The 72,089-nt window shown below is 37.7% G+C and overlaps 1 protein-coding gene across 1 annotated transcript; it reads right to left on the reverse strand.

Moving 5' to 3' along the window:
• Positions 1 to 3,366: 3,366 nt before the first annotated feature.
• Positions 3,367 to 35,539, reverse strand: EDNRA (endothelin receptor type A). Its single transcript, XM_018073525.1, has 8 exons — positions 35,363 to 35,539; positions 31,967 to 32,449; positions 19,374 to 19,501; positions 13,788 to 13,986; positions 9,886 to 10,038; positions 7,628 to 7,761; positions 7,145 to 7,253; positions 3,367 to 5,235 (listed from the first exon to the last, which is right to left on the reverse strand). Exons 2-8 carry the CDS (start codon positions 32,366 to 32,368, stop codon positions 5,095 to 5,097), a joined length of 1,266 nt encoding a protein of 421 aa, XP_017929014.1. The 5' UTR covers positions 32,369 to 32,449; positions 35,363 to 35,539; the 3' UTR covers positions 3,367 to 5,094.
• Positions 35,540 to 72,089: the final 36,550 nt, after the last annotated feature.

Genomic DNA, 72,089 nt, shown 5'->3' on the forward strand with positions numbered 1-72,089 from the left:
ATTCAGAGTCAATACCAAGGAGACCACTGTACAACAATTTTAGAGGGAAAAGACAACAAAAATTTTAGACACAGGCAGTTCAATAAATATGAAGTGTGGCTGCAGGTTTGCACAGTGGTGTCTAGTAATGATGGATTTCTAATCTTCCCCTCAGTTAAAAATATATAGCAGAATGCATGTTCTCTTGGATGGCTTAGAAATGCTTCTCATTAATTGTTTTGGATGCTTGATTCAGTAACTTGCATATTCAGTCTTTTGACTCCCAAGGACCAAGGCAGTGTGAGATTAAAGTAAAAGCCTTATTCTGAAATGCACCAAGTTATTTCCAAGTCACTGACTTCAGAGCAGTTTGCAGACACTCAGTTTCTCTGAGAAATGTGGGCAGAGTGCTGCTGAACTACAGATGAAGTTCTTTTTTCTTATCAGTTGTAACACTTATTATGTCGAGCTTTATTATTGTAATAATAAGCTACTGTGCTAATAGGACTAAAAACTGTGACAGAGGCAGTGGTTTCTGAACAGGGAAAAAGCTGATTCTAGATGAGATACCAGAGGTCAATTAATTTTGTCTTCCTTTAAAGAAACTGGAGATGACCTACATTTTTTTATTTAGTTCTTATCTTCCTTTCCCACACTTGGACTAATGATAAGTTGTGTTTCTTTCAGAGCCACATTTTAAACATGCCTGGTTTTGGTTGTTTCTTTTTTTTTTTCCTTATGCAACTTGAGAGCTGTTTCTGGTCTATACACTTTTTATGTATCTTCTTTTACTCTGATTTTGGAGATAATTGCCTTTATTTAGTCCCTGAAAGAGTGAGGAGCGGAAATTAGGAATACTTTACTGAGCCAAGCTTTGCACAACTGATTGTCTGGAAGAAACTCTGCAAGGCAATGTTAGCAGGCAGTCCTGGTGTTTCTTCTAATGAAAGCAGATACTTTGCCTCAGGGGCATTTGAGCAGAAATCTGTTCATAAAAGTGCAGCAGAATTTGAATTTGTACCATGTCTTCTCACAAACTGAAACCCATAAGGCTTTCACAGAATCAAATGATACAGTCACAAGATTGCAGTGAATATGTAAATGATGAAAGAGAAACAGAAAAAAAATAACTAAAAATTTTAAAAGTAAGTAATTCTACAAGCAACAGAACTTACAAATACTGGCTTCCAAGGATTTGTGTGTTGAAGTTTGATTCTCAGATGTCTTACAGGTTGCAGGCTCTGGTCAAGGCTTTTTCTGCATCTGTAATGTTCATAACATCTTTCTATCAAGCGAATTTATTCAGTAGGTGTAAACTACATTTCAGAAATTTTCTGCATACAGCACAAGTAGAATTTTGTTCTTCCACCCATCCTGCAGTTTTGGTGAAATTCTCTGTAGCTTCATAGTGATGATAACTGTTCTGTAAAATGGATTGAAATGGGATAGGGGTCCATAGTTGTTTTTGAAGGATGCAGGGAAAGACAGGTAAACACCTGAAACATATTCAGATATAAAGGTTGCATAAGTATCTTTTCACAGAACTGAGCTAATAGTTCTGTCAGGTGAGATTTATGATGAACTACATAAGCACTTTTTTCCAGAGCACAGGAGCTGGCTAGGTCAGGTCTGAAGCACAGTTTCCTGTGTAAATAAATAGATACAAACATATATAGAAGTGAAAACCTATGTATGGTCTATCTTTGAGGCAAATAGGTATCAAATATATCGAAGAGGAAATATTTACTGAGGTAGTTTGAAAAAAAAAATGCATCATGAAAATGAGGAGAATAGCTGTATTCTAAAATTAAAGAAAACTCCGCAAAGTGTTTGAAGTTAGGATATGAGACTGCCAATGAAATTTTACACTGTTTGGACTGAAAAGATTTGTAAATTCTGAAGTCCACAAAAAAAGATGAATGTGGTAGTTAAATGGATTTTGATTACAATGAACAGATGTTACAAAAAAGCTTATAAGTTAATCTGTCAGCTGCGGAGAGAAGCTGAACTTGGTTTAGCTGAGGGGAATGCAAACAGCAGGCATAAAAACATCTCTAAAAGTAAGAGGAGGATGGAAGGATACTTGTTGTGGAAAGCTGTTCTGATGTAAAAGAGAAAACAGCTTCTGTGAATAACAGAGGAAAATCCCAACTCAATCTACATTGGTTTGATGCACAAAGAGAAGAACCGGAGCACCTTTTGCAGAAATTGGCAGCAAAAGGAAAGGTTAAAATTCAAAAAGGTTTAATTTCAGTGTTGTGGAAGACTGTTGGTTCTTTTGGAAAGGCAGCTTTTTCACAATACTAGGAGGAATATTTAGTATTCTGAGTGGAAAGAAGAAGAGAGAATTAAGGAGGTAAGTACCTTAGCAAGTTTTGGAGAAACAGTTCCCCCCTCACCACAACTGCCACATCATAACGCCCCTTGTCCTTACAACTGGTTTGTGAGTGGGAGCAGCAGCCACCACTGAACATACAAGAGCAAACATGGCAAAAAAGAGTATGACACCTCCTAAGACTTCAATTATTACTGCTATTTCGACTCTTTCTGTCCTTCCACAGTCTGGAGGAGGTGAAATGAGGATCACTAATTGGTTTTTGCAGGCTTTGATCCATAAGTAAGCTTAAAAAAATAATTCTAAAGGATTCTAAAAAATGCCTCTCGCAGTATATATCTATTCTCTTTACCCTCTTCTTTCCTTTAAAAAAGTTTTGTATTTTACAATGCTGCTGCTAAGGCCAGTCAGCTCTTTGGGGAGTAGGAAGATGGTTTTTCCATCTAGGCTGAACTGGTTTGGAGTATGCTTTGTGTGTGCACATGCACGTATCTTTGCTACATGAGAGAGCCAACTATTGGGTTGAAAGCAATAGATGTTGGAATGTTAATGCTGGAAGGAAAACTGTTTGATTTTCATGACTCAAGGTTTGCATCAGTGCAGGTAAAGCATAAAAATGGGCTGTTTCAGGGTCTGAAACTTTCAGGTAGGTGGGATTTTTTTTTTTTTGTAGAAGAGCCATGAAGTTTCTGACCTAGGTTGTCTCTACTGCTCACAGGTAGAAATATTGTCTCTAGCAATCACATGATTAGTTTGCTGGTGTATGATTTTTTTGCTTTATCCACCCATCAGATAGATAGCAGAAAAGGGGAATGGGCACAAAACTTCTTCCTGCTTTGAAATAAAGAAGGGGCAATTTGCAACTTAAATCCATTCCTCGTGTCTGTTTTCTATTTAGCTTTTATCATCTCCTCAATATGCTCTGTCAAAGAAGCAGGGAAGGTTTCAGGGTGTAAAGACACTCAGTAACTCAATCTTTTTTACTCATTTACTATGATTTTTTGATACAGTTTGAGGATGAAGTGTTTTGAGTAAAATTCAGCCAAGTTTCATTCCATACCATGCTCTTAGGCACTACCACAGAGCACTGTCAGAAAACTGTATTTAGGTTTATAACATATGAACATAGATTTATATGTATTTATACACGCATATATGTCACAGAGACAAAAGCACACAAAAATACATAAACCAATTTAAAGAACCTTTTTTAAAATACACTTTGAAAATTTGTGTGAATGTAAACATTGGGGGAACTCGTGCAGCAGAAGCCACTGTAGGTGCTAGCATTTTGACCTCTTAAATAAAAATATGCAGGATTATATCTTTCCCTTGAAATGAAACGGATGTTTAAGAATTTGTGGAATTTTGATTACTGCTTCTTAGCCTAGCACAAAGGATGCTGTAAATTGCCTAGCAGATTTGTGCATGAGGCATATTATATATGACATCATGCTATTTGATTCCACTTTTTAGTGAAAGGCTACCTATTAAAAATTTTTATAGCCAAACAAGGAATCTCTTGCCATATAGTCTTAATGGATGGAAGTACTAAGGAAATCATCAGTTTAAGTGTATGCAAGCAATAGTTTCTATATATTATTAATAGCATTTGTATGGTTAACAATGCTGATAACCTACTAAACCCCCTTAAAATCTTTGAACATTGTGTAGACAAAGAACTCTGTAAGCAATAAGGCACAAAGTATCCTTCTGCATGTCCAACTGTTCTGGACTTCCACAGTTCTACATTCACTAAGACTATAACCTCATGTTCACAATATGTAAGTGGTGTTGTGCATAGTTGCTCTGATAATAACTGTATTCTCAGAACTCTTTGGACAGCTTTAATAATGCTTCACTCTGTTCCACTGACCCTCATTTGAACTTAGATTTAACACAGCTATAGTCTAAATAGATTAAAAGGTTCATATAGTTTAAGAATTAACATGGTAGGTTAATTAAAAACACATTGTAAGGTGCCCCTCTGTGAGCATCTTTCATTCTTTTTGCTGATACAGATTATGTTTATTTTGTACAGAGCATTAGAATAAATAACACAGTATAGTACTGTATTATTAATACCTTTTTTTGGTATTAATCTGTGCTTAAGTGCCAAATGTTGATGCTATTTAAATGGTATCTTCCTATATTTGAATACTGAAGTGCTACAAATGTGAACTGCCCAGGTAATGTCCTGACCCATTGTAACATAAGTAAATAAAATGCTGGTGTGGACTAAAACATTTTACGACATACACCTGAAAAACAGCAACAACAACAACATGCAAAACATACTGGGGTTTTTTCCATACTGGTGCATGGAATATATCCACCACACAAATAAAAGTTAAAAGACAAATGGGCAGAGAGAAAATATAGTCACAGATAGATTCCATTTTGATATCTTCTGAAAAATTCCAGAGTGATTAATTCTAGGTGACAATCAGGTGAAATGATTGTATTCTACCAGTCACAGACACTGGACAGTTCCTGCCTGGTTCAGAAGAGCAAACCACCTGTGCAGTTCAAGCCAGTTTTTTTGGTGTCATAATCACATCAAAATCATTTCCAAAGGCAAATTCATCATCCAGTGGATCTCAGTTCCCAGAACATCACAGTTATAGTCAGTCCATCTACTCAGTCACCTCTAGAATTAGGTACAATGGTGCACATGTCTGAATTATTATGGAACAGTCACTGGGCTTCCTGTTGCAACAGCTTCATAGTGACTTTTTTTTTCCTGTTTCATTCCAAAATGGTATGAGAGTCCTTAATTTTCAGTTTATGCTGTCTTTATGGCTGCTTCGATCTGTATTGTGATTGTTTAATTCTTGATTTTTCCACTGAATGCTTGTTCCATTCATAGGCACTGAAGTCACCAGGCTCTTAGATTGGGAGCAGCAACAGCAAAGACATGACTGGAAATAAATTTAAAAATAAAATAAATAAAAGTTTAAGACAGATCTATCAATTCTATGCAGATAGCCAGCCATATTTTTCATTTAGAAATGAAAAGACAATTCTAGCTGAAGAGAGTGGTAGCTGCATTCAGAGAAATTTTTATCCTAGGATGCAAACAATTCTTGTGTTTAAACATCACAAATGCAGCAAATTGGGCCCAGCCTGTGCCTCTTATTTAAGAAAAACTTTCACAGTATGAAAATGGGAATTTGTTAGACTAAAGTAAATAGATTGGGAACTGACAGAATTCAATGCATATTGTTAAGGGCTGGGTTGATGTTTTTTCCCCCTCTTTATCACTGTCCTTCAAGCTTGGGGATCAGTATGCTGCTTAGCATGTAGGAGAAAAGAAGAAAATTCCCCAACCTGTGACTTGGGTCTCTTCTGACATCTTAGAGAAGATAGAATTGTTTAGGAGAAGGGACAGTGAACATACTGAGGTGTATCATTTGGCACAATTAAGAACAGAAGGCCATTCAGGACCACACTCCCAGGTTGTTCACAGGTTGCTGTGTTCAGTTGTGTCTTCTGAAAGGAGCAGAAAGGATTCCTCAGCTATCCTCCCATCCCTTCACAAAAACTAGGGCCTAATTCTGGGTAGTTGGAATCTCTGCTTGAGGGGAAGGAGTCAGAGCCTCAGAGGAACAATGCCAATAACAGCAGTAGATCCATGGCTTCTGTGAACTCAACGAGAAGGGGGTGTTGCAGAGAGGTAAAGCCAGACTTAAGATCTAAGTACGATCTATCTATGGGCGGGTATGTAAAACAGCAACAGAGGCAGGGTGAGAAACACGAATACAAAACTGAATTAATGACCTTGATACTAGGAGGCAAAGGGAAAGCTGTAATGAGAAGCTGGGAAGGATTAAAAAAATTGCTGAAAATTCTTTAACTAGAGTTTTTGGGTGGCAGTTATATTTGGAAGGACAAATGGGAAGAATGAATTAACATCACGAAGAGCAGCCTGATAATACCCTCTGTTACTTCTCCCTTTCACCTGAGTACAAGTTGAGGCCTATTATCCTCTCCACAGTTCCCAAATGAAGTAGGGGACAGTAAAAAGCAAAGCTGACTTCTTATTTATCATGTAAAAATACTCCCTTAAAATAGTTTGTAAATCTGAGCAGGTTATAAATAACAGGTATTGCCTAGTCTAGAAATTCATTGTTTTTTACAGTAGCTTGGGTTCTGCCTATTCTCAGACTTAAAGTTTAGTGGTACAGTCCTGTCATCTTTTGTTTTTCTTTGCTGGTAGTTATTTTAGTCTTCCTTTTCTGTTTCATTCCTTTCTTTACCTCTCATTTTTTTTCTTCCTGTATTGCCTTTACTAAGGGGACAAGGACTCGCAGAGGCACATTGTCACAAAGAAATTGTTTTAGCCTTAAAATATATTTGCATGTGTAGGAACTGGAAAAATACAAGTAGAAGACATAATGTGTATTTAATTGCCAAAGTCAACTCAGGTACCAGGTTTGGTACCTGGCATTCAAGGCTGAAAATTTTAGTTGTTAATGGGATTGTTTAATGTAGGCATCTTGGTGTCATTGAGAGTGGAAAGTATGTTATCAACCAAATTCTATTCCATGTAACAAGTCACACTGCAGTATTTATAAGAGCATGTCTATCTCAGTTTACATGTTTGCATATGAGGACTATGTCAAACTTATTTATTGGTTTAGCGTTTCACATAAGTGGATAGTTCCTCTTTCAGTTTGGTATGTGTGCTATGTGAGCTGCTGAACTGGACAATTTATAATCTTTCATTCCTTTGCATGCCTCTTCTCCCAGCTGTTAGAAATAGATAACAACTAAGTGGTTTAATACAGTTAGTTAACTGGACATGAAATCTTATCAGGAAGATCTTACCTGGAAACAGTTTTTAAACTTCTTGCTCACAAAATACAGAGCTATGGGGTTTATACAAGAGTTCATGGTTGCCAGGTTGATGCTGATATAATCCAAGGGCAACAAGAAACTAGGAAAGAGAAAGCAAAACATTTAAACAGCTCATATGCTACAGAAGCATCCGTGTTCTTTGTGGTTACAGTCTCTTCTGTCGCAGAAACTAATTCTCTCTTACCTAACTCCCTCAATCTAATCTTGTACCATGCCACATCTATAATAATCTGTCTCACAGAACTTCAAAGAAGCCAGAGGAAAGTGATTGAAGTGGTGACAGACAACATTTATTGAAATTATGCTACCCCATTACCACTGAAACTGCTGAAAATGGCTGCAGCTGAAAATCAAAACCACGGTTGCAAGCACAGTGACATCACTCGTATCAATTCCAAGTAGGCAGCATTATATTTTTTTCAGTATTGACTGTTGACACAGAAAATCAAGTACCTGAGCAGTTCACATCTGCTGGGGTCTTTTTCATTGTATACCATTTTCTTCAAAATTCGGCTCAAATGGAGAGGGAACCAGCAAAGAGCAAAAATCACCACTAAACAGAAAACTGTCTTTGCAACTTCTCGCCGCTAGAAAAAGAAGATAACAGTGTACATTGAGTGCCTAATTCATTCTGGCAGGTGATTGTAGTGTAGTAATGTTGGCAGCAAAGTGAGTCATCTCGATAAAGCATGCAAGATTCCCAAAATGAAGCTTCCAGACTACCTGATATCTCTGAGTTCTTTTTTATAGGACTTGTCCTGTTCTTGATTCTGAGCGTCCTCAACGCAGCCTGCTCATCACTGGAGCAGCTGGAGCACACAGGTCATTGCCAGAGCATTGTAGAAGTTAGCCCAGGAAAATCCATTGCTGGTCTTTCCTGAACCTGATTACTTTGCCAGTACTTCTTATTCCTTTATACTGGATTAGTTTTCTGGCAATCCCTCAGATAGCCCTCTTTTGTCAAAAAGATACATAACCTGCAAGAAAACCTTTTCATGCGTGAGGCAGCAGAGTTCACACCTGCTTGATAAATGAGTTGTACCTAATCCTTGATGTGGGGCAATCCATAAACCCGAGGCACCTAAATCAACTTGCAATAAAAGTTCCATTCAACCACATACCAAGCCAGGATGTCAAATTCTCCTGATATATTCTTTTTTATTTAATATGTATAGTGTTACATAAAGGGATACTACTACACAGTATATTAATTTTGTGATCCTTACTGTGTGATCTTGATGTTCTCAAGCAAATAGTTCCTCTACAAACAGCATTTTAGAAATGTCTGTATTACAGCTTAATCTCGTAATACTTAGTCAGGAACTAATTTCGATTTAATGGGTATTTTATGTGGCTCTAGAGAGTTACAGATGTTTTAGTGGACTCTTGACAATGCATACCAGTGGTGTTTGGTAGGCATGGGTTTAATAAAGAGAAGCATATGAAGGAATAAGGATACTACTTCTGAAATTGCCACTGTAATGTAACAGTAAAGCACTGCAAGACTTATTAAAAAACTTAAAGTTGTATGTGTGGTTACAGTCTTGTTAGGCTTTGAATACAACTATTATAGTTTCCTCTTTTTTATTAAAGCAGTTTTTATCAAAATATGAGAAGTATTGTGACTAGACATTACTGTGGACAAGGCTGGAGGGAAGGTAGGAAGGAAGGAAGAGGGGCAAAAGGCGATAGTTAAAAAGCATTTGTAAACTGTGGCATAGAGTCATCCTCCAGCACCCAGCCTGAGTGGCTTACTGGGCACTGCACGTCAGATGGGAAAGCTGGAGGGTGGATTTCCCCACCTCATACATACTATTCTTGTTCTAATGGGTGGAGTAGCTCGTGTGTGGCCCTGGGACAGACTGTGCTCCGGGCCCTGGGGCCTGATGAGGGGAAAAAGTGGAGGAACTGCACAAGGGGAGGATTTTCCGGTCAGCCCTGGTCTGGAATGAACCAGCAGAGGAGGAACCTCTGAGAGAACTCACTCTGATGCAGAGAGGACAGCTTTAGGGATTCACATCTGTGAATATGGCATTTGAAAGAAAAAGTGGGATCTAAAGGGCTGATGTTATCGCAGGGGAAAAAGAGCTGTGGATTGTTTTTTAAATTTGAGTTAGGCACTAAACATCAGACAGTGCTGCAAAAACAGCAAAGCGAGACCTGACGGGTCTGTGAGCGACTTTGTTCTGTGATCGTTTGTTTGTGCTGTTCTCCCGCTGCTCTTTTCAAAGCAGCTACAGCAGTGCCACTGCAGCAGTGCAATAACCCTGAAAAACAAAATCCACTCTGTTCTAAACTAGGTTATTGCTTTTTATATGAAACTAAAGTTACATATCAAAGACTGCCAAAAGGAGGGAGGTTCCACGGAGTCATATCTTTATAAATAAGAAGAAACATTTTTTTGGCAAATCTTTGTAGTTAAATTTCAAAGCATTTAGCCAGTAGGGATTTGAGGTTAAAGAGCACAACTGTCATACATACAAAAAGAAAGAAACTGGCTAGTTTTCTGAGCATACTGTCTTCAATCCCTCCTTATACTGTGATTTAGTCTTTTGTTCCAGGTTTAAATGGATATTTAACATCATAAACAACCTACATCCTCACTTTCCACTTCTGTAGTTTGCTGTATTCAAGTACGCTTTGAAACATTTCTAGGCTAACCCACAGAGAGAAGAACAGTATGTTCAAACAACGGTGTTTCTAATATTTACCTGCTTAAGGTGTTCACTGAGAGCAATTCTCAAGTTGCTGTTTCTTCTGTTTAACATTTCACAAGTCATTAACGTGTAAAAGATGGCAGTGCACATCAGTGGCATGCAGAAATAGAAACCAAACAGCCACCAATCCTTTGCATCTTTGTAAAACTGTAGATAAAGTAAAGAAAAGAGAAGATATTTTCTTGTGATTCGATACAAAATACCACAGAAAGGTCCTGGAAAGCGTGACAGTGCACTTTTATCTGTCTGTTTATTCTTACTGTTGATCTGGTTTAGACCAACATCAAAATGAGGATTGTGGCATTGTAAATGTTAACTTACAGATAGCCTGCTTGTACTTTTGTAGCAGTCTGTCTGTAGTTGGAATTAATTTTTGTTGGTTGTGCTTTCTGAACATTTACGCTCCTTCATGAAAACTGGAATCCAGTTGCATGAAAAAGACATGCCCAAATGTAGACAGTGTCAGTTTGAGATAACAAACCTTACTAAAAGCCTGTCTCAGGAAATGCCATTTACCTCCACAGCTTCTGTCCTGATTCCAAAAAAGGAAAATCCGAAATGTCTTGTAAGTTTAATCACCTTTTGTTATCAGTGAAAAGGTTGGCAGTGGGTTTGCTTATGTACTGGGCAGATAGGAGCCACTTCATAAGTGCTTGTCTGATATTTGCAAAGCTTGGGGTGGCTTCTGGTGGTACAGTTACTTTTAACCCTTTGCCTGCCATTCATACCATCTGATAGAGTGGTACTTGACAGAATAGCAGTACTTTGCTGTGTAATTTTAAGTATTAGCTGTGACATCAGCAGTGCTGTAACTTAATACGTTTACATGTTGTGGGAAATACTCCATTTGACCAAACATGAAATTACTGTTTTCTGTAGACTTTCGAAAATATCGTATCTTGGTTTTTAACTTTTGTGCTCAGCCAAAAGTTTGCACTAAAATATGGCATTTTAAACACTTCCTGTCTGTGTTATTAGTGTAAAAGGGATGTGTCATACTCTTTCCCCTATCTTGTTTATTCCGAGCGGATGTGCTCTGGTAACATCTCAGTTCCCACACCAAATGTCAAAATGCTTATGACTGAGGATTTTATGAATGCTGTTTGAAAAAGCCAAACTTTTGACATCTTGTTTGCAGTTAAAACCAAACAGTATTAAACTTTGAAAGATGAAAAAAAAATCAATGTGATTCATACAACAGTATGTGTTAATTTTAAAATCCACTTTAGTTATACTAGAAAGTTGATTTACTCAGAAATAGGGAATGCTTTTGATTTTTCTCCCTCTGCCCCAACACAGCTGCATACAAAATTTGCTAATTTAGATTATGCTGCTGGTGTCTAGGCCACAATCCCACCTCACTTTGGGACACTGCCTCGAGTTGATTAACTTGTTTCCTCCTCCTCATTAGCCTCCTCCCTGAGGAGGAGCTACAGTCTGCTGCATAGTTGCACTTTCCTTGGGGGCAGAATTTCCCCTACTGGGAATGGATCTTCTGCCAGCAGAAAACTGGAAAACAATATGCCTTGTATTTGAAGAGTTTGTACTGAGGGCAAATGTAATTGCTGCTCCTTCTGCAGAGAAAGGGATTACAAATACATGGAGACAATTATATTTGCCGTGGCAAATTCTTCCGACTCAGACTAGAATCGTATTGGCTGGGCAGCACAAAATGTGTACTGCATGAATCCATGCCATGTTTACAAGGAAAACTTCCTCTCCCATCAGTCTGCCAGGCTGCATGGGCATTGCCTGTCTGTCAGGAAAACACACACTGAGGTCTGTGTCACAACCCTGACCATCAATTCTGGGTGAGGACCTGGCTTTGGGAAGTTATAAAACCTACTCAAAAATGTCTGTAAATGATTAATTGTGGAATCTGAGTTTCACAAAGCTTACATCAAAGCACAAAAATGGGTTGATTTAAGAGAAGTAGACATTCTTTTGTTTGTCTTGAAAGCCCACATGGAACTGGTTTTCTACAGGAAATGTGCATTTTAAACAAGTTTCCTAGTGCACTCAGCCTCTTGGGAATCATGGTCTAGCATGAATCTTTTGAGTCTTTCAAGGATAGTTTTAAGCAGAAATAAAACTCCTATTAAAAACAAAAGTTAATAATAAATCCTTCCCAAAGTTTAGTAACTGTTTGTTGTGGTGTTTGTGGTAGTAAATACTATAGTTAAGGTTAAAATGGTATTCCCATTTTAATCTCATGTTTGTACTTGTTTGCAAAACCTTGAAACACAAAGCTCTCCATTTTGACTGACACATCCAACATTTACTCTCAGCTTGGGCATAACTGCTGGTTTGTTTCCTTGAAAATCAAACTGGTGTGGGGAGATTTGGCACTTTTGAATTATACTGGGCAAGTAAAAGATATTAATTCCTACTAATAAAACATACCACAGTATTCAACTTCCAACATTCAGGCCATTAAGTTAGCATGCCTGTGGAAGACCTGAACTATAGTGCTTTTGAGGAAAGGGAAGAGAAAACTGTTCTTTTTCTTAGGCAGAGTGGAAATGAAGATTAAACCATTTAATCCAGGTGCATTTGTGGAGAAAAACAGCCATTACAAAAATGGAAATTTGCTGCAGTGAGCATTTCATAAATCAGAGTCTAATAACTACACTATATACAGTCATATAGTCTGTGGAGTTTAGAAACAAAGATATAGTAATTCCTGGGCAATTCCACTCCATCTTCACCTGCATTAATTATTTCCATTAGGGAATTCCTTTTGTCTTCTCTTGCAATTGTCTCTTGTTCTTTCTGCCATTCCTGCAGTCTGTATAACCCTACCAAAGTGGGGGATGTTCCTCTGAAAAACACTAACCATCCACACTTTTTATCTTCCAAAATGCCTAGCTCTATTTTGCCCTATCCTTCTCAATTCTAGGCCAAGCCGTGTTCTGTTCACTAAAAGGAGAAGTGCCAGACGTTCAAAAAAGAGAAACTTGCACTCTATCATGAAAAAATCTAGTCTAGAAAAAAATACAGTTTGTCTCAGGACTTGAGACCTGGTGCTATCTGCCTTCTCTGCAACAAATCAGAATATTACTCCTTTTGTTTTTTTTCATTACTGGGTGAATGGTGCCTGGCTTTTCTGTGGGTTCCCAAAGAAAATATTAAGATTTTTTTTAGTGTAAGGTAGAAAATCACTATCCCCCTATGCAGTAATCTACTAATTCTAGAAGTGACTTCTCACCTGACTTGCTTTGAACAAGCTAATGTGGGTATTGGCAACTGTTAAGCTGCAGGAGTCTAGAGGATGAGGGCTATGAAACATGCCAAAGCATCCTGGTGTGTCTCAGGCACTTCTCTTGCTCTCAAGATGCTGTATGTAGATGACAGCTGACAGTGCACAAGCTACCCAAGCTGGAGATGTGGGTCTGTCAGCTTTGTAGTCATGATTCCTTGTAAAGGAAAGGATTATGTTTTATTTGACTCTGTTAGTGTGTACAGCATGGCCCCACCATTTTCATTACGTGCCAAAAGATCTGGCTACTGCCTGTAAGATGATGACTAATCATGGTAAAACATGTGTTTTGACAGTTACAAGCTCCAAGGTGTTGTACCTGGAAACTCAAAACCTTCCAAGGCTCTGGCTACCCTGATACATCCCCTGACTGTACTTTAAGCAGGCCTTAATTGCAAATGTCTGTATTAAGAATCCTTGGTAGTGAAGAAATGAAAATGTTGTAAAGTCCCAGTTAGTCTCTCTGGCTAAAAGTAGAGACAAGTCGCTGTAAACATAGGATCCTCTTTGCACCAATACACATTAGAATACATTTTGCACTTTTATGCATTAATAAAACCTATTATAATCCAATATCTTAATTGTCTGACCTATATATACTGTGGATTGCAGAAAGAGAAGAAAGGATGTTACTTACCAACATAAAATTATTTGTAGGCTTGAGCATGCAGGTAACATAACTTTCATCCTTGTATCTGAAAGGTACCACAGCAAAACCAATTGCTTCTGGGATAGCCAGTATGAAGGACAGAAGCCAAATGGAGAAAATTTCAATAGCAGTGATCATAGGGATTCCAATTCCCTGAACACGGCTCCAGGAGGCAACTGCTCTGTACCTGGAAGAGACAGGCATTAGTTTCTAAACTGCTTATTTTACTTCCCTAAAGTAATAGCACCTTCCTGTTTGGAATTACAGTGCTACACGGATATATCATGGCATCCACTGGTAAAATAGTCTTCTTTAGTTGAGGAGAAAAATAGTTAAGAAAGGTTGTTCAGCTGCTTTAAAAAAATGTCAGAATAAGAAGTCACTGAAGTAGATTAGAAATTGTAAGGACCTGTGTCATTTAACTGTCCTGCAAGTATTATTTTCTTCCTCAGGCATGCCCTCATTTTCTGCCCCCTTGAATCCTGCTAGATACTTTTGGATATGTGCAGATGCCACCTCTATTCTTAACAACTTCCCAAGATGTGAGCCAAGATTAAAGTTTTCAGAGAAAGGCAAATGGGGTGGTGATTTTAGTGATGACAGCAGTGTGGAGTATGAAAGGGCACCAGCAGGCACAAGAAGGTGAAAGGCGTGGGGAAAGAGATGCCCTCAAGAGACCAGGAGGATTCAGCTTGTAAGTATGTGGCTCTGAAATGCAAAGATGTGTGTGAGCTTTGGCAAGGCAAGGAAAGAAGGGGAAATTAGAAGGCTTTAGGTTGGAGGATTAGGTTGTGGAAGGATTAGGGTGGGATGGTAGAGAGGTAATAGGGCAGAGTACAGAATTTTGGCATGGGTTTGAAGGATTGGAGATAATAAAGGTTTAAGTAAAGGAGTAGTTAAGAACTCTGGATTAGGATGCTTTGAGTGTACTGGGAAGTATTGGATTTTGAATTTCTGAGACGGAAGGAATGAAGATCTTCCAATGGAAAAAATATTAGTTAAGGGCTGTAGGACCTAGGCTACAGAGATCAGTAAAATTTAGCTATTAAAAGGCTTCCTCACTCTTTCTTTAACTAACACACTAATATGGGATTCACACACAAAGCATTTCTTCTCATTTCTTGTATCACACCCTTTTTTTGGTTTGGAAGGATGCTTATCAGCTGGATGGAAAACTTGTGAATTGAATCCCCTGTAGCCTTGGTGTTGGAGGAAGGAAGAAGGGATGAAGGCAAGTCTGTCCAGGCTGTAAGCCCCTCACAAAACCTTCAGAAAGCACTGTTACAGAACATCACTGGAAGGTGTCAGAGCCTGGTGTGCCATCATTTCTGCAGTAAACAGAGTAGAAACCTTTGCTTTGATATCTATAGCAACACCACGTGCAGCACAGGCACAAGTGTGTACTATGGAGAGGCTCTCACTACAGAAATGTATGTATAAATACTCTGAACGTGCTATAGCAAACTATAATTTGGACTTGCAGATTAAAAATAAAAACATTTTCTAAAGGCATCCTTATCTTCAAAGAATATGAAAAAGAAGGAAGGCAGTGGTTCACACATGGAAAGGAGGTCTCTGAGATTAGAATTTTGAGACCATCTGAACAAATAAAACTATACTGGGAGAATTAAGAAATTAATATCCAGTATCATATCTTCTCATAAATATTCATATTAAAATCCAGATTTAATTTTAAGTAATTTGTCATCCTATCCTGTTTCATTTTGCCGAATACAAAATTTTGGCTTTGATGACTAAACGGAATATTCAGAGAAACTTAACCTTTTACACAAATGCTCAAATATTTGTGAACTTTGGACATTTAACAATCAGTTTGAAGTTTACTTTCTACAGACTGGCAGTATTATGACTGGCCCCACCAGCTGCACAAGGTACTGTCCCTTCCTTGACTGACTGATGCTCTTGGCAAGCAGGGACCTGGACACCGTATACATTTTTCAAGCAGCAAATGTAAAGTTTGTGTTGTGCCACTGGTGTAACTATGTAAGTGACAACAAATAGGTTGCAAATGGTGAATCCAGTAATTTTCTTTCTTGCAGTTTTGTACCTGTTCTTTTTGAGTTGCGTCTTTTTGAGTTTTGCACAGGAGAAGATCGGTATGCACAGCAGTAAGGATCTGGGTGCCATATGTATTTTATTAGACTTTTTTTTTCAGTTCACGATTCAAATAACTATCAGATAAGGAATTATTAGCTGAATAGTTTTATGAATGGTTTCAGCTAAAACGTAAGAAGCTCAATAATTAGATCATAATCTGCTGAATGCATATTAACCTACAATTACTTGGTCTCTTTACTCTCCGCTGTAGGAGTAATTTGAAAAATAGTGGTAGTACAACTTTTCAAGTGGGTGTTCTGTGAGTTATGTAATATATAGGATCTTTGTCTAGCCACAAACCTCCTGTAATTAGGAGTGAGAAAATACTGCAGGGTTTATTTCCCCTCATACTTGGAAAATACAGGATGTCTTCCAGGGAACTGGCAGAAAATACACGCATAATGCATTACATTTAGTTCCTCGATCTAAAATCTGTGTGTGATTTGTGTAACTTTTCTTTTCTTTCTGTTTATTTCCCTCTTTTCTCCAACCTTATCTAAAATACTCACATTTTCCCCAGGTCACTTCCTTTTCTCTGTTTAATGTTGTGGCTCCTCTTTTTTCTCCCCTTTTCATTTTCTATTGCTCATGCATGTGCTGTCAACTTTAGTATATTGTGTCCTTCAACTACTCTCTCCCCTCTGTTTTCTTCTTCTCCCTCTTCCTCTGTTCTTAGCTGCTTATTCCAACTTGGTTTTCAAGGACTCTACAGTCCCTCCTGCTATTTAGAGATGCACAGTGTTTAACAACAAGGGATCATTACATCATAAGTATACATATAAGCAATTAAATATAATTAGCTGTAATTTCCTTAAAGCATTTCTTTCAGAAGGACATCTTGTCTGGAGCTGAGAACATCAGTAGGTGCTTTTGCTTTCCTGTTCCTTTTAACTACCTTAGAAAATTAGGTGTTCAAAGCGCCCACTAGTATAACATGTTTCTGTTCTGCAAGTGTCATCAGGCAGTAAGAGTGAAAAGCCACGCAGGGAAGATCAGAGACTAGATAAAGGATCTAAGAAGCAGTCACTGCCAAGATTAGTGTCAGAAATGTTCCTAAATGGCACTAGTCTTGATGGTACCAAACTGTTCCACTTCATTATTAGGGATCACAGCTGTTCTTCATTTTAAAGATAAGCAGTAGTGTGTTCATTGCAAAGCTCTTAATTCAATAAAACTCTCATAGTTTTGTTTTGGTGGTAAAATCTTCACTTATCTCATACACTTGCTGGAAGTTGGTCCAGATGAAAGTATCTACCCTGGGATTACTGTTCTATGCAATTTGCCATGCAGAGGAGGCAAGAAGAGGGTGTTTACACATTAAATGAGATTCATATCTTCACTCTTCTTAAACTAATTTCTTCATCAAAACTATTATGCTCAGGACATAGGCAAGAGTAAAAGCTCAAGAAGGAACATATCTTTAGTTTTAGTCACAGTCAGGCACTGTTTAGAAAGACAGTCACACTGTTGTCACCAGCATGATCTAGAGTTTAAAAACGCCTGAGAGGCATCTGAAGCAAATGGGAGCTTCCTCTGAAGGGTGAATGGCTGGTTTTTAAAAAACAGCCTCTTAAAAACCTCTCCACGTGTGAGTGGACATCATTCCTCTTGGGCATGCACAGTTAAACCTTCATACCCTGTCAGGCCAGGTCACTTTGTTTGAAGGGCAGTAGTAATAAGTGGAATCTCCAAATAGGATGTAGTTAAAGCAGAGAACTGTCCTTGTAGGAAAAAAATAATCCTGATCTGAATTAAGGTTGTAGTCTGCAAGAGGGACAGACAGTCAACAATTATCAAAGCTATGGAGCTCTGAATTCATTATACCAATTGACTCCATCTTTTTCTACATGGTAGAATGCAATTCCACATATAGACACCCAAAATAATTATATATTTTCAGGAGCTTTTTTAAGCAAACATTAAGTTGCCTATAGATCAAATACAGTCCAGCTGTGACAGCACACTCATTTTCCATTTAATGGAAATTTTATTTCATTCCCATTATTTACTCATTTTCCATTCTAAAAAGCAACTATTTGCTAATGTGGAATTTTGTACTGATGTGACTATGCCACTTCCAGTGCCCAGTCTGACTTGTTGAAGGTGCTCTCAGATTTCATGGTGATTTAACTTATATTCAATTCATGCTAGCCAGTCTCAGAATCCGGCTGTTTTCTAACACATCCTCTGCAAGCATTTACTAGAGTAGTACCAGATGATAAAGAATATGTCCTTGGCAAAGCATGTAAGCTGGGGGAGGAAATTAAATAGTTTAAATCTAATCCCACACAAGACTTTATAATCAAATGGAAACAACATTTGCTTGTTGTGAGGATTAGCAAATCACTTCTTGTAAAAGTATATATATTCATACACAAAGAGGTAGCATCAGCTGAGTTACTTCTAATTTATGAATATGTATATACAAGTAGAACTTCATCTGCTGAAAAAACTGCAGTTGTCAGAATTTATCTAACAAAGTCTCTTTCATGTGCTTGACCTATGATTTATTCCTTAGAGTAGTCCATGGGATTTTATTTTATGGTGGGCAGATATTGTTTGAAAAATAGAATTCTTTTTATAGTTTGCAGACTCAAAAGGGGAAATATAACAGTTGCCTGTGTTACTTTTTTTGTTTCTGGCTTTGGCTAATGAGGTACTAATACAGTAAGGAATTGTATTTCAGGTGTGGATACTAGTCAGTGACTCATCCATTGCAAACCTTGTACATTACCTTTAAAATTAACCAAAATTAATCTTAAAGTTTCTTTAACTTTGCATCACGGTACTAATATACATAGTGCATTTTTTTTACAGTATTTTCTGTATCAGAGTTACTGATATTTTGGAGTAGAACTTGATCAAGTAAACTCAAGACCAATAAAAGTAGCTTTTACAGAACTCAAGTATTCATCTGCTATTGCATTATATGTATGAAGAAAAAATAGCAGAGGCATTAATTTTCAAACTATCAATGTCAATCTATCAAAGCAAGTTTCCAACATGCTTTTAAGTACAACACGATTAGTTATAAAAGTTATCAAAATAAACCCTGTAATTGTGGTCTACAGGCAGGGAGTTGAAAAAATAATTTTTAAGACTAAAGATTATGATCTTATTCCAATACAAAACAAACATGAGTTCATATGAAGGAAAGAAGTCTGAATACTCAGTCAAATCCCAATAAATTTTTGTCTGGTAAAGGAAGTTGAAATAATGCTTTACTAGAGCTTTTAAATACCTTTAAAAAAACATGTAAAGTTCATTAGTCCAATGACTTAATATTATAGTTTGAGCCACAGATGTGGTGCTTTGTTATAGCGAGGATATCAAAACCCAGAATCTAAATTGCATCTATACTGTAATCTGCCTGCTGAGAAGACCATACCGAGTGCTCCCAGTTTTAGGAAAACTGCAAGGGCAAGAACAGTATCAAATGATTCAAATATACTGTACCTGTCCACACTAAGGGCACAGAGGTTAAGGACTGTGATTCCCACTGATGCCTTCTGGATAAAGGGAAGGAATTTGCAAAGAAACTGTCCAAAATCCGTGTCTCCAAAAGGCCACTTCTGAGCAAGAAGCTAAAGAGAAGATATGAAATAATCAGAATATTTAAACAGTAACCTAGCAAGTATGTCACATTTGTAGTTATTTCTTATCTTAGACACAGCCATTGCAACCTTGAATTCTCCATACCTTAAGCCTATCCTTAGCACCCAGTGAATCTGGGAAGTGACTGCTACTACAGAAGCACAGAGGGTGAAACTTTAAACTTCAGTGTTGACCTTGCATTGTTAAAAGGTTTTTTTTTTATTATTGTGCATCATCCACCAGTACTGAATGATGAAAATCCAGCTCAACCCTGTCATACATGGTTGCAATTCCAGTGTCCCAGATCCAAGCAGTGAAAACATAACTCGGTGTTCATAAGGAAATACCTCAGAGACAAACTCTGGTGCTGCACGCAAGCAGATTCTTTTCATTGTAAATGTACCACTGTGTAGCTCATGACTGTTCACTGCCAGATTCTTAAATGTGTGAAGAAAATATTGTGCAGACATAATTTGTTCCATATTGTGTTTTGGAGGACTAGCATCATGCCTACGTGTGGGCTGTACTTCAAGGCAACAGAAAGGCATCCATTGGAAAGATGTGAGTGAGTGGCTGGGATTTAGATTACTATTTCTAAGGAAGCATTTTCATAACAAATATGAGTACAGTGATTCATGTGCATAGTTGTGAAGAATTAGTATATAAATAGTAGTATTTCTAGTTATAACCATTAAAACTTTGATCATGCCTTTGAACAAAGCTTTGATAGCACGTACACGTGCAAAATACAGGATAAAAAATTATTCAGGATGGTCAAATCTGCAACTGGCTGCAGAGTCACAGAAGATCTCCCTTTACTGGTGCTGACAGTAAATTGGCAGATTACAATCAATGTAAGTAAGTGTAATAAATGAAAAACTATTGAGTCCATACAAAGTACTGACCCCTAATTTAGCTATTTCCACTCATGTAAGGGATGTTTCAGCCACTGTGAATAGTTCTTTTGAAAAACAAAGGCACTAAACCTTCTCAGTCTTGCACTACCATTTTTTTCATCTTCCCTAAGTCTGAGCCTTTCTCAGGAGTAAGATACAGGATAAGAGGTCAGATGAATTCCTTGTGTTATATGGCACAGCAGTTCTTACGCTCCTACCAACTTCTATTAAAATGGTTGTGAATAGAAAGCATAAGATTTGAAATGAAAATATTAAATGTTTGAGCCAGATACATCACTTTGACAACATCAAAGTTGGACACCTCAACTTTTCATCAACATCCTAGTGAATGCTGTATCCCCTATATAGCCAGGGGGCACATTTTTAAAGGCAGTAATAAATAATAATTGACTTGCTGGATGACTGACTATTTATATCATGCAGTCATTGAATTTACATTAAACCTTACTGAATGAAGGCTAGAACACAGAATATTTTGATGGTACTGTCAAATTTGAAGATATTTTTATTTGCTTCAGAGAAAGACAGCAAATGGTCTGCTAAGGAATAACAATTATAAGCAAAACCCAAGCTTATCCAAAGCTTTTAAAACCTGATTTTGCTGAATTGTTGAAGACTGTTGAATCCAGACTTGAGACTGTTTGTGGAACTAAAATTGATTTAAGCTTCACAACAGTTTTATTTTCAAGTGAATCAGATGGAGGTAAACTGATGGCACAACAACCATTCCAATAAATACAGTTTGTGCAATGTGGCATAGTCTTGCTGCCCCTGGGCAAGAGTGCAACATGGAAAGGAGAGAACAAGGAACCATACTTTCATCTGCACAAAAGTGCTGGAGGACTGATGCATGCAAAAATCAGTTGTGTTTTTTCAATTATAAACACAGCCTGTGAATCATGTTTTTAATATTTTTACAGTTGAAACCAAAAAATGTGGAATATGATTAAATCAAAATTGTTATTTCTAGAGTTTACTTTTTTGCAGACCTGTTCTGCCAGGCCCTCTTTATCTTGGGCAGACTTCTCTGCTTACAGGCAGTTCATGTTTTGAGAGTTAGCTTTGCAACCACAAGGACTAGAAAATTTTTTTCAGTAGAAGCTTAGGCTCTGGAACACACTCATTTAGTAAGAGTGGGTGGATTCTGTCTGCAGAATTAGAAAAGCAAATTATGGTTGTAGCTTGGGATTACAGAATGCAAAGTAAACGTTTTATCTATTTAAATTAATGTTAAATTGAAACATAGTAATAATCAGTACCTTTAGTAATATAAATATTAACTATGGGAAGTTCAAATTCACAACTGTCTTTGTCTCAGTTAAGGTAGGAGTTACCTTTCTGTTTGCTCATAGCACGAGTTTTCCAAAGTTTAGCACTTTGCTGTAGAGTACAGGGTGTTTATCATAGAATGCCAGATTTGTGGGAATTCATCTTCTTCTCATAGTCCTGCCTTGGCTTTTTCACATCCCTTCTGTTTTATAGCTGTTCTTCACAATGCTGAATTACTTGTGTTTTTTCCCCAGATGATACCTCAAAAAATGCTGGAAGAAGCTATGTACTACACATTGCCCATGTCTCTCTAGGACCATATTAATACATTTGATTACTTGTATTTCGAGACAGATTTTAGCAATTCACAGCTTTCAGCCAACGAGGTGCTGATACTGTGAAGCAAACCTATGTGTGCTACTGCTTGTTGAACAGGAAAGATGTTATCTGTTATCTGGATTATTTTTTCTCTTCAACTGAATAGTAAAATGAGATCTCTCAATATAAGCTATAGGATCAATCCCCATTTATCTACTTCCAGTTTCTTGAGTGTTAGAATATCCTACCCCTGTGGTTCCATTTGCTCTTGTTCTGTTACTCTGTGTTGGTTTGTATTCTCTGGCATATTGAGAACTCTCACCTCCTTCAAGGAGAGCTGAATATCTTATTTACCATCAAGACCACAGCAGAGAAACTGCAAGCACCTTTGCAGTGGTTTCCCAGTTTAGGACAGTCATATTTGATGAAAGCAAATCCCCCTTTTGCCAGAAGGTTAGGAAATGGATCACTAGGATTGGTGATTTAACTGTAGTTAGTACCTTCAGTGACAAAGGTGATAAGTTGATGTCTACAAGCTCTTGATTAGTTCCTCTGATTTTATCTGTATTTATAGACTGGATGCTTTAATTATAGACTGAATGAAATACAGTGAAAGCACCAGAAAAATTATTTTCTAGATACATTTGCAATAGTATAACAAATGTTTGCAGGGTATATTTTCGCCTTTTGCCTAGAACTCGTGTATGGAGCTTTAGTTTATGTAGAGCTGCAGAAAAAAATGTTGGAGAAAGAAGGGATGATCAGAACAAATGGTAATCTGTCAATCCCCTGTGCTGAGCAGAGCCCCAAAAGTCATTTATCATTATAGATCACACTTTAAAAAGGCAACTGAAAGGTTGCCTATTCATTTTGGTGCACCTATTCATTTCGGTGCACTGACTGTGGCTGTAGCATATGCCCAGCAATGGAAATGAACAAGCACTTTGTAGTGACTGTGAAACTCTGTTCCTACAAGGCAAACATTAGCTTCAAAAAGAAAAGTGTTGCACTTGAAAAAGGTTCATTAACTCATTACTCATGGCAGGGAAGCCTTATCATGGTTCCAGCATGTACTCTTCTTCCCCACACCCCAGGAAGCTCTCCTTTTTTGAGATTAAAAGTGTTTCATTCTTTTTGTTTCTTACACTTTCCACTAATTGAAGTAATATCAGTACCAAATCATTAGACATTCTTTTCAAGTTGATTTTAATCAAAATCCCTGGGATCAGAATTACGTTTTTTCATAAGATTCACTTTGCAATCGTTTCTGTGGGTGTGCTCCATTATCACTCCACATTAGCTATGCATTCATTACTTCCTCTTGGATCAGGTGCCAGGTTTTTTTCTTCTGTAGATATTTTTAGTCAGCAAATCTGATCCTGTCTTTGGTTTTACTAATTTTTACATCAAAACAAGTCAAGTGCCCTCTACTCTGCCCTGACATGGTGTAGAAACTTCAGAGGGAAGTAACACATGTATTTTGAATTAAAAAATGGGCCCAGGAATTTAATTGAACTAGTCCTGATTTACTTAGGTACAATATAAGAACTGGAACTACAGGCTCTGCTCTTCAAGTGCTTTTGCATATTTTAATATTCAAACAAAATGATTCTAAAACGTTAGCAAATTACATTTTCTCTCAAGGCACTGGGATAGGAGAAATCAGACTGATTATCCCAACTTGTATCCCAGTTCTTCACGAGCTGGTCAAATGGATTGTGCTTTTGCAAACCCAGAGTTACAAAATCTCTGAGGTTTCAAAACAAGACATGCAGCAAAGGAAATGCACTTTTTCCCTTGTGCAGTTTGCCACTTAGAAGTATTTCATACTGTGGTGCAATTCCTGAGAAAAGAGCATAGTCAACATGTATTTTTCCACTGAAATTGGAAAATGAGATTTCAAGATTCTACTGCTGGTCTTAAAAAGCTCAGCAAAGTGACCAGACAGCCACAGCTTCCTTGAGCATCCCCCCTTCTCTGCTGCTTTATAAGGCCTCTCTGCCCTGACACTGCAGCTTGTAACAAACAAGACAGCAGCACTGAGAACATTCCTTTGCAATGATTTTTAAATGTCACTCAGTGGATTTTATTCTACTGCTGCTGCTATTTTCTAACCCCCATCAGCGTGGTAGCTGATGTACAAAACATGAAGTCCCACTGTGCATCCCCAGCAATTTATAGATGGTCTAAAAGAGAGAATGTTGTTGAATGAGTATTCACCAGAATATGCTGATGTGCATCCACAGTGTTTATCTAGTACTAGGCTGATCCTGTGTGTTTACAGGCAGATGGTGACCCTGGGGCTCAGCCCAAAATAGATGGACTGGTTTAGGTGCTAGATATGAACCAGCTCTGAGCTGCTCTATCAAACTGCTTTGGTTCAACGAGTACAGGTCAGGAGGTCCTTGCTCTTTGCCCCATGGTATTGAGGATGGAAGCAAAGGTTTCATACCTGCCCTTTTCTGCTCTCGTCTCATCTTAGTGCTCTAGAGACTTTCTCTTCCTATATCCACTTGGGACCATTGTGCTGACACACAAGATCACCTTCCCAGAAAGTGAAGCACGTTCCTCACAGGTAGTGTTTGCCTCTCATGCCACCCACACGCAGGATACTCTCCTGAGTTTTGTGGCATTTAAATGTTCAGAGATACTGAGGGAACAGTATCTGACAACCCTGGGAGTCAATTTCTGCTCTGTCTTCAGCAGAACAAACAGAAATAACTTCTTTATTCTGTGACTTAAGTTAAACACTTGTGCAGTAATGGGAAAAGGGACCAAACCAGCAGATTTCTGTCTGTATAGATAAAATCTAGTTGTATAACTGACCAGCACCTCCTAACCGGGGATGCTGAAAACCAGTGTAGGCTGTGGTGATTTTCTTTCCTTGCCACATGGTCTGGAATGAAAGACAAGAGAAATTCCTCTGTTTTTTTTTAAATCAGCACATTTGGCTTTTGTTGTTGGTTTTTGTTTTCCTATTGTTTTTTTAAAGGCTAATTTCCTCTAGGAATCATTGAGCTGGCTTGATAAAGCTCTGTCTGAAATTGTGTTCTACAGTTGTATATGCCCTTGTCTGCTTAAGGCATGGGCCAAACATGGTAGCTGGTGTTTTGGGTGAATCCAGCTGAAATCTGACTGAACACAGGAGTGTTGAAGGTCTGTACCACTGAGCTGTCTGCATTAAATGACAAAAGCTGATGATTCTGGCTGAAGTTTCTCTCCTATCCCTGCTCTGTAAGACTGTTTAGTGTAGGAATAAGGGTGTATTGAGTCTTCTGCTCTGTTATTTTGAATGTGGTGACTCAAACAGGACCCTTCTGTCCTCATGAAAGAAGAATTCACTGCATGCTCTTGAGCCTTTATCTTATTCCTAGAACCATATATCCAGAAGAGAATTGCATTGCTGGACAATCCTCATCCATTTCTTGCTTAAGAACCAAACTTGCTCATCCCATGTATGTAACTCAGCTGTTCTCTACAACTTTGCTGGAAAGAGGAAGAGCTGTAAGGGTGGAGAGATAGCACAGCCTGTCTCTAAGTATTCCTTCTCACTGCTGAAGTGAAAAACCTCCAATTTTGGAAGGATAGTGACTAGAGGAAAACAAAGAACAAGGTTAGCTTTTATCATGCAGGGCATGAGACCAATACTGAGTATATCATGGTGAGATGATAGTTTAAACTTCTTCCAACTTTGGTATCATTTGTTTATTTCCTTATACTTAGATTCACAATCCTGCCATGGTAGAGAAAGCACGCTGCATCTCTTCAACTCTTCTTTGCAGGAAATACATTCCTAATTTTGCTACAACTATAAGAACTGTCTTTTTTTCCACTTGGGGTGGATAAAAGACTGACTGGTTTTTTTCCTGGAAGGAAGAAAGGTTATGTGGGGATGCACAAGAACCATCAAAGACATTTTTTTACTCTGAATTGCCCTACCACAGCTTTTTCTACTCTTTTGCTCATCTTAGCCCAGCTGAGTAAAGCTAGAGGTAGCAGAGGGTCTCATGCCATTTCCTGAATGCTTACAGTCTTTTTCTCCTGGTTAGGCAGCTATGGAAGGGAATGTATAGTTCTTACACAAGAGAAAATAGTTTATACTTCAAGAGATCCTGAAAAGTAAGAAAACGGATGCCCTTCAACAAATGCCAGCTGAAACACTCTATCTCAACTAACTGGTAAAAAAATAAATGCTAAGTTTTACATTCTTGTTAAAATGTTTATATTTGTTACAAAAAATCTACTTAGTGGTAAAGCATACCTAACAACTCTAGACATCTGCCCTGTGGTATTTTTGCTGTTTACAAAGTAGGATTAGTTTTTTGTTGTTCCCTGGTGTTGGCTGTCTTCCCACCCTTTTAGGTAAACTGTTTCTCAAGCTGTGCTGCTCTTCTTCGTGGAAATGAGCTGCAAGGTGTGCTTATGTACATGGTGATTTGTTGAAAGGAATTTTTTTTTCAATCCCTGGGCGTAGTCTGGGCGTAGTATTGCTTTTGTTATTCTTCCAACTCTGTTGTCTTTTGTGTGTTGCTAAAGAGAGTGACAGGATTGTTAAGAAGTTACTGCAGAACTGGTAAACCCTGGATATGCACCATCTAAACAATTCCTTGTCATCTGTAGAGTTCAGCTGACTGAAAAGTAAAGGGAGCAAACATACTAAAATATTCTCTTAAACCCAGAGTCTCTAAGACCTGTCCAGTATCTAGATTTCTTTTATGTATGAACACTACATGGAGACACATACCCAAATAATAGGTCATGCTTGGAGCAGGTTGTATGGATTTGTGCATCCACCTGGAACAGCCAATGTGTTGCTTCTTGGAATCACTGATAAGAACCCATTGAAAGCCAGGATGCAGTTGTTAAGCTGAGGCCTCAGAATTTCCTACTGGTGTTGGTACTTCGTTGAGAAATACATATGGCACATATGAGAAATTTTGGTTTTAAAGCAGGATTTCTTCATTAAGTGCACTTCATGTGTGCTGTGGGCTTGGCTTTATACTCCTTTGGCATAAAACTATAACTACTGCAGATGCCACTTGCTCTATTAGCTACAAGATCAGTGCCAATGTGTTTAATTATCCCTTTTAAGGTACAATACTAATTCTGTTGGTAAAGGTATTCAGATATGCCAAATAATTTGTGGTTTAGAATGCATTGATCTAACACTTGTGCTCTGATGTTGAAAAATGTCCCTGATTAGAAATGCCTCTCCTAAGTCTTCCTTTACTGATAACAAAATGGCTGAAGATGTTTCCTCACTGTCAGCTACCTTATATATTTGCATTCATAATTTTCTAGGTGGACTACTCAGATTTAGATGTTGTTGCAACTAAGGTAAGTATGAATTTATTGACAAAATCCCCCCTTAATTTATTAAAGAAAACATTATCTTCTTGAGCTCTCTGGGCAGTGAACACTTGCCTGTTTTTTCTGGGTAGATGTCTTTCATCTTTATACCAGTAAAATAATTAGGAAAATGTTTTTATTGACCTTTAAAGAAACAGGGTAAAAGCTGGCTAATTGGCTTCATCTACTTTATAAACTCATGGTTTAAGAAGGTAAGCATATTATGATCTAAAGCAATGTAATTTATGTCAATCCTAGGTAGGTCAGTTTTCAATACATAAAAATTTAAACATTTTTCTCTAAAGTGCATAAAACTGGAAGCAGAGACAGCTCAGGACTTCCCAATAACATACTTAAAACTGAATTTTGCCATTCTAAAGGGGAGAGCCTTGGTCTAGAGTGTTTCAAGGTCCATAAGCTCAGGAAAGAGCTCTGGACAGCGTTCTCTGTGCTGTCCAACAACCCTGGGGTTGTTACTGTTGCTCTGCTGAGCTTTAGCCAGCGACAGCAGCAACAGCCATAAGGGCTTTCCAGACCTTAGTGCAGCCAAGACAATGGTGCTTCTATGGATATTCTGCTGCTGCCTATGCATAGCCTCAGAAAACAGTCTGGTTTTAGTAGGGAAATCAGCCCTACAGAGAAGTTTTCATACATTGCCTCTGAACTTGGCTTGTTTTCTGCAAACACCCGTGGCAGTGCTGGGTAAGGCAGGTGATGCTGCAGCTTTCAGTTGTGCTAATGCCACCTAAGACTAGAAAAGGGACCTGTCTCTTCAGTGCCTTAACCCTGCCTCAACAGTAGTGTAAAATATAAAAGTTCTTCTTCTGATCTTCTGTTCCCTGGAAAGAAATTGTTCTTACTGATTTGGAGCTATAGGCTTTGACATCTTGAAGATGTGAGATGGGCGTGTTTTGGGTAAAGAGGAAACTATTTGGGTCCAGGTGCTGTAAAAATGTGATTGAAAATTAAATTATCTTAGTTTGGTCTATTAAGGCTGGATTCACAACTGGCACCCTTCCTATAAAACTCAATTTATTAAAATTTTTAATATTGATTTGATATTACAAGTGGACATACTAGTGGTAATTAATTATAATGGGGTTTTAATACATCCAGAATATCTTCAAAAGCAGGCTAGTGAATATTAGTCACATTTCAATCCATTGAACAAATTGCCAGGGGGAACCTACTGTATAATTACAGTAATTGGAGAAAGTAAGGGGGGAATTTCTGAGCCTACTGTACCGTGAAGAAAAGATAAAAATGTCAAACACCTGTGACCACATCTTTAGTTGAAGTAAATTACATAATTACTTTTTTCCCCGCATCACATCTTTGTTAATTGTGTAAGTGTGTAGTAGAATGATGGACTTAATTCCCCTGGGACCTTACATTGTCAATTACTGTAATCTTACAGCTGCTTCTTTCTAAGGATTTGTGGAATGGATTTGAGCATCAGTAACATTACATTTTGAGAGTAGTTTCAAAATAGTTAAGGCCACCACTATGTTTCAGGAAAGTGATTCTACATATTTCTGATATTCAATTATAATTATACAGTATTATATATTTTGTTCTATACAATGGGCCACCTTAATAATCTACTATTTGTTATTTTAATATGCAGGTGAATGCTTGTTTACTCTAATTCTAGTTTCAGAGCTGTTTTGTCCTCCTAAAAATGAAGATCTGACCTGAAAGTTATTAAGTGCTTGAAGCCACTTCTTTATATAGGGTACTAATACATAGTTCAACATAAGGCTGACTCTAAGGAGCCTTTTAGCTAAAGCTAAAAGAATCTTTAAAGTAAAGTTCAGAAGTAAGTTTATAAAATACTTTAAAATTTAAACTTTAAAACAAAAATTAAAACACTTCATTTTTTTTTTTTCCTTAAAAGACTATCACTTCCATTCTCCATTTGGGGTATTTCCAGTGGCCAGCCTTCATAGTGTCACTCAACAAGAGGAGCTAAAAGGTGACACAGATTTTAGGATCCCTAGTGATACAAAGAGGAATGACATTTAACAAACTTTAAAATCAAGTCCTAATGTAAGGAGACACATTACTGAGTGGTTCCTATGAAAAATGGACTATACAAAATAATTGCATTTCTTATCAGAAGTACTACAGCTCCCTTGTAAATGCTATAAAGTGCTTCCCTGTATCAGAATGCATGCAGCTAACCTTAGACAACAAGGTGGTTCTATATGGTAATTTTAAAGTAATTTATTTTGAAGGTTCAAGCATTAAAAAAAATCTCTAAAAGATAGAATTATGCTTTAAATGGGATTTTAGTTCTGCCTTCTTACATGTGGGAATTGGCAGACCTTGATGTCAAGGGCTGCAGTTTTGTTCACAGCCTTTTTTTATCAAATACTTCTCTGCAGCACAGAAATAAATTTTCATATAGGCTAAAGAAATTTGATTTGCATGGAGCTATTCAGGGCCACAGTTCAGCTCAACATGTAAGATACAGCAAGGCAGATGAACCTGTGGAATGCCAGACAAGTGCCAGAAAATTAATAGAAAAATTGTAATGCAAAATGATAAAGGGAATATAAAAAATATTGTTCATTACTTTTAACTAAACTGCTAAAGAATTTTCAGAAGACCATCCAAAGGCAATTCTGAAACGCAAAATTAATTCCAGCTTTCCATTCCTCTTTGTGAAAAAAGCAGCAGAGCTCTTGAAAGGTTAGAAAAAAATTGGGTAATAAAAATACTTGTTCTTGCCCATACTCGGCTCTGAAAAGAACTCATGCCATTTTTCCTTAAAATTTACTATCGTGTATACCACAAGAAGTGAGAATACTGCCTTAGCAATTATCCATAAACATATAAGGATAGATTTACCAGAGAGGAAACTGTAATGCATGTTGGGAGGTGCAGTCATAGAGTCATAGAATCCCAGAACAGTTTGGTTGGAAGAAACCTTAAAGATGATCCAGTTCCAACCCCTCTGCAGTGACACCTCCCACTAGAACAGGCTGCTCAAAGCCCAGCCAGCCTGGCCTTGTGTAAGTGATGAGTCCAGGTGAGAATCCCAATCCCATGTCCCATTAGGCATTCCCACAGCTATGGAAGATGGGTGAATCTCTAATCAGGCAGACACTAATCTTTCTCAGCAACTACTTAATTCAAAATACTCTACAGACACCTGCTATCTCATCAGCAATTTATGATAATTTAATTTTCCAGGTGGAATATTGAAAAGTGTAAACTTGAATTTCCATTAAATTGCGTATGTTAGTATTGACAGTCATTATCCTAGTTTCAAATTCATATTATATTAAAACCAGGTAAAGTTAAAAGAATTATCTGTAATTTATAATACTGGAAGATCAGAACCAGGTGCTGTATTTTACCATAGATAATATGCCTCTGGATAAATGTAATATATGAACATATAGATATTTTTTATCCATTAATTAATTCAAATTTTATGATCTTGTCCTATGAATACCTGTGTTATAAGGCAGTTATTATGTCAATAGTTATACATATGCAAAATTCATCACTATTTCTTAAATTTTAAAATCCAATTTGAAACCACAGGACACCAGTTATTATAAAATTATGCATTAAAATGATTCATTTAAAGCCTATGTAAATAAAAGGTAAGTCCTTAGAATCACTGAGGGCCAAGAAGAAAAACATTCTTTTTAAATTATAATACTTAGGGTTGTATTTACTGCCAGAAGGACATTATGTTTTTGCTGAGAAAAGAAAGAAGTCTAATATCCTATCAGCTATGCACCTGTGTACAATCCACAAAGAGACAGACACAAGCTTACAACATTCTTTGATGATTTTCTAAGATAAGCTAATATCAGTGAGCTGTATTAAAAAAAGGCCTTAGTTCTCTTTATTCAAGCATGTCCTGACTTGAATTATATTAGTAAATATATATGGCATCAGAAAAAGCACTTCTTTATGGTTTTGTTTAATTAAAATGGAAAATCAAAACACTGGGGCAGGATAAATTCCTACCAGATAAAAGAATTGCTAAGGAGCCTTTTCATACTTTGACAAACCCAGATGAAATTTAATGTTTCAGAAATGGTCTGTGATATATTTGATTTTACTAACTCTGGAATAATTCTGAGAATCTGCTATTAATGACTGTTAAATGAAAACCTTAAGGCTCAATTTAGCTGACATAATCTCTCTCTGCAAAGCCTTAACACGAAGCCTGCATATCACAGGGAGTATTTTCTGTCAAAATATAAAGTAAGGGTAGGATATTCCAAAAATAGCAACTAGTCCATCAAGAAGAGAACAGTTTATAAAAAGTCTCCTCTTATAAACTCTTCTGCTAGCTCTAGTAGCTGTAATAAATGAAGAGCTCCTGTGAAACGCCCAAGGCCACACTTGGGTTAAGAACTAAGAGTTACATCATCTTTAACAGGAGATACACTTTTTCTTGATGGAGGTGAGACCTGAGAGCAAGGATTTTGTTGCAGAACAAAAAGGAATTGTATTTTCTCTTAAGTGCACTATTCATTGACAAAAGGGCAGCAAACAGACAGAGGAGTAACCACAGAGAACAGACAGTGTGCTTGCAAGGCAAGTGCAATTAGAATGCCTGGTGTGGTGTCCTACCTTGTACACGATGATGGGGATATCAATGACAATGTAGATAAGGTCTCCCAGTGCCAGGCTGGCTATCAGTGCATTGGGGCCGTTCCTCATACACTTGTTCTGGTAAATGATCCTCAGCAGAGTTGCATTCCCAACCATTCCGACGATGAAAATAGCACAAGATACCACCGTGTTGATGTATTTAAAAGTTTCGGCAATCTTGGTCTGCTGGGAGCATTTGACAGTTTGGTTGGACACGGGGGGCTGCACGGTGGTGAGGAGTAAGCTGGATTCCATCCCTGAGAAAGTGGAGAGGTGGTTTTCCAGGTCACTCCGATTGGCATCGGATCTGGCAGAGCTGTCGCTGAGGACAAATCCCGGAACCAGCAGCAGCAAGGAAACTCTTAAACACAAGGCTCCCATCCTGAAGTCCCCAAAGAGCGAATTCAGACAGGGTTTTTGGGTCTTTTCAGTATTTCAGTCGGGTACTTTTCACTTCTTCACCTGTGGAGAGAAACAGTAAGCAAAAATAGAAAACAAAAAAGAAATACAGAATAAGTGCAACAGGTAGACTAACACACCCTGTTTCACACTTAGGAAGGGTATTTGAATATTCAGTCTCTGCAGCTAATAGGCATAAACACCTGTTTATACTAACTGCACTACTCTGAAATCTAGATTACCCCCGTTAACTCTCTGACAAAAGGCAAACACAGAAAATTCCTTAAGTAATCGATAGCTTATACAAATAAGATTCTACAAAACCCTTTTAGCTTGATGCAGAACTGGTATATGGATGGAAAAAATGAGGTGGATGAAATTCAGTTTTAAAATACTGTCTTGCAAGAAAACTCAACCTACCTTGGAGACTGCTGAATAATATTTTAGATAAAATAAGAAGATATTCTTTTATATTTGAAAAAGTAGGGTAACAGCAATGCATCAATAGTTAAAGGTAGCAAATCTGTTAATTTTCTCAATATTTTTGATATATTGCAACAATTAGCCTTTATCTATTTTTATCTGATTTATTAACTGGATTTCAAATGAAGACTGAAAATACATGGATTTCAAGTCAAATTTTTTACCAGATCCAAAGTCCCTAAATATTAAGAGGAAGACTTTTACAGTCTAGGTCTAGGTCTACCTTTGGCCAGGAAAAACCCTTCAAACTTCTATGTCCCTTGGTTCCTGAATGTCATTGCAACTCATGTGCAGTACTTAGCCACAGTGAAGCTAATTATAAAAATTTAAGCTCTTTTAAAGATAAAAAATGCTGATTTAGTATTCTAAGCAACAAGTCATGACACTTCCAGTTAGGAAAGGAAGCATCATAGCATTCTGTCCCAGTAAGTGGGACTGCCTGTGTGTAACCCCTGCCCCAGTGGGTATAGATACCACACCTCCAATGAAACCAAGGATGCCACTCAAGTCCATTTCCTTGAAGCCTAAGTTTAATATAAGATAAAGATTTTTTTTATTTTACATGGCTTACGTCTGCAAAACAAGGCAAAGTTCTGTTGACAAAAGAAGAGCAGAAAATAAAGTATTTATAACTTTCTGATTTCTAGGGACTCACATGAAGTATTTGGAAGGATCCTTTTAAATAAATTAATCTTAATTCCATTCCCTGTGGGGCTGTTAAGTCAGAGTTTATAGCAAGAAATTTACCAAAGAAGGAGGGAGACAATTTACTGATAGTACTTCTGGAACAGGCACAGTATAAATATTTACTACTATTGAGGCTTCTGTTGTGTGTGGTCTGTGAAGTGTGTGTGTACCTATATACAGCAGCAAATGCCATATTAACCAGAGTATTTATTCCTGTCTGGCATGTAGAGTGTTATCCCTCACAGAGCAGGGCTCCACGTTTACAGTCCTTATATTGGTGTATTCGAGATGAGGATCTGACCAATTGTGAGTTCCCATGGACTTGATTTTAAAGGTGAATGTATTAAATAGTAAATCCTTCTTTATTAAATGCTGGATACAACAGTATCCCAGGACAGTCAGCAGCAGTTTGCAAGATGCAAGTGCATTCACTTTAGGTTTCTAAATCAAAACCAGCAGAGATATTTGACTGTAACTGTTTTCAGGCAAGTATTAACACTTGTATTATTTACTGTGACAATGGTGCCTCAATTTACAAATGAGAAAACTGTATCACTATTAAATGACTTTCCCCAGTAAATGCGACACTGCTATGAACAGAACTCACAGCCCTGTGTTTCAGTAGTTATATTAGTATCCTCCTTAATTAATGTCGTTTTCTTGTGAAAATGGGATGTATGTATCCTATGAACGTGGTGGTGGCGTGGCAATCGTGCAGTCAGCTTGCAAAGCTTGGAACAGAATTGTCATTTACCATCTCTTCCCTCTCCTGGAAGAAACTTTTCCCTAAGAAGCAAAACTAAAAAGTTTTTAATATATAAACTTCTAAGGATTTTTTTTTCGGATTCCCAGCAGTCCTTCATTCCTCTGTGCATATTTTCAAAGTATTTGTCTTGTTACGGAGGATGACATGCAAACTGCCTCATATGAGTGACATCCTAGGATCTGTAGTAACTTTTTGCAATAAGGTAATCTAGTATTGCCCTTCACACGCAGCCTGGAGCGTGTGATGTTGCTGTGTTAATCCGGGGTCCGCAGGCATGTGCCGTGCCTCTGCTTCTGCAGCGCTGCAGAACCAGCCGCTGATGCAGAGAACGGAATTCCTGACTTGCCTGGGGTAACAAGCCAGAAAAATTCCCATGCCGAGGTTCGCCAAGAAGAGACCGTACCAGTGGGAACGGAATTGTTCCAAGTATTAAAGATGAGCTAAAACGTTATCAGTGATGGATCAGCCTGAAGGCAGCTGAGATGTGAACAGGAGCAGGGCAGGAAAAGCACTGAAGGGAACAAGGGGGACTCCTCCGGGCTGTTCCCAGCCCGGCACAGGCAGGAGCGCTCCGCGCTGTTCCCAGCCCGGCTCAGGCAGGAGCGCTCCGCGCTGCCGGGGAGGCTCCCGCTGCTCCTCCGCTACCGCCAGAGGAAACGCGCTCCCTGTGCCACTATCAAGGGATGGATTCTAACGTGCGCTTGGCTAATCAGCGCTACCTCCCCTGCAGCTTGCATAGCGAGCCTCTGGCGAGAGCTATATATTGTTAAACTTTATTTAATAGCAGTTCCCCCGAGCTGCCTTGTGCCTGTCTCGTGTTCTCTCTCACTCTCTCTCTCACACCCCGCTCTCACACACGCACACAGAGATGCGCGGCCGTCCCCGAATCCCTCTCTGGGGCGTTTCCGAGCGGTGCCCGCGGTCGGGGCCGGGCTGTTCCCGGGGCGGGCTCGGGCTCGGGCTCGGGGCTCCCGCACGGGCTCGGGGCTCCCGCAGCATTCCGCGCACTTCCCCCCGCCGCGCCTCCCCGCCAGGCTCACCCTCATGCTGGGGCTGCTGCCGCCGCCGCCGAGAATTTCCTCCGAGTGGCTTTTCCTGGGATAGTCTCACCAGATCCTCCTGCCTGCGTCTGACTGGGTGGGATTGAAAATCTCCACCTCCGCTAAATCAGTGAAAGAAAGAGACGGACTGAAGAAGTCGGAGCGTCCCCTCTTTTCTGCCCCCTCCCCCAATTAAAACAAACCTCCAGCCCGAACTGAGCCCCTGCCAATGTTAAACACAAAGGCTGCCTCCCGGGCACAAGGGAACGCTGAGCTCTTTTAACTGTTTCCTGGCTGAAACTGAGCTAAACTACTTTGCTGGACTCATCTAAGACACAGCCTTGGGAATCCACTCCTGCAGCTGCCTGTGCCAATAGCACACAGCATTCTCAGAAAGGTTCTCTATCTGATCCCACCAGACGGCAGAGGAGCCAAGAGCAAAACGGTGGGAAAAATCCCCTGATGAAATATACCATTTTTGCTTTGCATTCCCCTCAGGTTTGGCCAGGATCAGAGTCTCTTTCTGAGACAATCAGTAAAACTCTATGTGTGAGAGTTTCCAAAATACTGGATTCATAAACAGAGACTGTTCCTGAATGAAAATTTCCTTGGTCCATCTGGGAAACACCTTGCTAATACCTCTTAGTCTCATTTACAATGATAATAAGAGTGTGGCATTTTCTGTCAGTCCTATGTTTCCTATCACTGTTCTTCTGTCAAGGTAGTGGTGTGAAAAAACTTGTGCAGAAAAAGTGGAAAGCTCTTTTATAGCTAAGGATATTTTCTCATGATGAAAGAAATGCCAGTGTATCATGGGGAGCAGCTTGTAATGGAAAGAGTTTCAAAATCCCTTCATGGTAGCAAGTTTAAGAAATTTTGAGTCCCTTATTGAATCATTCCAGGTTTCTCATTTCCTGGCAAGTTTCCATCTGTCTGAACCACAGAAATTATTTTCTAAACATATTCAGGCTTCTTTTGAATACAAAAAGGCAGTCTTCCTAAATAAGATATAAAAATATGTAGTGCTAAAACAGTAAAAGCAGACAAAAGAACAACAGAGAATGAGATGCTGGTGGCCTGCAGAATTAAAATATCTGACACTTAATCATGTAACAAATTGTTTTGAACTGTCAGTTTTGCATAGTTAGTTAAAAGAATGCTTCCGTAGCGTGTTTAAAATCATCTGATAAATCATGTACAGGAAAAACCAGCATCTGGATCGACTGGAATAGCAATACTTTATTACTTCTAGAAAGTCATCTCAGTTAAATGAAGTGTCAAAACATAAGATCTTTGAAGAAATGTATATGTTCAGGCTGGGAATCACAAAGAACCTACTGTTTGCAAATTGGGTAGAAACGTTTAATTCAAAATCTCAAGTTCCCCTGAAGTTGTATAGATGCTGATAAGCCACTAAATTGTCCATATACTAGTAAAAGTAATTTGAATCCTTTACATTTTGGTCATAGATGTGCAGTATTAATGATTTGCTTTGTCAAGAATCATCTATATGGTAACTTGTTGGAAAAACTGTTGAAGAGCTGGCAAGGGTGTAGTTAAAGACCATGTGGACTTTATGAAGTGCTTTATTGAATGCAATTCTTAAATCTCTTGTGTGTTCTCTAAACATTGTTAAGACCCAATTCCTTTCCTGGGATCATTTGACCTTCATTTCTAAGCAACTAGAGTTGTAAAAATAAAAAGAACAAATCAAAAAGAAAGAAAATTTATATTTCTGATCTCATTCAAACGCACTTTTGTTCTTCTAATTCATATTCCATATGTAACTATATTTACATTTAAATGGAATAAATTCAAAGAAATAATTGAATTTACTAATGCTGTTAAAAATCTATTTCAAGAGAGCCTTTGTTACAGTTGTGAATGCTTTTATTATTTCAACCCAATAAGTCGTATTAATTATTAGAAATTACTGAACTGCTCAGTTCTGTGTTCTTTATTATTATTACGTGTTGCTTATTTTTTAATTGGACCTTTGTTCTGCCTTTAATCTTTTAGGTGTCTAAAGCTGAGTTTCATTCTTGTCTTAAACTAGGTTAAATTCAAAAATTATATCTAATTATTCCTACTAGGGTTTTTTTACTGTGTTCAGGAAAGTAACATAGAAAAGGAGGTTTTCATGGATGAATTATGCAGAAACTGCAGTTGCAAATCCAGCTGATCTCAGCTACTAAGAAAAGTAAAATAAAATACAGTTCTTTACACTAAAATGTTTTCAGCTGTTAGAGACACTTTCCCCATCACTGTATGACTGTTGTGTACATGCTTTTTTGGAAGAGTTCTTGACTGAGGACTCTGTCTACCAGTTTCAGCACAGTGAAAGTGTTTCCTCTGACCTCTTCTGTTTTGTATCTTCAGCAAACTACTTAGCTTGTCTTGCATAACTTCACAGATTCAGAGTAAGGGTAACATATTAATCTCATTACAACATAACCCATTACACTTCAGTTTTAGGGATACCTGGATTTTGCAGCTGGACTCAAGAAGGCTATCAGCATTTTGTAAAGCTATTAATTTTCCTGGAGCCTTCAGCTATTAGAAAGGAATACTTTATTAGCCTGTTTAAACCAAAGCTCTAGTGCCTTTTATACAACTACCTAAGAGGCAATAGCAGAGGATCAGGAATGTTTGAAAGAGTTAATTTTATTTGATTGAAATGGACTTTTAGTGAATGTATTACCTGTTAAGCCACTTACCTCCTCAGATTTGGTATGAACTAAGAACATATGTTCATCAGCTCATGGAGTCCTAAATTGCATTCCTGAGATTCAAATGACCAAAATCAAAACCAGACATTGTCCATAATTGGCATTTTCACAGGCAACCAGTTGGTGTGCTTATAATATGTAGCATTTTCAGAAAATCAGAAGTTATTCATGGCAAAAGGTATAATTATCTAATTATTCTGCATTCTTCCACTGGATTTCTGATATAGTTTTTATAAGAAACAATACAAAGAACACTTGGACTGGATGAGCCTCGTGGGTCCTTTCCAGTTTGGCATATTTTTTTGATTCTGTGATTAACTGTTTCGCTTTCAATTCAATATCTAGATTTAATGAATAAGAACTCAGTAAATCCAAAACTTCTCATAGTAAAATGCTAGTTTGAAAAACACTTGTTGGGCAGGTTTCTCAACTTTTCCTACCACTGGTTCAGTCAGAAGTTCATCTCATTGAGCAAAAGGCACATGGTGTGTGACTCTTGAGGATGGTCCTGTGCAGGGCTAAGGGTTGGACTCGATGATCCTTGTGGGTCCCTTCCAACTGAGCATATTCTGTGATTTTGGGAATGAGACAAATCATCCAAAGCATAGACAATATTTCTACCTTGTTTATATTATCTGTTCTTCAACAAGAGATGCACCTATGTAGTGGCTTTAGGATAATTCAGTTAAAGAGTACCTACCAGAAAATATAAATTCATTGAAACTCAGGGTTCATAATTTCCAGTGATCATTAAACCAGTTATTTGCTTCTGTTTATATAGCATTTCTGTTTTCCCAGTAACTGCTTTATTTAAATTGCATGTCTACTTATGGCATATCTATAACTCTCTTTATATGCTTAGCACAAATAAATCCCTCTTCTGGCAAAGTTATCTTTCTCCTTCCTCCCTCCATCTCTCTTTTTCCCCTTTCTCGATCTCTTTTCTGTTTCCTTCATGTTACTAGAAATGTCTGCATTTTACAATATGAATTCGTAATTCAAAGAGAATTATAGTGAGAATACTTTTATATTATATCGGTTTATTCTAATAATTGGAAATGTATTTGTATTAAAACCACTGAAATATTCCTGCCTTTGGACTATGGGAATTCGAAACTGGAAGCTGTGATAGAATCCTAAGGGAAAAAAAGGTTAAAGTTTAAAGGACAAAATCGACCACGGTGCAAACATTTAACATAGGAGCAACTGCAGGAGCTATTGCACCCCAAATGGGAATATTAGTCAGGAACTGTGGATGGGGTGTCTTTAGATTTTGCAGAATCTCAGTGGAAAAGTTTGTCTAAGACATGACCTTCCTGGTCCTTTAGTGTGCAGATTGGAGAAATAACAACATATTGTTAATTCCCTTCAATAACTGAGTATTTTAGCTTCCTCTTGGGAGCATTTGTCTACTGTGTTAAATGCAATACACTAAGAACATTTCAGGAGAGCTTTTCTGGGAGAAGGTATGTTGTTGTTCTTCATTCCCATAGGTGGAAACCCTAATTTTCAAGCTCTTGCTCGTAGAACCTGGTAGGATTGCACCCATGAGTGCTGAGGGAGTTGGCCAATGTCGTTGCAAGGCTACTCATGGAAAGGCTACTCATGGAAAGGAGTTGGGAGAAAAGGACCTGGATTTCCGGGTGGACAACAAGTTGTCCATGAACCAGCAATGTGCCCTTGCAGCAAAAGAGGAGCATGTGATGTGCAGCTGCATGAGGCAGAGTATTGCCAGCAGGTCAAGGGAGGTGACCCTGCACCTCCACTCAGCACTGATGAGACACATCTGGAGTGCTGTGCCGAGACAAACATGGACTTAGAGACATGGGGCAAGTCAAAGAAAGGGCTACAAAGATGATTCAGGTGTTTGAGCATCTGTAATATGAGGAGAGGCTGAGAAAGCTGGGGCTGTTCAGCCTTGCAAAGAGAAGGCACAGGCTGGATCTTAGCAGTGTGTACAAACACCTGGTGGGACGCGGTAAAGAAGAGCCAACCAGATTCTTCTCCAGGGTGCTCAGTGACAGAAGAGGAAGCAAAGGACACAAACTGAAGTAAAAGAAGTTAAATTTAATCATAGGAAAAAACTATTTTCACTGTAAGGATGATCAAAGAGTGAAACAGGCTGCCCAGAGAGCTTGGAGGATCTCCATCCTTGGAGATATTCAAACCCATCTGGACACAGTCCCCCGTAACGTGCTTTAGGTGGCTGGGCTCTGAAGAGATGTTTCTAAGGATCCCTTCCAATATCAAATGTCTGCAGTTCTGGGATTCTGCAATTCAGATCAAACTTCCATTATGTCAAGAGTATTTTGGCTTGAGCTCTAGAATTCTGGCGTTCAAAATTCTTCAAGTTATGTTGTTTATGTTGGAAACTGAATGGAGCATGAGCTAAAAAAAAAAAAAAGAGGAGTACTTGTAAGTTAATATTCTGTGGCAAGTTGGATATTGTCCAAAAGGATAATGTGTGATGCTTATTGAAATATTTATCAAATATGTATTTTTTTAATGTTAACTCTATGAAGAAATTATTTTCTTCTTCTCTTTTGGGGCCAAGACAGCAAAACGATTGACTGTAAGGGAGCATTTGGGGATATTCATCTGTTCTCATTCTTCATCCCCATTGTTTCAGACAACCCTGAAACTAGCTGTGAGCTAAGGGAGTTCAACCTGCTCCAAAAAGACCAGTGTTTAATGGTAACACATAAAAATATTTTTACATAAAACCCTAACTATGCAGTAAAATATATACATAAGGAACAACAAAATAGCAATATGTCACAGAAGATACCTGTGACATAATCATGCAGCGAGTGAAATTATGCACTGAGAGGTTATAAGCACACTAAGGAAAAAACTGGAGGAAGGAAAAACAGATATGAAGACAAATTAAAAATTGATGTAAAGAACGCTAAAAGGAAGAGAATGTATTAGATTAGAAAATCTTCCCTAACTTAAAAAAGTAAGTTTCAATTTGCATTTGCAGATGGGAGCCTGTGCAGAACACACATTCTATGATAGAGGAATGCTCTTCTGCTGCCAGATATGCCTTTTATTATCTTAAGCACTAATAAAATTATCTAGATAAGATAGTGAGATATTAGAATGCCATTTTATCTTAATCTAAATAAGGTTAAAATTATTTCTATTGGCTCCTTTGTAGTGAAACTGTTCTTCATGAAAAACTCTGACCCATCTCTTGTCTTTCTAATGCTTCTAAGTTGTCTAATTTTTTGTTAGCCTAACTAAAACTAAATTGAAATAAGCTGTTTGTACCTTTACTTTGACAAAGTCCCTTTAGTATATTATTCAATATTAAATGGTTAGCATATACTATTCCACATCTTATCTTACTGTAAGCCATATGTGTAGGCCTCTTTACAGACTTAGAATTAAGTGATAGGTCTACAAACTTCTGCATGTTTTTATAGATGTAAGGAATTCTCTGCAATGCAATTTTAAGATAAAGATTTTTCAAATGATCAAGGTATCTGGAAAAAGTTTCACCATTCCTTCCTGTGATCTAGAAAAGCATTATTTATTGGAAACCAGAGCACACATTTTAGAGTAGAAAAATCTAGACAGGTGATACTTGAGAGAGAAAAATTAAAGTCCTTATGCTAGGGCCTCAAGTTAATTCTTTGCAGTTGGTGCCTAAATACATATTTTGTAGTTTGTTGGGTTTTTATTTGTTTTTTACTTCATTCAGTAAAGAAATATCAGTAATCTCATTAAAAAATCCAGGAAAATGTCTTACTAAACCTTTTTATTAGATCAAAATGAGCATTTTCTGTATGACTGATATAAAACTACCATTATCCAGGAACTTCTCAACAGTCATATACAGATCCACAATGAATAATAACATATTCCTATTAAGGAACTATTTTGAAATCCTGCATTTTGAGCAGAGACATAATCCAGAGTGATATTTTGGGTGATTTCCCTAAAAATATCATAGATTGATTCAACAGGATTCAATATCACAAAATTCTCCTGTACAATGAAAGTGCCGTGGGACCCATTTTACCACTGGAGATTGTTCTGTGTCTCTTGAAGTTAGACAGTATGTACAATAAGTGCTTTTACTGGTACTTGGCTGTGTTAATAAGTTTTGGAATTGTCAAGAAATTTGAACTTGTCTCGAGGATTCAGAGGGTTGGGAGCCAATTAACCTTGGCTGCTTTCATTCCTCTTCCGTCCCAGCTTCTTCATGGAAAGCCTTATCTCTTTTTCTGTATTCTTTCTAATGAGAATTCCTCATCTCTTCCACATGTTCCTGGTGGACACTGGACACCTACAGTGTTCATTAACCTTTATCCTTTTACTGATCCTTGTCCCACACACGGTTGATGAGCTACCGTAGTTTCTCCAACAGTTGGGAGTGTGCCCATTTCTTCATACACTAAACACTGAACAGTTGAATTTTCCTGTTTCACCCTTAATCCCAGTCACAGTGCTGGGCTTTGCTCTGGTGAGGAAGGACAGACAGACAAGCAAAGTGGGAGGATGTTAAGCCTCTGGCTGGCCAGGCCCTGCCCTGCCATCTCTGGCATCCCCCTTGGCTGCTGGCCAGCCCTTGCTGCTTCCTGAGAGAGGGAGGCTGTGCTGGATAGAAAAGAGGGAATGATTTTATGTGTCTTAGTCCAGGTATCCTAGACAAAAGGTCCAACTCAGTTCTGCTATCTTTGCACAGAAATATTTCTTTCTCTGGAAACAGCAATCTTACTTTGCCTTATAAAATAACCCGAAACTGAGATGATTTCCATGTGTCAAGCCACTGAGAATTAATCTATGTCCTCTCAAATAAAGGGAAATTATGGAAACATTAATTAATCATTCTGTTAAAATATGCCAGCATATAACACTACACATGTATTACTTTCTTTTTAATTATTATTCTTGTCACAGTTAATACTTACAGATTGTTCTGAATGTGAAATGAAAAGGAACAAGAGATATTCTTGTCAGTCTCCCTTTCCTGTCTGATATTCCATTACACTTATAAGGATTTTCATTTTATAATGTTGGATTTTTGTTGTAAATAACATACAGAACCAAATCTACAACAAATCCTTTGTGTCAAGCTGTTAGACTGTTTTGTTTCTATAGATTAAAAAAATAAAATTTGAGACCTGTGCAACTCCTGGGCACTGTCAGGTAAATAATGATATTAGTTTTCTGCAATAATTCTTATGACTATAGCCAAAACCAAGCTATTGTCAATAATTAAATAAAATTGTCTGTTTTAGGCAACAAGAAACAGTAAGCTCTGATTTTTAATTTTTAACTACTAACTATCCTAGTCACAAATTTTCAACAAGGCTTAATTGATTTAATGTGCTGTTCAATTTAACTATTCAGGAAGTAAGTTAAAAAATACAACCAGAAGTTTATAATTTACATCATACTTTCCTAGGGAAGAACATCTGGAAAAATGCTTTCCACTTGCTTATGGATGTAAAAGTCATATTTTCTAACCCATAAGTAAATGGTATAATGCTAAAACTTAGTCAGATCTAAGATGGTGGGAATGTAATGTTCTCTTTTGGGTGATGAAACCTCTCTAGTTATTTAGAATAGTATATGAATATTTAGTATATGAATATGAATATATGAGTATATGAATATACTCAAAACCATGAATATTGTTGTGAGACAGATGCTGAAAACATGCATATCAAAGTTGTGGTCATATGTTATTTACTTCAGACCCACCGAAATCAAAGATATTTTGTGGGACTCTTACAGCACTGTTAGATCAGATTCTAAACTGGCATAAGGAAGTGTAAAACTCTTGTTGGAAGTAGAAATACATTTACTTGTATTGTCAAGAAATGATCATAAATGGTGTCATTCTTTCCTACTCACATTAGTGTACTTTGAAGGGAACCATGCCATCATGTGCATGTATCTCAAAATATACTTGAAACTGGGCAGCTGCTGCAGTTTTCTGCTTGTTAAGAATTTTGATAAATTTTATATTTTTTTTTCAGTACATCCTGAACTTTTTATGATTATTAATTTGCTAGTGGCTATAATAATCTAGATTGGTAAGTTTTTAATAACTGTTGAAAAAAAGTTCAAAATCAAATTTTGGTTCTGAAATAATTTGTAATCTGAAGCATTCTTGCTAGAAATGAGGTTCCTGAGAGTGAAAATATTTAAAGAAATCTACATCCAAACAAGATTTAAACTGAAATAAAAATACTTTGTATTGACACTCTGAATGGCCCCTACAGCTTGAGTGAGGGCTTTTTTAAAAATAATTACAAATAATGTATATGTATGAAATCATATTGTTCACATGAAGTTTATAATCAAAGATGAAGTTATTTTAAAAATTTAAATGGATTATTTATACAGCCATATGAAAATCAAATGAGTGGGCAAAGCTGGATTCTTGTAAATAAAATAGTTTAGCTGTCTGGCACATAATCATGGCAAAATATCTGGATCAAAGCATCAGCAACTGCCTGTGGTTGATTTATAATCTACAAGTAACTATCTCCTTTTTTTTCTTTTTTTTCAATAGGTGATATTTAAATCTCACCTTTACTATTACTTTGGAAATAATGGCCAAGAACATTATAAGCTTTACAAGAATTATGAACAATATAGGGCAGAAATGCCTTTTGGATTTAGATCTAGAATACGATAAGAGTCCAGCAAAATGCAAGATGGACTAAAAACCTGCTTCCAACTTAGCTTAGAACCTTTACTTTATACCTTATATTAAACTTTACCTGAGTCAGGATCTGTGTGCTGACTTTTGAAAAAATGAGGAAAGCTGCACCAAAAGCCTCAATATTATTTTCTGTAATTTTGTAATGCCTTCTTGAAATTTTGCAATATACTGAAATACTTGAGGGAGTTACCTGTGGAAAAAATTCTGCTGAGATATTTTGGTTTCTGCAGCCTTTTTTAGTTCAGGTTTAAAACCAAACCTGTGAATGCTGTCCTACCTCTGAGAAACATTTGTTAGCTCTGCTAACTGCACCTTTATTCCTAGATAAACTGTCCTACCTCTGAGAAATGTTTGTTAGCTCCACTAACTGCACCTTTATTCCTAGATAAATGTCCTCAGATTAAAGAAATTTACCCACCTTTGCAGTTCTTTGAATACACATACCTGTACATATATATATATATCTCAGATACAGAACACTAGAAGAGCTCATTTATTGTCAAAATTCATATATGCAAAAAAGGCTTTCAAGTTATGAAGAAGTAGGGAAAAAAATGTGTATGATTTTTCCTGCTAGCACTTGGCGAGACTAAAGGGAAATGAAACCACCAGATGTCCTATAAGCTGTCAAGACCTAATAAGTCTGGTATTAATAGACATGTCTGGGCCAAGTGCTTGCTAGAGATAGGAACAATAATTGCTGCCTCCAGATAGTCACATGCCTCGTCTCTGCCATTTTCTAAAGGGTTCGAATTCTCAGTTGTTGGGTTCTTAAATTTTTTTAAATTAATCATTACTTATTATAATGCTGCCTGTAGATTTCAGTTCCCACCCCTAATGAGGTGTCTCAACATGAAACGAAGTTTAAGGGTTTTCTTAGTGGTGAGTAGGAACTGATAGTTTAATTCTTTCTGCCCTGGGGGGCTGGGATGACTTGGTATATTAAGAAATGCTAGTTTGAACAGATACATTTGGCAATTTGTATCAGAATGATGAGACTCAGGTTCAGAATATCTCCTTGTATATATTTGTCCCATTATAGCACACCTTACCCTCCCTTGCCACCTGATGATTCTGTCAACTAACACTATACTTGACTGAGCATCTCATGTGCTCAGGGGGGTGGGTGAATAATTCTTTCAGAGACAGTCTCCTTTTCCCTTACGACTTTGGACGTGAAATGAGATTAACTAAATTCTTTTTTTATTATTTCTTCTGGTATAGTACAGGAACTTGTGGTCTTTTACTTAACCAGTGTCAAACCATTCATGTGAAAACACATAGGCCTAGTGTGATACTTCAGTTTCTTATAGAAATCCCAACACTCCTTTATGGCAAACATGCTCAGAACAGTTGTAAATGCAGGTAAATAGAGGGGGTTACATAGAGCACTATTTGGCTCTAACATTTACCCTAGCTGAGGTTGGCACTGTTTGCCTTGCTAAACAAGTGATGACATCAGCCAGTCACCATCTTGGGAAGGATCTTCTTCAAAGAAAGCAGCTCTCTCTTGTGCTTTCTTATTCTCTAATTTGCCTGTGCATACTTACATTTATAATATTTTCCTTATTTCACTTGATTGTGTGACCTATCATGACCTGCAGTATTCTACAGGCTAGACACTGTATTTTAAGATCTACATTTAAGTATATGTATCACTCCATCCAGTTTGCTGATGTACTGCTGCAAGAGGTACCATTGTTTGCTTTAACTGAGCTTAAAGGTCATGCACTTCTGAAAAGATGTTCATTACAGACATTCCTTGTGACTTATTTACGGTGCCTTGTTTAGGTCACCTGTTTGTAGAGCACTATACTTATTATTAAGGTTTTAAGATTAATTGTTTCCGCTAGAAGTTCCGAAAACTTAGTCTTTGGGATTAACTTTGAGTAATGAAGAGCTGAGATAGGCCCAAAACTCTAATGAAAACCCCTGTTTTGTTTTGGAAGACAGGACACCTCATGATATGCATTGCATTGATCTGAAGGGTGGGGGATGTGTTGCCATTTTCTTTGTTTATACATACATAATAAACCATACTCAGAGAAATATTCATAGACTGTGTTTATCCTGGCAAGTGTTCCAAAGACTGTCAGTTTAACCAGATCTTTCATTAAACATATTTATTTCTCTCCTCTGTGTACTCACAAACATCCGGAGGAAATAAAACTATCAATATTTTTTTAAAAAAATGCACTCTTTGTATATAACATCACTGTAGATGCATGTGAAATTCTCTGTGGCAGCCCTGTGGGTTTTTTTTAAAAAAAGGATTTTATTTTTTTTTATTTCAAAATGTTTGAGTCCAATGTTTTCAACCAGCTAATAAAAACAAGCTGGTAGTAAGCTTTCAAAATGGCTGGCACGATTAAAAAATGTTTGTCCAGAAATGGGAACATTTCTGCAAGTTTGTGGTATTCTTTTGGGGTTTCAGTAGGAGGAACTGGTATACAGAATCTGCTCTCTGACTGCTTTGAAGTAAAATAGCTCTTCTCTCCTAGTTCAAAGTAAGCCACAAACAGGCATCTTCTGAACATAGTTACCCAAATTTCAGATGGTGCTACCCATCCACTGCTTGTTACCAGTCAGAAGCTGAATGTATCCCTTTCATAAAGCTCTGTTAGGAGAAGAAATATTGCATGTGTTTCTAATTCTCCTCATGCCAAGTCCACCTGATGCCAATAATACCTGATTGCCCTCAATCATTAAACTAGCACAGCTGAGTTGGTCTGAAACAAATAAAAGGGAACCTTGGGCAGGCTCTCTTTGTAGAGAAGAGTTGCTGAGAGTGAGCAGGTAATGTAGAAAATGCACATCAGTTGGTGCCTATGACTCCAAAGAGTGCTATAAAACTCAGGAAATTTTCCATTATTTTTGTGTCAAAACTGCAGAGTGCTTCTGTTTTGTGAGGCAGCTTATACTGTTAATTATTGTGTGCTGGCAGTTGTTAAGGCTTGACCTTTATAGACAGGAGGTAAAATTGAAACAAACTGATGTTTTAGGTAAGTGCTTTTGGCTTCCTGGTTAGCACAATTTGACTTTTTGTTGTATTTTTTCTTTCTTATTACTTGATGTGAGCATTGCTCTGATTAGCCTGAAGTCCAATCAGTATGTATTTTGCTGAAGACTACATGAGAGTGCTGATAGTTCTCAGTTTGGCCATTTATATTGTGATCAATTGATTTGAAAAAGTTCTTTGACTCTGGAAGGCCTTGTCTAAACAGAAGGAAAAGCTATAACTTTCCTTTATTTTTTATTTTCTTGTGATTTGTATTTGTTATGATGTTATATTACTTTGTCTTTCTATGCTTATATTTATTTTATTCCTTCAGTATGCTTTCTGAATAAATGCTGTGATAGAATGACAGATTCATGCCTAGTCAGCATTCAAGATATTCAGATTATAAAGCATTAAATTTACTTTATTTATGACTGCACTTCTTAGGCGAGAGACAAGTTTCATTCAAAGTGTACTTCTTGAAAGGGATGCTCTAATTGCTCAGCCAAAATCCATGAGTAGAGAGCTATCCTATCCAACAGATATGAAAAAATTGCCCCAACCCTAAATCACACAGATAGCTTATAAAAACAACTTCAGAAGTTGCAGGTTTAAAATCTACCTGGACTAAAATGTCTAAATGCTTTGAATAACTACTGGGGAGCAAAGAGATAATCTTTCACTCTTTGCATGTGTATTTTACAAGGTGAAACCTATTTGGAATCAGATTGGAAAGACTTTTCTCTTTCCACCGATTTGTGCCAGAATCCAATTATAGAACACATCACAATAAATAAAAATTATAAGAGGGGAATGAGGAATGCGAAGGCATGCTGCCATTTGTTGTTGCCAAATAAGACCCTTTAATAAAAAGCCTGGGTATTCTCTTTAAAGTGACATTTCAAAGGTTTTCTTCCCACTTACAACTTAAGAACTGGTATACTTCCAGCATCTTGGTGCATTCGAAAGTTAACTAAATGAATCATATTTCTTTACACTTCAACAGCTTCGTCTTCCTCTGAAAAAAGTATCTGAAGCATATAAGGAATGAAATCCTGACCACTTTGAAGTCACTTGGAAAATTCTTTTTGTCTTTTAGCGAAGCTAAAATTTCACCCCAAGTGACCCAAATCTTATGTTATTCTAAGTTGCATTTTAGAGACCAGTCTTTTTGTGAAGGAGGTTAGATTGCCATTTTACATCATTATGCTGTTTTAAACTTTAAAGTAAATTCTAACTGGCATCTTGCTTGAACTCAAAGAAGAGATTATTCTGTTCAGCTTTTCTACCTACTGGTGGAGGCCTGAGAATTGATATGCAATATCAGCATTTTCACACTGAAAAACAGAAGGTCACGTACGTGTTCATGCTTCTGTGGCTGTACAGTAAAGAATATGTATATGCAGAAAGACTTCCTTTGAAGAATTAAGAATATTAGCTGCATCAACAGAAAAACAGCAAGTCTGGCAGTCATGATTCTAGAGAATCACAGCAGCCATTTCACTGACACAGCATTAGGGTTCCTCACCACTGATGACAAACCTATTGCAGAATAGGGATGGGGCACATTTAGACTTTTACTTTGTGCATTTCCAGTGCTGATTACTTTCCCTCCATTTATTTGCTACCTGTTCATTTATAGTCAAGGAAATACAGTGCTTGTTTTCTGATGGCAATCACCACAGCACTCAAAATTCCGGGGGTTGACACGAACTCTGCAGACATAATGAGCTCCGTGTTGGGAGGGATGCTTAGTGAAGTCACAGCTGTCAAAGTGCTAACTTTAGATACCTGCTATCAGTAGGACTTAAAAATCTCAGTGGTTTTTATGGAGCTTTTGTTGTGTTTTAGTTCTAAACCTTTTTCTGTATGTGTCATAGCATATACTGTGGATACAGAAGTAGTACCTTGCCTTGGACAGATTTAAGGGTATCCTGACATGTCAGTGTTACAAACAAATTTTTTTTTTATTTTATTTTTTGTTACTGTGGAAGTAACTTGTAACAATTCTGGAAATGTACAGGATAAAATATTCCACTGAATATAGATATAAGAGAAAATATAGTAGACACTCCCAGAAAGAGGGTGAAAGTCTCAGGATATGTCTTGCCAAGAAATATTGTTAGTATTTTCAGAACTACAAGAAGGGTAGTGTGTTTTTCACTATAAATCCAGTCCAAATTCCTTTCAATAGAGAGACACACTGTAGAGCATATCCAGTAACATAGTCCATAAATAAGTGTGACTAGATTAAGTAAAACTGGTAGATAATAAATGATAGCTTGTAATCTATAGAACAAGTTAATATTTGAATGTATGGGAAATATGTAATCCCTGTGGAGGTGAACAGGTATTTTTATGCCTGTACCTGGGTTATTGTACAAGGTAAGCTGCTTCATCAGAAGATGCCAGGCTCACAACCATTTTATGTTTTCCTTTGCTTCCTGTCCCTTCCTTGTTATTAGGAAGGAAGCAGATTATGTAATTAAATTGCAAATGTATATTTTTCAATCTTACATGTATGTTGACTATGTCACTGCATGTACCCCCGTGTGCAAAGTTTCTGTAACCGGATTAAGAAAAGAAAAAAGAATTTTTCTCTATACCATAAAAACAATGTAATGTAAAGTCAGTTTGAACCCATGATGAAAAAGTTTTTAATGTTCTAGGATCATATCTCAGGTTAGTCCAGTAGTGCCAGTGCCCTAGATGAAGAGATAAGATTCTGCTGTGTGAGTTGTAGGAAAAATTGGCTTTCTTGGAAGTTTTCTGGCACTTATGTTCTGTCTTTGATTTTTTGAGAAGTGTCATAGAATCATTCTATGGTTCTCTGATTCTATGATACTTCTTGAAAATGTATTGCCTACTTCTGAGATAAACTAAACTTTAAAGTTTTCTTGCACTTGTGTTCTGTCACTGATTTTCAAGAAGTGTCAGTGCTTCTGAGAAAGCCATAAAATCATAGAATGATTCTATGATGCTTCTCAAAAATGTATTGCCTACTTTTGAGATGAGCAAAACTGGTCTGGAAGCCTCCAGAGACCAGGCTTTCTTGGAAGTTTTCGGGGACTTCTGTTCTGTCTTTGATGGAAATGCCATTCAGACAGTCTTTCCCACAGAATTTTAGTGCTGTGAGACTTGGCTTTGTCTAAAGAAGCCTCTTGTACATTAAAAAACTTAAATTACCAAGTCTCAGACAGGGGCCGATGTTGAGAGTCAGTGAAATTGGTTTCATTTACATAGAGTTGCCTCGTTCACAGTAATACTTTTAAAATGTGTTTTCTTGAGGAGAACAAGCATTGTCTGCATGTAAATTAAGGGTTTTCAGTAGTTCCCTGGTTTATCTACTGTGTGCAGTTTGTGTTGCATTTCTACAATTTTTGAATTTCTTGGCAAGTGCCAGATTCTCCACGTAGAGCTCACTAATTTTGCCTTCCTCTGAAGAATTCTTGGATGTGTGCATCTGAGCACCTCTTTTCCCCTTCCTGTCCTTTAAGTTTCCTTTTTCTCTGGTTTGATATGATCTTATATTTTCATTGCCAAAAGACAATTTTAAAAAGTAGGTATTTGTCCTGTACTTCTTGAATGAGTAATATAGTAGCTCGTAAGGGATTGCTTGGTCATTAGCTTCAACTTCCCTGGTGGATGTTGAAGGCAGAAATTAATTTCATTTCTGATCATAAATTTTGTGGTGAATTTATTATTTTTAATATGAGTTATATTTAGTCTCATCAATATAGCTTTTGCTGGTCTTAGGGCAGCAATCAGACAAACCAATTGGAAATCTAAGATCTAGAACCTCTGGATGACTGGGATTGGGCTCTGCTGTTCAGACAGCCACATCATTTAGTGCTTTACAAGAATTTCAGTGAAACCAGCTAGGTTTCTTGTCCCTCCTAGTTCCTAATTAAAGGGTCTTCCAAGATATAATCTTCCAATTTTTGGCCTAAATTTGTTTAGGGTTTCATAGAAACCTTTGGGTTTTCTTAAGAGATTTCTCTTACGATAACATTTTATTTAACCTAGGTAGTTTTTCTGCCTCACTCTTGTTTAGAAAGAGAGAAATAATTTCTCTTGCAGAGCTGATTTTGCTTGGTTAGCAAACTAGGTTGCCTTATACGTCTGTCTTACAGTAGATTAAATGGAATCTATCAGTCTTCTCTGTCTACCTCTGCCTGACTGATTCTTTCCTGACAATGAGGAATGAAAATTGTGCCCACATGTTTCTATTTTAAACCAGGACAGCCAGAAAGGACCAAATTAAGAAAGATAGCAGTATTTAGTGATCATTTGACTACAAACCATCATTTTGAACCAAATCATAGACTCAGCTTGGGCTGGAAAGGACCTTGAAAGATCAGTGCAGAAAATACAGTGTTGAGATGCAGTGGTAGGTAGGAGCATTTCCCAAGGATGCAGGGAAGTTCTACTGACATTTCAGAAAGCTCTAGTGAAATCCTCTGTGTTCTGTTTCAGAATGTATGTTCTTGCTGTGTATATGACATTTAAGTCTTATTTGTTTGCCTCTCCATTTAAAGGTTATCTGTTCTCCTTCTGAGATTTTTATCTATGGTGATCTCCCAAATGTCCTGATTTGTGTGATCAAGCAGTGTTTTTACAACATTTCAATGTAGGCAATGAACAAATAGAGGTGATGGTGTTCTTGCCACCTAATTGATGAGCCTGAGCTGGAAGGGTCATCTGCTACAATCTTTTCTAATCACTGGGGAGAGAGATCTTTTCATCTGCTGTAAATGCAAACCATCCTCCTCTCACACAGGCACCTAAATGTGATGGTTTAAATACCCTCCTTTCTGCCTTCAACCATCTTTATTAACATATTCCTGCTTTGTGTAAGAATTTATTTGTTCAGTGTCCAACTTGGTGAGAAAAGACTTTGCTAGGTGTGTCTACTAACTCCTAAAATTCTCAATCCTAGCTCCAAAAGACTTAGAGTATTTAATGGGGAAGAGGGATACAAAATGAGGCACACATGATGTTACCTACTTATAGGTACTGTCAGTTTTAAAAGTGCCTTGATCTTGCTATGGTCAGGGAGATGACCTTTAAAGTCCTTGTGATTGTATAGATGAAGTTAGGTGTGTGTGGCTATTAATAAATGATGTGTGTAGATGGATGTTTGACAACTCTTAGCTTATGAGAGTATTTCTTGTATACCATGATAGGACTGCACCTTGATCAGACACTGAGTTCCAGACAGAAATCTGAATATAGAGAAATCAGAAATGATTGTTGCTCCAATTCTTATTAAGCTCTTTTATGTTTGTTTGTTTGTTTTAAGAAACAAACTATGTATGAGTTAGAGGGTTTATTGGCAATGATTTGCATATCTGTGCTCCTCCTGCAGCAATTTGATAATGTATGATTTTTCAAGTCTGTCTGTCATCTTAATGTTCTTAATTTATTGAGAAGTTGCTTTATGTCTTTAATGTTTGGACTCTCAACGAGGCACTTCTTCAAAATGTTAAATTTCTGAACAAAATACAGGTACTTCCATAACCAGTTCTGTGCGCACAGATTCACAGAATTACTGAAGCACAGAATGGTTGAGATTGGAACTCTGGAGGTCATCTGGTTCAACCCACTGCTCATGCAGAGACACCTGGGGTTTGATGCTCAGGGCTATGTCCAGGCAGTCACAGACTGTTAGGTGTATTTTCTAATAATCATTAGCATTTATATTTCAAACTGTATCTGTTGTGAATAGTGCTGGAACTTTAAACAGTAGCTAATTACTGCATAACTTCTGTATTTTGAATCTGTGTCTAGAAAGAACCATATAACCCCACTTGGGAACATTAACAATATCTTATTCTCACATATTTAATAAATTTTAATTTATTGGATCTTGAACAAGTGTGTTTGAAGTATTCAACTCTTGAATGCAAGCTGAAAGAAGTAGAAGAAATAGCTGTAAATATTTATTAGGTAAATGGTTCTGTCTCTTTGCTGGCATTAGTGATAGTTTCTGTAAGAAACTGTCAGTCACTTCAGGAATCATCCTGCAGTTGGCTGTCCCATGGAAACATTTCAGTTCCAGGGCATCTTTTTACCCTCACAGAACTATTAACAGCTGCTTCATGTAGTTCTTTGAAAAAGTGGACACACCAAAGAAATCAAAGTATGGGTGTGTTGTGCATAGCAGTAATAATAAGGTTGAAAGAGTTATTGTGAATTTTGTTATTGATTCCCACTGTGGCTTGTTTTTCCAGAGAAAAATTTGCAAACACAGAACAAAAATTTTTGTGAGCTCTAATTGGTATATGTCCTCATGGCTGTTTCATGGTAACATGAACAGAGCTTACCAGGAAAAAGACTTGTCTTTCTCTGTGCTCTGTTCACAGTTTACATATTCTGAAGTGTCCTTGGAGGAGAGTTGTACTTTAGATGTATCTCTCCAAGATGGTCCCAGTTATTCTAGTTCATGCACAGTAGCTTTAAACACTAAAAATTCTGCTGGAGTCTTCAATATAAGCATACCAAAGAGAATGTGTGAAACCCCGTACCTGCTGGCTATATATTATTGCTTTCCCTATATATAAAAAGTTAGTTGGAAGCTAGTCCAGCACCCTATTCAAATCCTTCCAAAATTAAATGGATTCTAGTCCCTGACATAAACTTCAGAGGATGCTGTATCATTTTCTCCCTCCAGTAACAGTCTTTGGATTTCCATTGTATTTATAAGGTGACTTATGTGCTATATAAAAATGCTGCTATAAATCATTGCTTTCTCAGTTTCCTTCCTGATTGAATAAATCTAATGTTAGGAAAACTCATAACTGTATGAGGTAGGGGGCAAATATGAATATCTGTGTGTGTCTTTGTGGCTAAAGAGTGGAAACTGAAGTATATTTGAAGTAGAGCATTAATAGTTTTAAATGCAGTCTGTATGTGAGATTCTGGTTGCAGTCTCACTGGTACAGACTGTGTGAGTAGCACTAGCTCTGAATTTACAGTGATATCAAATGGATTAATTGAAGCTGAAATGAACTAGGTCAGAATTTCAGAGATGATCAGTTAAAATCAAACTTGAAACTTAATATTAGGTATCATGATTAAATTACTTAATACCAGATGGGATTAACTTCTCATAATTATACTGGAGGTGAAAATTATCTACGCTCAACATCTCTAAAACTTAGGCCATGCTGTTGTAATTCTTAGGCTGGCTTGTAGAACATACCATTAGTTAAAATAACTCTGGAAACTTAGCTCAGTGCAAAATATGACTATGTTGACCAATAGGATGAACTCAAGGGCTGCAAGTACATTTGATTTATTAATTCAAAATACACCAGGGTTTCTATAGTGGTTCTACCAAAGTAATGTTATCTTTATTTTATTTCTTTTATTCTGTATTAGTTCAGCAGGTAGTAGAATGGGGCTATTTCTGTAATAAAAACTCTGGGGTAGTACAGTAATACAGTTGCCTGCATCAGGTGCTGCCAAGACATTGCCAGATCCTCTAGATTGTAAACACAGGTATACATGGAACATATGTTTATTTTCTTAGGAAGTGTAGAGGCTTGGCATGTTGAATATAATTAGTCTGTTAAGGTGTGTTACAAACATTCTGTGTGTGCACTTCTGAAATTCCCACCTCCTACATCCTCTTCTCCAGACAGTGTTGCTTTTGCTTTCCTCGGTGTAAAGCACATCACATTGCTCACTTTCATTTGTACAGCAAAAATTCCACTTTTTAAAATCCTATTTGTGTCACTAACATTATCTACCAGTTCTAATACTGAGACTGCAAGGCAAAGACTGTGTATGGTGAGCATGCAGAGCTACATAAATGTGTTTATTACAAATGGGAAGGGTTTAACTCTTCCTGTGGTGGTTTGGATGGCGTTTTTTGTTTGTTCTTGGTATCCAGGATTGCTCTAGCTTTTGTTTTTCTTACCATTCCACAGTGATCAGGCTACACCAAAACCCAGTGGGAAATGTGTGCATTTCTGTGAATACTTCACAATACCTTTGGTTAGAAAGAAATGGGTCACTGGGGTTTAAAAGATGTCAAGGTTGAGTCAGCTTTGGCCAGATGTTTTTGCCCTGGAAGTTGAGCAAGAACAGTCATCTTATGAATTTTTATTACCTCTCTGTGTCAGCCAGATGAAAAGTACTATGAGAGTAACCTCTCTCACGATCTTTGTCTCACACATTTTTTTTTCTTGTGTTTTACTTCAACTCTTGCATATTCCTTAAAGGGGAAGGCTTGGAATGAACAATATATTATTTTGGACCGTGTGTAATGAATGCTTTTGGCTTTAATTCTCTAGGAGCACTTGTATGACGTAACTTTGCCATTTATGAAATTCTTTCTTACATCACAATGTGGATGTGAGTCAAAATTCAATGCAGGTATCTGAATTCCAGTGGGATGTGGGTATCTCACCTGCTTGTCTTTCTGAAAGCTGAACTCAAATTTTCCCTGCTGAAGGTCCTTTTTTTTTAAAAATTGATTTTACTGTGCAGTACTATATTGTTACTCACTGTATTGAGAAAATAGTATCAACTTGTACTGTGCATTATCCCAGTTACAAAGAGTGGAAAGCTAGTCTGAAGTTTGTAGCATCAGTACATAGAAAGAGGCAAAATAGGTAATAAGAGATAAAGAGCCCAAAAGAACAATAAAATGCTATTGGTTAACGTGATATTCAGAGCATTTTATTAGCAGCATAGCCCAAGAGAGCCTTGGAGAGGTTTGTGAGATCACTTTGGATGATGCTGGGGAACACTACCCACATGTGAATGGCAGCAGGATAAGAAGCCAAGTGATGATTTTTTTTCAAATATAAGAGGTATCAGAAGATATCTGTAATTGATTATCCCCATTCATTACCCAAATGTCAGCTTACAATTCTGACCAGTGTGGAACAGGTCACTGAAGGAGGGTCATAAAAAGTGAAGGATCTGATTGTTGGTGAAGATTAAGGACAGTACTGATTCTAAAATTTGCACCAAGGATCACTAGGGGTTTCAATGACTGCAGATTCAGTGGTGATCCAGAGGCAGGAGCAAGATATGGGATATATTGAAGAAGGACAGCTTTAAAACAACAGCTTTAGGTAGTGAGACTAGTGATAAAACAGGGAAGGGATATATATAGACATTCTTGAAAGGTGTATAAAGATGGGTGTTTTGTGTTTGATTCTGAGCCAGTTAGATGCCAAGGAACATTTTTATTGTGAAGGATAGAGCTGGAGAACACTAGAGAAATTGAAGAGGAATAATTTCTATAAAACTTCAACTTAGAAAACTAATTTTTCTACCAAAGCTACAGAATACAGCTTTAAAAAAATCTTCTTGTAAAAATTGATTCTTCCTGAAATCTTTGAAATCACATATTCTTGAAATATTTGGAGGTTTTTAATTGGTATTTTCCCAGTGAATAAAATTCCCTTACTACACTGATATCAGCTATGTTAACACTTCTCCAGACTCTTTTAAATTCACACTGTCTGGATGAAAGTATCATTCATAACTGCTTTCAGTTCAGGAAGTGTTCACTGAATTCTCAACTCATAAAGGAGTGATGTCAGACTTCTTGTCAACTACTTGTTCATCCTGGTTGTTAAAAGTTTATTCGAATGCTGAGTCAAATGCTTTTTTTTTTTTTTTGTTAAACTTCCTGTTGCTCATGGTAACTTTAGGTCTGCACTTTTTATGATGAAACATGAATTATGTTTCCCAGCTTTCAGATGATGCTTATCCTCTTGTTTCTCTTGTTTACAGTAACTCTAATGTTATAAAACTACTGTTGGGCAATAATATAAAGAAATTATTGAGAAATGGCCAAATCTATAAACTAAAAATTCTGTCATTAACTGATGTTCTGTAACTGAAGTTCTGGTTCTCTGTCTTTTTCTCTCCCCTACTCCTTATTCTTTAAAAGGAACTTCATATTGAGAATCCATTTATGAACAGTAACTAATTTCTTACTAAATAACTGGATTCAGATGTGTTTTCCTCTTCCATGCCACTGCTTGTGAATTACTGAAGAAACAGAACACCAGTGCAAATTAAATCACAGGTTTTCAGTAGCATTTGTACTTGTACTGTGTTAAATACACACAATGTTCTCTAAAGAGTTGGGTTCAAACCTTTGTTGAAATAAGAACACTGAAGAGTCATTAGCAATTCTGGCTGAAAAGGCAAGCAGGGATATTGTGCCAGCTGTTGCTCCTTATAAAAATGTAGGATGTGGTGGTATTTAATGGCATTTTAGAAGAGGTGCCACGTGGGCAGGGTGATACATGTGTGTGTTTATGCAGAAGACCAGAAGGGTGAATTTTCCTTTAGAGATGCTCACATAGTAGTTTTTGCTGCAATAGTATGCTGTGCTTAGCCATCAGTGAGTCATGCTGAAGTTGCTACTCATGTACAGAAGTTATTTGGCTGATTAGTAAACAGATAGGTCATGGGAGTCATCAGACTAATCTGTGCCTGCCCTTGTGTGAAGATGGTACAGAACACAGAAAGCACAGGGAAGAGGAGAACCCATGTTCTCTCTTCATTCTCCACAAATACATTTGACCAAATAAAGGCATATCAAGGTTTGTTACTGCTCTTGAGAAGGGGTTTCTTTTGATGCCTTAGGGAAAAAGGTGATATTCTGGGGTGGTAGGAAGACCAGGCTATTATTGATTCTGTGCTGTCCTTATAACTAAAAATAGACCAGGCCTCAGTCTCTGTGGATGCATTTGGGAGTTTGGAATAAAAGGGTAGGATGAAGGCTGTGCTGTGGTTTCTTGGTCAAAAACCCAGTGCATAATCCGAGCATGTGTGGAACTGAACCATGGCAGTGGTCCAGGATATGGACTTTTAAGCACACTGATTTCAGTTTTATAAACTTAAAAGAGTGGTGCTTGCTGCTATGGCTTGTTGTCAGATCACTTCCTCGTGCTGTTGCCATGGTATTCATCTGGAAGCAAAATCACTTGTACAGGCTAGCACCTGGAGAACCCCCCAAATTCCCCATGCCAGGGAAGGAAGGGAAGCAGTAACCAAGTGGTCTGTTGGATTTGTGCTTTTGCGTTGCCGTAAGGCATGAGAAGGACGATGGATTATCTTGGAATGATGGTGAGGGGGGAGAAACACTTGATATTTCTCATGTCCCTCTTGGATGCACTATGTAGACTCCTGTCCACGTCTGCTACCAAGTTTGGTTCAATTCAGAGTGAATGTGATTATGAACCTGTATTAGTATTAATGACTGGGAAATAAGGCCCCAGAATGAAACAAAGTAACAAAGCTAATGCAGCTGCACCTGAAATCCATTGAAATCTCCCATCTTAGTCAGTCTTCCTTCCTTCAGCCATCTCTGATTTCCTAGAACTGGTCCATATGTGTGCAGACCACTTAAGCCTTTCCAAAGATTCTAAATGAAGGAGGATTTTCATGAATTGTCATCTACAATTCATCATGTAGTGCTGGCAGGTCCTGAGAGAGCTGTGTGCTGCTGCTTACAGTGTGGAGAAAGGGTGCTGGTTCATTTTTAGATTAGGCAAACTGAAAGAGTTTTTTTTTCTTCTTTCACTGACAGCAGAAACCCAAGAAAATGAAAAGCAAAATATGCACAGAACTTACTTTCTCATGTTTTCAGCCAAATCACTTTAAGAACATTAGACAGCTTAGGACAAAGTAGATGAAGTGTCTGACCACATTAGACAGTCAAGACTGAGAAGTATCACATACTTTGCAGCAATGCAGAAGCAGGGAAATCATCCAGCAGAGTGGAAGAAAGTGACTTCACCCTGCCTCTTCTCGCACTTTTGCCTTGTTATTTGGGTCTTCCCACGTGTACATCCTGCTGAAATACATGACAGCCTTCAGCCATGAGGATGGAATTGTCTTGTGTGGGCAGTGCTGGATAGTTTGCCCTGTGTGTGAGCCTAGAAGTGCATGCTTGACTTGTGTTTTATCCATTATAGGCCCATGACCTCGTGGAATTTCTTCCACTTCTATTTTGTCCTTCAGAATTCTGACTTGTTTTGACTTAAGTTCAGGCTGCAATAGTTTTGGTGGTTTTTTTTTTAATGGCTTTGTCATGATTTTGTATCAGGAAAGTTTTCAAAATGTCTGAAGAATTACATAAGCTGTAATTCATTTTTTGTACGTTGCCACTTGTGGTTGTTTTGTTTTAGAAGAATATGGCCTTTAAGTTGATTTTCTCTTTTCAATTATCTTTCTCTTGTTTTTTGAGTGATTAAAAACAGGGTGCCAAATCTCACTCCCCTGCATTTGCAATTCTCAGAAGTCAGTCATGTACTACAAATTTAACTGAATGAGAATTTGGCCTAAATTGTGTAAAGCCCCAGGGAAATCCTATAGCTGTGTGGGAAACATCTTACTTTCCTTGTGTTTTCCCATTCACTGCTCCTCCTCTTTCCTGTTTGGCTTCTGGGATGCTCCCCAAAGAAACCCACCATGTGTCTCTCTCTTAATAAAAGTATACAGAGCATAAATTCAATGAGGATTTTGTGCCTCTTGAAAGAGCAAATGGGTGTAAGTTCCAATTATTTCCGGTTCATGTCCTGGTATTTGCTGAGTTGCCCGTTTTTATGACAATAAAGGAAAAGTTATTCAAACAGATTATGATTTTGCCTCTATAATTTTCAGTTGGTTAAAAGATCAAAAATAAGATGGTACGGGTTTCGAAACAAACCAAAAAATGAAATAGCAGATTTTGTTCTTTCAGTCATCTGGGAAGGCATGGTAAGTTCTGAATTTTCCCAGAGAATGTCAGTGTTATAGCTCAAATTAATGCTTTGCTCTCTGCTCTTACTTGGACATGCTGTACTTCATGTTATTAAACTGTTTCAGCTTGTGATCAAAGTTCATGCTACCACAAATCACCAGATGGCTGCCTGAAATGATATGTACAGTGGCTGTGGGATCCACAGGCTGCAGCCCACATACATTTCCTACAGACTTCTTAAATTCCTTTCTATCACTGTTCTGGAAATACAGAGGACGTAGCAAAGAGAGTCACATTACACATTTCTAATAAGCACTAAAAAAGATAGATGCATTCTATAATCATCTGAGACTGGACACTAAAAATGAAGTGAGCTTTATAGGGCATAGTTACCTTCAGATCTCCTGGGTTCTCCCTGTGTTTTGCTCTCATGCTCTACTTTTCAGTTTGTGCTGTTAAGGCATTTAGTACCCTGGCTGGAAGGTAAGTGAAAACACATGCAAAGTAACTTCAGATCCTGCCATTCAAATGACCAGGGTCTGATGCATGTCTCCCACATGGTGGTGTTTCTGATCCTACTACAATAAAGTAATTTAAGAAACTGCCTTTTTCTTTTTTTCTTTAATTTGGGGACTTTGTGATCTTCTTTACTTACAGAGATACTGAATTCTCGTTCCCATGTTGATTTTTCTTTTTTATATATTTTCAATCAGCAATTTCTTTCCCTTCTCTGCTATATCCACTCTGATCAAATTACCATATGTATAAAATTCAGCTGCAAGATTTCTGACTTGCCCTGGGTCCTGGGAACATACCACCCTCATTTTGATCTCTCTAAATTAGCTTCCTGTACAATTTCCTGTCAAACATGAGTTTCATGAGATTTGTCCTTGAATGTGTGTGTGATCATCCCTTCTCACTGTAATGAAATTCTGGCTGCCTAACTAGCTGGAACATTTTCACCAAGCCTCTTTTTATAAGAGCAAATACTAATGAGATTTACTTTTATTTTTTAAAGTAGTAACTCTTGAAAATGGATCTGCAGAGATAATTCAGGTTCTCAAGTGAGAATTTTAAGCAGGAGTATCTGATAGTCATGTGCCTGTGTGAAGAATCTACCCCCCTGCATGTTCTAAATTACTTTTTACATTATTTATTATGATCTTAACATCACAAATTGTCTTACATCTTGATAAAATAAAATGGAGGAAGAAAGCATTGTCTGCTAGCTAACACTATTGCAGGAATAATTTTTATTGCAACTTGATGTGTCACTAAGATGACATTAATAAGCATTCTCAAATGCAAATGTTATTTCCTGAGGGATAAATCCCAACAATGTTTTGTGTCTCACTGAGTCAGCTTCTGCTGCAGGATGCGTGTATCTCATCTGGAAAATCAGATAAATGTGATTTTCTGCGGGTCTAAAATCAGTAGCTGCTTTTAAAACTTTTTCTGAGTTTTATTCTTTACTACTTTCTTTTGGATATTATGAGCTTTAATTCTGTGTGTGGAGCAGGGTTAAAAGTGTACACACAAAACTTGTAAAAATCTAGTTCCTCACTTCCCAATTTGTTTCTCAACTGAATTATCTAAGGAGTGTGTTCTCAAAGACTTGCAGGGCATGAGGCTAATTATAGCTCTGCTTTTGGCATGGGATGCTTTTTCTGTTGACTGCCAGACATAAGCAAGAAGTTAAAAAAGTTCAAAGAAACATCTCTAGCTAAACCTGAAATCAGAATATGTGATTGTTAGTAGTTTGCTGAAAACACTGATTAAGGAAAGAAGCAAATGATTGTTTTGTTTTCTGTCAATATTTGTAGGATAGGATTCGAAAACTCAGAAGAAAAAATTCTTAACACTGCAATTTTCATGAAGTTATCTAATGTTAAGAAATAATGATTGCTGCTCAGTGTTTTCAGGATGAATTTTGCTCTGACTTCATTTGTTCAATTGCAAGAATACTTTGCACCCACAACTGGGAAACCTCAGAACAAACATGATTTAAAGGAACAGTTCCTAATAGCAGAGGACTTCTTTTTGTAATCCAGTTATTGATGTTGCATGTTTACATGTACTGAAAGCAAGGTCACCCAATTTGCCACTTTTTTTTTTTCTTGCATACTGGATTGAAACTTTAGTGGAGTGATACAATGTGAATGATTGAATGAGTCTGATCTTATCCTTCAATACCTTCTTGTTACAGAGGTGAAAACATTCTTTGTTTTCATAGCTTCTTGCTTGTGACCGTTCCTTTTGATTATTATTCTTCCCTTGATGACATAACTTATGAAAAAATAAGTTTGTGAACTTCTTTGTAGGTGTTAGGAATAAAAGCACAAAAGAATTAGGATGTGCCCTCTGGCACTTTTGGTATACACTTGAAGGTCAGGAGCAGTTCTTTTTTGCTCTCTAGAACAGCAGCCAGTATAGGGGGTCTTGATCTTGCAAACTTGAGCTTTAGAGACAGCAAGAGTCATGAGGGAAGGGGTTAGTTCAAGTCTGTGTTTACATACCTAGTGGCTGATAAAGGATGCTGACTTCTGAATTTGGGTGTCACTTGGCACAGGCAGGACATGCCTGATTATGTTGAAGTATGGATCTGCTGGGATCTGTGGGACAAGGCACTTTTTCCTGAGATTGAACCCCAACACTAGATATGTAGGTCCCTGGCAGTTTAACTCAACCTGAATTTTAAAACAGAGCTCCTTCCAGCCCCTTGTGGGGAAATAGCCACGAAATGGCTGCAAAACCTGTGGAGGTGCTGCCTTCACCTACCCTGACAGATCTTTTTGATCTTACCAGCCAGTCCCTAATGATTTGCCATCTATACTCAGTCTAAGCCCAAACAAGTGTGCAGCCCTATATTTCAGGCATGCAGTCAACAACAGCTGCTGATTAGGAAATAATAAGAAGTCTTGGTCTTATGCCACTAGTCCTCCACTCCTTCCTTTGCCAAAATCTAACCAGTCCTTGCAGCCCATACTAGCCTGAATCCTAAGCCCCCAACTTAACATGCCACCCTGCCCCTGACTCCATGAGCAAGAAGTCAGAGGAGCTGTTGCTAACTCTCCTACATCCAGTTTAGCAGCTCTGAGGAAGTCCTCTTGTAGCAGCAGAGTGGCAGGAAAGTTAAGGGTGGGTGAATGCTTCCTGGCCTTGTCAAATCTGTGTGAGAACCTAAGGTCTGGCTGAACTTCCGGGATTATGGTTTGGGTTTCACTTAAAAATGATTGGAGGTTATTTCAACCTTCTTTCCCTTAATGGCACAGTCTGCCAGGTGCCTTGGTTGGCTGCATGGGACCTTTTTTAATTTCAGGTTGTGAGAGGGTCATTCAGCCATGGCTTGTCAAGGGAAAGAGGATGGCATAGGTAGGTTGTAAAGTCTGGTATGCAGACTGGTTGGGAATAATGGTGTACAAGGTATATGTGGGGTCATAAACAGGTCTTTCATGTGAATTCTTGACCATGTAGGGGAAGGATACTACACTTTGTGTAAGAAGTAAGGTAAAGAAGAGCTAAATACGGAATTAAGACTTTTTTTTTTTTTTTTAATGAAAACTCATCTTTAGAGAGGTTTTTTCATGCATCTGAGCAGGGCTGCTTGTCTGGATAGGGCTACTAGTCAAGAAGTGCAGTTGAAGGAAATAAGTAGTTTCCAAAAATTTTGTTGAACTGTTCTGGGAGGTCCTCCAGGTTGCTTGGGGGACTTGGCTGGGGGTTTTGATGCATTGGTTGGAAGGAGGAGGAAAGTATTTGGATTCTCAGAATGGGTGGCAGACAAAGTCAATGGCTGATGCTGAGAAAGCTTTTGTAACCTGAAAGGAGAAGCTTGATTTTTATGGCTGGTTAGAAAAGGGATATATGTAAGGTACAGGAATTAGAAGTTCTGCCTGGCTGTGAACTGTGATCCACAAGAACTGAGTAGTGGGGTCACTTCATTTGATGCCTCCTATGGAAGTAGCCACAGGCCTTACTAATGTCTTAGATTAGTGGTATGTGATAGCTGCTAAACAAGTTTTCCTCTTGTAGTTTGCTGTGAATAAGACTTTTTATATAATCAGAAGGCTTAAAAGAAGTTTGTCTTCACTGCAGATTCTGTTAGGGCAGTTTAAATATTGACACCTTGATAGAGAGTAGAGGAAAGGAAGGGTTGTGTACAAGGTTCAGTCAGTCATAGCTGTCCCAAAGAACAGACATATTAACTGGCTGCCCAAGGCAGCAGTTCTAGGAACGAGCAAATGGTTGACCTTACTTATGTGTAAGGAAACAAGATTTGTCAGACTGAAAAACTAACCTCTACTTCTTACCCTTGCCATTGCTGCTGACATAAAGTGTATGTGTTACAGCTGTGCAGATAACCTCTCCTCAAGTAATCACAGCTCCTGTGTTCTCTCCTATCCATGGCTTTTTCAGGAACAGAAAGCCTTGCAATGTGAGATTTTCCTCATACCATCATCATACCCTGGCCCCTTCCACCTCCCCGTGCCTCAGCAACAAACTGAAATTTACCTTTTGTGGTAGATAAGACATAGGAGCAGCATCAGAGAGAGAAGGTTTCAGTTGGTGTCAAGAACAGAAAAGCAGACAGATGAGGAAAGTATAAGGAATATGGTGAACACAAAATAATTTCCAGCTGTATTTAATTTACTGAAGGCAGATGGCAGGAATTGTGCCCAGTTAGATGTGGAAAATACATATATCAATGTGCATTTTGAGAGAGAGCAGTTACAGCTTTACCCTCTTATCTTTTGTCTCTGAAGTATCCCTTTGTCCCACTCTATATTTAGCAGATGCAATGTGGCAAGTGTTAGAAGAGGAGCTGTTAGTTATTGGGTAATCCCAGAACGTGCATCAGCCCTCTTATGGGTATGTGTCCAAGTACCTGGAAGTGTATCATGGAGAACTCTTCCCTCTTGTTCCTACCTTTACTTAGAACAGAAAGTTTCCTCAGAGATATTATCATTCATTTCTGAGTTACAAATAATGATCTGTAATTTAAAAAAAAAAAGACTCATTATACCAATTATATATACCAATATGACATTGCTGCATTCTGAGTAGCATATGACAATTATTTGGTAATTCTAGGTTAGATATTGGATGTTTAGTGACTGCTGTTTCAGAGTTTGTGAACAAAATGAATATACTTCTGTGATCTAAATTTTTTCTAATTTGCCTGCATATAGTCCAGGATTTGTTTCTTATTTACCTCCACTTTCCTGATTGCATTTATGTGTCATGAACAACACACAGAGCACAGCAATCCAAAAGATCAGTTTTCATCTGAACACATCTACTAGGCTGTGGTTTCTGACATGGGGCAGAGATTCCAGATTTTACACTTCTTGATGCCTGAAAGTGCTACTCAAATATGGAAGCTGTTCTAGATACTGGTCTCTGGACATGTACCTAATTAAGATTACTAGCAAACCATAGAGGCTTAGTAATGCTTAGATCTCTTGTGTGACAAAGCTTTCTGTAGTTTGACCTCAATTCAACTATCTAAATTCTGCTAAAACTGCTCCTCAGGTACCTGCATCTTCTCTTTGGTTCTTTAACCAATTTTTATCTCATTTGGTCAATGAAAGTAGTAATATTGTTCTTTTTAAGGGATAATTTTTGTTTGTTTAATCTGCAGATAATCTGGTAAAACAGGTCATAGGAATACTTTGACAGCTAATAGGGGTAGTAATGTGATTTCACACAAGAACAGACAAGACTAGAGAGGTGAAGCATCTGGATAAAAATTGTACAGAATATTTTTGTGATACTGAAAGTAGTACTTGCACACCTTTTTATTATTTTCAAGTTGTAAAAAGAAAAATCCTGTTTCTTTTTTTTTTTTTTTTGACTATTGCATCATTTAACTTAGGAAATTGGTTCAAGTACACTAAAGTTGGCTATCAACCCAAACATTCCAGGAAATAATTATCACTTGCAGAACAATGTCACATCCCAAGTGTATCCTACTCAGGAAACAATAGCAGGTAGCTCAAATGAATTGGTGTTTCATTTGAAGAAAGAAGCAAATTATTCATAGCAAACATGGTCAGTCTCATTACTTTTTTACAGTCAATCATTTGGAATCCATTTTAGAAGGAAAGAGCAGATAGCAACTGTAGTGAGGTTGTTGACATAGAAAATCAAATACTAATGTGTTAAGGAAGTGATGGTGTTATTTACTAAATTAACATCACTACATGGTGTTCTGTTGTCTTTTTTTCTTTTTCCCTCTGCTTCAGAAAGGAATTAAAACACAGGTTTGGGTTGGTTTGTTTGTTTGTTTGTTTTTTTCATTTCTTTTGAATTTAAGACTGTAGTTATTAGCAAATAAGAGATTTTTTTTTTTTCTGATGTAGTAAATGACTATACAATGAGCAAGGAAAGCAAAAAGCTGTTCTGAGAACTGGAAGATTAAAATACATATGAGCTCATGATGGATACCCTTAATCTCGGGAGATGCTCTGTGCTTTAGTGGGAATCCAAGGCCTCTTTCCTAATGGTTGGCCAAGTGCCTGGTAGGAAAATCAACTTTTTAACTGTTAGATGCTGTATTTACTTGTAAACCATCAAAATATTTAACTTTAAAGTTAGATTAGAGGTCCCTTCCAACTGAGCTGATTCTATGATTAAGAGAATATCTGCTCCAAATAGTCCTGAAGGTAGAGGTTTCATAGTTCTTTAAGTTGAATCATGGTCAACTATTATTTTTCCACACTGTCGTTGTAATGAAGGCTTCTTGGAGAAGAGGAAGGGGAAGAATGTTTTGTGAGGAAAACACAGTTGTCAGAAAATGCAGAGAAACCCTGGAAGTTCCTACTGAAAATTAACCAGCTAAGCAAAATTATCTGTCTGTAAGACTGCTGGATTTCAAAAATTATAAAAGATATTGTCCTTCTTCTAAAGTTTATTTTGTCACTTTGTTCCTTTGGAATAGTCAGCACCAGCTTGCAAAACACCAGCTTTAATTGTTGCTCAAGAAAAGTACAGCCAATGGCTCTAATGAGTTGCTTCAGTGACCCTTCACTAATGTGGTCTGATTTGATCTCAAAGATCAAAAAGTTCCATTGCTTCCAGAAGACTGAAAACCATTTGCTCATCCAGAGGCAGCCCTCCATGCAGCTTCCAGCAAGCTCATTTGACTTTAGCCTCAGGTTTGCCACTTCAGAGTCCTCGTTCCTTGACATCCCGGGGACATGTTGCTCTGGCCAAACTCCAACTCCCTTCTTGGCTGACTTTCCTAACAGCAGCTGCTGAGACCAAGCCATACCTGCCAGCCATTCTCCTTGGTTCTCATTCTGCCCATCTAGTCTCTTCTCTCAGTTTTGCTTTCAACCCTTTCCTTACATTTCATTTAAGTAAACCCAGTTTTATAACTGCAAAAGAACAGTTAAATTCAGTCCTGTTATCTTTTGCTGTGCATGTTTGCAGTTGAGCCTGGAAAAGATAATTTTCTAAAGTGACACTGCAGCAAATCCCAAACTGTTGTGCTTAGTGACTATTATCACTTGTTTAATCTTTGTCTGTTTTTAAATGGTAAAGCCATCTGAGCCTCTGATTTATGAGCATGTTTTGATACAAAAAGATTCCCTTCCCCCTTGCCTCCAGAAAGCACTTTCTCCTCTAATACAGTACAAAGCAGGTAGACAAAAACCTTGACTTAAGCATTAGTGTACTTGTATTTGTGGTGTCAGTCAGTTTGAATACCTACCTATCTTAACCTGCAGAAAGAAGGAATTTATGAATGTGAAACCTTGAAACTTCCCACTGAAATAATTCATTTTAAAACAACAGCCAGTTTATCTCTAGATTTATGCAAATACAGAGGGAAAGAGAAGAGATGGCAGAAGCATTTTGCATTGGCCAGAGGTGCCCTGCAGAACAGAACAGGCTGTCCTGTAACACAGTTCTCCAAGTACTGCTCAGCTTCTTTGGTTCCACGTTGTTCCCAAATCAGTTTGGGCTGTTGTTTGCATCTAAATCTAATCCTGTCCTTTCAATTCCCCTGAGTTTTGAAATAAGGGTGAATTTTTGGCAAGAACCACTCTTGGCAATTTAACAACAGCCCGGCAGTAGCATATAGTCACTGTATCTGCTGGGTTATGCAGAAGGGCACGGTCAGACCTGCTCTGAGAATTTTCAGATGCATCCTTTAAAACCTATTTTTCAACCTTTACTTAAGCACAGTCAAGTGCTGGCCATTGCAGCTACGTTATGGTTCACATACCTATAACTTATGAAAGGCTTCGGTGAAGCCATTAGTTGACATTCTTCTGAAATCAGTGGGGAAAGGGGGGAGATTTTCTGTTTACTGTTCTCCTTGTCTGATGCAAAAACTTAGTCCAGCTGCCAATACTGAGGCCTGGCCACATCTGCTAAAAGATAGAGATCACTTTTCAGAAGGGAAAATTTCCCAGTATCCAGAAGGTTAAAGCTCCTCTTCTGTCTTGTGTTTGTAAGGAGTTTGTTTATGTTCTGGTGCTTTTCACATTACTGAGTGCTTCAGGTTACTAGAAACTAATTCCATGTTGAAATAGAGCGTGTCTTTTAGAAAACTACCTGTGCTTGATTGGGGCGGGGGGGGAAAGGTAGGTTATTCCAACAGGACCCTATCCCGAGTGTTTGAGAAACAAACAAACAAAGCATGCCTTATTTTTGCCTTGGGATCATCTGTTTTGAGTCCTATTCATAGTATCTCCCACTAGTTTTGAGGCTGAAATACCTTATGTGATGTTTCTGTTTCCTGGCCAGTACTCACAGGATGGACTAAGTTGCCCCTTCAACTAGTTTTGGTTAGACTAAACAGGTTGCACTCCTAGGATTTAACATGATTGCCCATAGTTCTTCTGATCATCAGTTACTTCTATTTCCTTGTTCAAAATTGTCTTTTTGTTGTCAGGACCCTCCTTAAAGCCTGGACATCAGACCCAGACATGGTCTTCTGTAAGCACAACACCTCTGCTAAATACTGGGCTGTAATAATTTCCTATCAATGCTCTGGGTTCCCTTGTACCCATTGATTACATTTGTCATTTTAGATCCCACCAGCACACCAGGCACTTCGTGGCTAGCTAATTACCCTCTAAAATTTCTAGTCCTATCTGCTGTTATGGTCTTTCAAGACAACATTTCTTTTGGGTATCTGTGCTTTTTTTTTTTTTCCTTAAAAATCTGACTTGACATATGACTTAAAAAAGCCATATGCTGCTTGCTTTGTACTGAACAGTCATAAGAAATCCAAATCAAACTGTCCTTTTTACCAATCCTCCACTGTTCCTATAATCATCAAACTAAATAATCATTTTATGTATCCTCAATCAGTAAAAGGATTGATAGATTAATAGCATAGCATCAACCAATGGTTATGTGATTTTGTGTGTGCTGGGGAACACAGAAAGGACGGGTAAATGTGCAGGTTCTGGCCACATCTACCATTTCTTCCTTCACAATAGTTTATAGAAAGCTGCTGTAGGGGCTGGGGACTCTGATACACTCAGGGTCAGTTCCAAATGTGGTGAAAGAATAGGACTGCACAATGAATTTTGAACTGCACTGGCCTCATGGTTGTGTGCAGCTTAGCTGATTCCCTGGAAATGTGCCTGTTTAGTTAGGAATTCTATGTTGACAGCAACCTCTAGTAACTTTGATCCATTTAAATGTGTGCCATATTGGTTTTAGGTTGTTCTGTTTTCTAAATACAAATGGCTACCTTTACAACAAGCTGAGCTTGCTTTGTTACTCCTCAAAGAGTCTGTAGCTGCTTTCTCTCTGAATACACAATTATCCAACTCTCTTGGATCTGTGTTCAGCCTTGGATTCACTCTGATTATTAGGCAGCACTCAATAGCAAAGACTTTGCAGATGAAAGTTTGAGTCGGACTTGGAGCTCAAGTGGGTGCATTTCCTGCTCACATGTGATTGCATTAAAATAATTAGGAATATGACACTACAGCTATCTTCCTAGTCCCTTTTGAGGACCATAACCATGCTTTTTGCCCTTGATTTTGTCAGAGCAAAGTGGAAAATGAGCAGGAACAGTAAGAAACAGTCTCCCATATTCACTTGCAGATCTCTCTTTCAGAGAGGACTGCAGAACACTTGCTCCATGTCCTACCACTTACCCCAGGCCACAGCATCATTCTTGCTGTTTTCACTTGTTTCTTTTACTCTCTTTTAAAATAAATTGCAGCCTTTAAAACCAGTGACTTGACTGAACTGCTCATGATCTTAGTGTTTTTCCATGACTCTTTCAAAGCAAAATTCTCCCTTGCTGGTTGGGTTGGGTTTTTTTTGTTTTTGTTTTTTTGGGGGGGGGTTTTTTTTTTGGTTTTGTTTGTTTGTTTGTTTGGGTTTTTTGTGTGTTTTTTTTGTTGTGTTTTTTTTTGTTTTTGTTTTTGTTGTTTGGTTTTGTTTTTTTTTTTAAGGAGCAGACTTTTGTCTCCCTGTCTTCCCCTCCTCCTTCCTGTCTTTTGGCACAACTTGATGTGTGAATTGTGATGCTTGCCACTGTATGACCAAAACACTCTGAACTATGCTCCACAAAAAGCAGCAGTGAACTTGACAGAGAAAAACATGAGCCTGTTTGTAAGACAGAAACAACAAGGACTTCACACTTTGTGATCCTGATCTTTGTTTGTTCTTTATCTGCTGTAAGAACTCATTTGGTTTTGGTTACAAGCCACTGGGATATTTTTGCTTTCTTGCTTTTTTAAACTGATTTTCTGAAAAATATTATACAGGAACAATTCAGTTTTCCATTGCAGATATGGAGCTTTTCAATGGGAGCAAGAGTAGAACAAGGTCTCTAAAATTGTTACCCAGGCTAATGGTGAGATAGGACAACTTTGATTAAACAAAGCTCAGGTGTGGCAAAATGTGTGGGTTTGGAGCTTAAATATAATGAAAATGCAATGCAGAAAAGATAGTGGCAGCTTCTCCAACTACTGAATCAATACAAGAGCATATTATACAAGTATACTTGTGTTATGTAGGTTTTAGCTGTCTCACACAAATACAACTGGGCTTTCCCCTTCAAGGAGTTTAAAAATGTTCTGCTAAGCACCGAAACTTAGAGAATAAGTTAAGCAACTTCATTTTTAGGATTTTTCCTGTCAGAGATTATTTCTGTATGTACCAAATATTTACAAAAGCTTAGTGAAAAGGAGGTACTGGTAACTATGGCTGTGGTCTGAAATTAGGTGTTCCTGATATTGTATTTTATTGGCTATACTGGGCTGAATTACTGGAACAATGTTCTAAGAGAATTTACAATCAAAACCAATGTTTTGACAAGTAATATGTGGTGTGAAACTAAAGGAAAGGGCCTTTTCTTTTGCTATCATTTTATTCCCCTTTTGATTTTACATATATTTCATGTGCATTTCTCTTCTAACTTGATGTTTAACTCATCTACTCTTTTTAGAAAGGCATGAGTGAAAAAGGAGGCTTTGTGTTTCTGATGGCTTTGGAGAGCATAACCTTAACCCAAAATATATTCCTCCTTCTGGAAGTTTTACTTTTAGTTGGCTCTTTCTCCCCTCCCCAGCAATGTGCTTTTCCGAACCTATGTCCATCAAAATATTTCTAAACAA

This window comes from Manacus vitellinus, unplaced genomic scaffold (genome assembly GCF_001715985.3).
Source record: "Manacus vitellinus isolate BGI_N305 unplaced genomic scaffold, ASM171598v3 scaffold_0_pilon, whole genome shotgun sequence".
Lineage (NCBI taxonomy): Eukaryota > Metazoa > Chordata > Aves > Passeriformes > Pipridae > Manacus > Manacus vitellinus.

Bases quoted from the DNA above. Each gene is read 5' to 3' on its own strand.
- EDNRA (XM_018073525.1), bottom strand. From the start codon at position 32,368: ATGGGAGCCTTGTGTTTAAGAGTTTCCTTGCTGCTGCTGGTTCCGGGA. The intron at 13,987-19,373 runs GTACAGTATATT...TGTCTCTTCCAG, and splicing joins TGTGCCCTTAGTGTGGACAG to GTACAGAGCAGTTGCCTCCT. The intron at 7,254-7,627 runs GTACTTGATTTT...TCTCTTTCCTAG, and splicing joins AGCAGATGTGAACTGCTCAG to TTTCTTGTTGCCCTTGGATT.